Below are 67,555 nucleotides of genomic sequence, written 5' to 3'. Positions count from 1 at the left end.
ATAGTTAGAGTTAGGTTATTATGCACATGCGAATTGGCCTCTCTTCTCATAAGACAAAGTTTGTGTGAGGTCGAGCCACACACACACACACACGTACACATACACACACGTACACAGCAGTTAGACTCAGGGGTAGATGAAGGTTCGAATAATATTTTGTAAAAGCTTGAAACTGCAAAATTGTGCCTTCAAAAGAACAGTTTGTTGCAGAATGTGTGCCTGATGTTCCAGACGATAAGCGAGCGTCCAGCAGCGACAGGAAGACACCTGGCATGGAGACGAGGCGATGTTGCTTTTTCAAACTGTGTTAAAAGTCATCGTGGTTTTGATTTGACGTATGCATATACTGTATCTGCTTAACGCATGAGGGGGCGTTATAAATTTCCCTGATGGTATAAAAACAACTGATTGTGTATTGTTCGAGCGAGATTGATGCTGTCTGCGTACAGTGTTCATCTCCCACGCGTGTTCATTAAAATCATCGTTTGACTCCACCCGGCCGGATCAGTGTTGTTATTTTGGAATTCCTCCTGTATCCCTCCTCAACATTTGAATCCGTGACAGTTTGGGGGCTCGTCCGGTGGTTGAGGAGGGAGAGAGTTGGAGGTGTAGATGGAGAAATTTGGTGGTCCGTGGTGGTCAGACGGGCAGGCGTGACCTGGCAATCGAACTGAGTGGACAGGCACCTTTATAAAAGACGTAGGAACAGGCCTGTTGATTTTATCCGAAGTGTGCTGAATTGGATGATAAAATTAAATGTCTATTCAGTAAAAATTGCCGGTAAATGTCTGTTTTGATTTTGGTGAAAATCTCATGAGGTTTGGAAGTTTGTAAGTTACAGTACTGGGTTGGAGTCCCAAGGAAAAGGAAAACAGTGAAATTGGGTTGGAGTCCCAAGTAGGAAAGTTAGGGAATTGGTCATTTTGTGGGTTGAAGTCCCCATTGGTCATCAGGTTAGATCTGCGTCAGTCATACACTTGTTTTGGGTGTTGATTGTTGTTATAAAGTATTATAAATTTTTCAAGAACGGCAGTGCGGCCTGGGGTTTACGCCCCGTCCTGGTCGCGGACGCGCGATCTTGACCTATCGGCGAATAGGGTTAGTTCGGTTGGCTTGACGGTGGGGTACAGGGCATCCTGGAATAAGCTAAGAGTTTGAGTCTCTTTGTCTGCGCTTTTTTGGGTAGCAGAGGTGCGTCCTCGGGTCTTGGAAACTTTTAAATTAACTTAGGGATGTTAAAACAGTGCAAATAATATATAAGGCAAGGAAAGGGATGCTCCCAATCGAAATAAGTAAATGGTTCTTAGAAAGAGTAGGGAGGTATAATTTTAGAGGGAAGTGGAATTTAAAATTACAAAAAGTAAGAACAACATTGAAAAGGATGTCTATTTCAATAGCGGGAGTTAAATTCTGGAATGAGTTAGAAGAAGAAATAAAGGTCAGTAGTGATATAAACCAGTTTAAAATAAAACTCAAAAAAGGCGTTGTATACGTTTTTGTTGTTCAAATTTAGATGATGAGGATGTAAACCTGAGGGGGTAGGGCTAAATAAGTATATACTTCTGCCTACTCCTTTTCAAACAACTGCATGGAATGATTTTATGAAACGTTGGTGAATGTATATGTTTGAAATAAAAAAGAACTGAACTGAACTGAACATTGATTAAACCTGGCTAAGAACACAAACATACGCAATGAAAATCAGCTTGCTACTTGTATGAGTGTTAAAATGGTGTGAATGTTTAATAAAATACACTTAAAGCTTGAAGTTGAGGAATAACTCAAAGAAGCCATATGACAAAGGGAGTGAGTTATGGAAAAAAAAGAAAAGGGATTAAAGTAGTTTTTATAAGAGTGACTTAGGAGTGCTCTTGTACTGATTGATCAAAGCAAGTGATTAGTATAGAAAGAAAATGAAAACAATTCAATAATGTGGTAAGGTTTAAACATGTATTTCTCTTGTCATGGTAACTTGTTGAGATATGACTCAGTATGCAAATTAGCTGGAGTGAGTCGTGACGAAGAAGCTTCCTGTGTGTCTGTGTGACTGAGGCTCTCAATTGAGGAAACAGAGCAGTGACTGAGGAGGATTACTTGGTGAAATTTAATGATAAAGTAACAGGTTAAATAAATTTAGTGGTCAGGTCTGTTCAGAAGTGCAGATTTGGATAGGAAATTTATAGTTTAGTGATGATACGTTGTTGTAATGGGTTTATATCTTATGCTGAATCTAAGTATGTTAAAGTGCATAAAGGGGGCGATTGTTGCGTGCAACTTGTGTGGTTTTAACAAGATTTTCGGTGTATTGAGGAGGTGAAATTATGTCAGTCGACCTGGGAGTGTCTGGACCCTGGTGGCAAAACTTTTGTGTGTTTAAGATTTTTGAGGTTGTTGTTGTAGTGATGGGTTGATTCTGTCAGTTAGGTTTGTGTTGTTTTTGTTTTGTTTTGTTTTTTTTAATAGAGGGAGTTTTCTTAAACATGGACATGTCTAAGAGGGGCCCATTATTTTTGTAACAGTGCACTTAGAGAAAACTTGTCAGGTGATTTTGTTTTGTGCTGTGATGAGCTAATAATCAGCTCTCTTTTTTTCTCATTTTTGTTCTAAGCAGGCCTGAAGGGGGGGTGAATTAACAGTGCTGAAAATTTTCGGGAAAACGGGTATAAGGTGGGCTTTCCAGATTACAATTGGTTGAGGAGAAGGCTAAGTCTCTGTCTAAAAGGTTGGACCGCGAGCCAATCCAGTCTAAAAGCATAAAGAAGCATTTTCCTAAAAACCAAATAAAACAAATGAATGAGCTCATTTTGCTGAGAGTGGAGAATCTGATTATTTGCGCTTGAGTCTCCATTATTAGCAATACCTGGTGTGAATGCATGTGAGTGAATTTGTGTGACTGGACCAAATTTGGGATGAATAAATGTGGACAAAAAATTTGTCATGCCAGCAAGAGAAAGGGTATAATTTGCTTTGCTTTGTTTTTCCCATAAGCAGGAGGAGTGGAAGACTTAATTTTGGGGATGCTGATTTTGGGTTGCTGACGTTTGCTTTGAGAAAATTTCTGTTTTATTGACTGGGGTTAGATTATGGTAGTACATTATATGGGTGGGAGAATGCCAAATGCTAAAGGGGAAACATTTTTGATATAACTCATGTTACCATTAACTGAAGAAACACATGACTGATAACTGTTCTGTTTTAAGTTTATTTTTTATAACACAGATTGGATCATAAGTGGGGAAAACTGACTATGAAATGTGAAGTTCAGGTTTTGTTTTTAGGAAGTTCCAAGGATGCAGGCTGTGGATGGAGCCAGGAGTTCAAAAAGATGTGACATGATGATTAAATTGATTTCATTCCTTAAACACAGGTTTGCAGGGCCGGAGCAGATATACCTGAGAAGAGGATGGCTGAGCTGTTTTGAGAGATGATACGACTAACCTTTTTCTTTTAATTTCCTAAGCTTGGGTGAAGCATTTTGAGTTTGACACATGAGATGTGTCAAAGAGAGGGATTTAAGGTTTAATTTGAAATGGGTTTTAGGATTATGTTATAACTTTTGGGGTTTTTGATAAAAACCCTCCTCCTCTCCTGCTCACCCTGGCCTCACTGATAAAACTGTAGTTAGGAGGGGTCGTCTCGTTGAGAACAGCTCCACTGTTACTTTGGTCCAACCAAGTTTCAGTCAAAAACATAAAATCAAGGCTGTGCTCAGTGATTAAATCATTAATTAAAAATGTTTTCCCAGCTAAAGATGTAACGTTTAATAAAGCCAACCTAAGTGTTTTAGAGGTATTATTTGCCCCCTCGTGTTTGGGAGCAGTCTGTGGCATATAAAGTATGTTTAGGTTTCTATTAAAGGTTGTAGTCAAAAGAGCTTGCAAAGAAAAGCGTCTTTAAGCAACTTAAAGAAGTCCAGACGCTTTTCTTTGCAAGCTCCTTTGACTACGATGACCTGGATGACTGAGAACCTTCGCAGACATTAAAGGTTGTAATTTGTATATTAAAAAGTGCCTGTGCCTGGGTCAGCAGGGATCAGCTTACAGATAGAATACAGCTGCTGGATGGGATTAGCATGTCATAGCTATCTACCAAACTTCAGCTCTGAACAGATTATGAAACACTAAATGATTTCAAGTACACACTTTGTCTAATAAACTCACATCTTTCATTCTTTATACAGATTGAAGAACTGTTGTTTGTCAGAGATCAGCTGTGATTATCTGGCAGCAGCACTGAAGTCCAACCCCTCCCATCTAAGAGAGCTGGACCTGTGGGGAAACAAGCTGCAGGATCCAGATGTCAAGCAGCTGAGGGATCTTAAGAAGCGTCCAGACTATAGACTGGAGATTCTGAGGTCAGTAGAGTGATGGAGTGAGTGGGTGGTGCTGTCAGCATTATTGTACTAAACGCAGTCGGTGTGAAACAAAGATCCAGTGTTTCCTGTAAAGCTGCAGCTTCTCAGTGAAGCTGTGAGAGGAGAATGGTGACAGGCTTCAGGATTGGACACAAACACTTCCTGTTTCTGACCTTTATGGTCACCATAGTAATGGCTGACACACTCTGATCAAACACTGTCAACAGCCAATGAGCTCTCTGAACAAAGCAGCACGCAGACCAATGACTGCATTCATTTGCAAGTTTAAAGCAGTGAAGAAGACAGTCTGTAGGTGAGGAAGAATTTAGTGAGAGTAGATGTTTGGATGTAATTCCTCCAGTTAACAGCTGGAACCATCACATCTGGATTGTTGGGGTTCCTAAAGAGCTCAGTGGACAGACCTGTACAATAATGTATATATGTGTATATATGTGTGTATATAGCTGGGTGTAAATAACACCCAGCTTGCCCCTGCGGGCGGTTTATCCTTCAAGCTCGGGTCCTCTACCCAGAGGCCTGCGAGCTTGAGGGTCCTGCGCAGTATCTTAGCTGTTCTTAGGACTGCGCTCTTCTGGACGGAGATCTCTGATGTAGTTCCCGGGATCGGCTGGAGCCATTCGCCTAGCTTGGGAGTCACTGCACCGATTACCACTGGGACCACCGTCACCTTCACCCTCCACATCTTCTCAAGTTCTTCTCTGAACCACTACATCGATCACTACGGCCGTCTTCTTCTGTTTGTCTACCACCACTATGTCCGGTTGGTTAGCCACCACCATTTTGTCCGTCTGTATCTGGAAGTCCCACAGGATCTCAGCTCGGTCATTCTCCATCACCCTTGGGGGCATCTCCCATTTTGACCTCGGGACTTCCAGGTTATACTCGGCACAGATGTTCCTGTACACTATGCCGGCCACTTGGTTATGGCGTTCCATATATGCCTTGCCTGCTAGCATTTTGCGCCCTGCTGTTCTGTGCTGGATTGTCTCTGGGGCATCTTTACACAGCCTGCACCTGCGGTCTTGCCTGGTGTGATAGACCCCAGCCTCTATGGATCTTGTGCTCAGTGCTTATTCCCGTGCTGCCATGATTAGTGCCTCTGTGCTGTCTTTCAGTCCAGCTTTGTCCAGCCACTGGTAGGATTTCTGGATATCAGCCACCTCCGCTATCTGCCGGTGGTACATACCGGGCAGGGGCCTGTCCTTCCATGATGGTTCCTCGCCTTCCTCCTCATTCTTGGGTTTCTGCTGCCTGAGGTATTCACTGAGCACGCTGTCAGTTGGGGCCATCTTCGTGGAGGTTTCTTGTCTCATCCTGGACTGTGGTGCTGACTGCACAGCCACTAACAACTCCAACATCATTGTGAAGTTTGCGGATGACACTACAGTGGTGGGTCTTATCATCAAAGGTGATGAGACGGCTTACAGGGAGGAGGTCAGCGCCCTCACCCACTGGTGTCAAGACAACCATCTCACCCTCAACGTTGCAAAGACAAAGGAGTTGATAGTGGACTTCCGGAGGTGCAGAGAAGTACACACCCCCATCACCATCAACAGCGCTGCTGTGGAGAGACTGAGCAGCTTCCGCTTTCTTGGTGTACATCTGGCTGAGGATCTTACGTGGTCAGTACACATAAACAAAACAGTGAAGAAGGCGCAGCAGCAACTCTTCTTTCTGAGGAGACTGAAAAGATTTGGCATGAGCCCCCGCATCCTCAGGACCTTCTATCGCTGTGCCATTGAGAGGATCCTCACTGGATGCATCACCGCCTGGTATGGCAACAGCACCGCTTACAACCGCAAAGCTCTTGTTGAGATGAGAATATTATTTTACTGTTACTATTCATAACCATTATCATTACTGTTGCATTACTTATCATTTATCATTATCATTTTATCAGAGCATTTATTGAAGCTGTTGATGCTACATTAAAGTTTGTATTTCAGGTGTGAGCATAATCACATAATAATCTTTCATTGCAGGTGCAACTGTAATCATGTTATACACATATTGCATTTTTGTGCTAATTAAAGAGTTGAAGCTCAGTTGATAATGGTCTGAAGCTTCGGTCAGCGTGAGTTTGGCCGATCAATTGGAAAACCTATTGAGCTAATGAAAAATTGCATACATGCTTACAATTCACCGCATATTATATAGAAATAGAATAGAGGCCTGTGTGTGTTCAGCAGCCTGCTGCATTGAAGTTTGCCTGGTAACAGATGACTCACAATGGGTCATGTACTGAGGTCAAGATACACAGGCTGCCTGTACACACATACACAGTATCTAGACTTGTTTTGCTCGAAACTGCCAAGTTGTTTACCTGCATACGTGACAGTTTAGTTCCACAGATAAGTGAAGAGCAGTAAGTGAAATAACAGGAAGCATCTGGCGGTGGTGGAGGAACAGAGCAAGGAACTGTTCTATTTTGAATGTGTTCAATGTTGGAATTACTGGAACTTATGCAAGTTTGTTATCTGCTTTTGACGCATTATGCTCGTCATCAACGATATACAGTGGGGCAAAAAAGTATTTAGTCAGCCACCGATTGTGCAAGTTCCCCCACTTAAAATGATGACAGAGGTCAGTAATTTGCACCAGAGGTACACTTCAACTGTGAGAGACAGAATGTGAAAAAAAAATCCATGAATTCACATGGTAGGATTTGTAAAGAATTTATTCGTAAATCAGGGTGGAAAATAAGTATTTGGTCAATAACAAAAATACAACTCAATACTTTGTAACATAACCTTTGTTGGCAATAAGAGAGGTCAAACGTTTACTATAGGTCTCTACCAGGTTTGCACACACAGTAGCTGGTATTTTGGCCCATTCCTCCATGCAGATCTTCTCAAGAGCAGTGATGTTTTGGGGCTGTCGCCGAGCAACACGGACTTTCAACTCCCGCCACAGATTTTCTATGGGGTTGAGGTCTGGAGACTGGCTAGGCCACTCCAGGACTTTCAAATGCTTCTTACGGAGCCACTCCTTTGTTGCCCAGGCGGTGTGTTTTGGATCATTGTCATGTTGGAAGACCCAGCCTCATTTCATCTTCAAAGTTCTCACTGATGGAAGGAGGTTTTGGCTCAAAATCTCACGATACTTGGCCCCATTCATTCTGTCCTTAACACGGATCAGTCGTCCTGTCCCCTTGGCAGAAAAACAGCCCCATAGCATGATGTTTCCACCCCCATGCTTCACAGTAGGTATGGTGTTCTTGGGATGCAACTCAGTATTCTTCTTCCTCCAAACACGACGAGTTGAGTTTATACCAAAAAGTTCTACTTTGGTTTCATCTGACCACATGACATTCTCCCAATCCTCTGCTGTATCATCCATGTGCTCTCTGGCAAACTTCAGACGGGCCTGGACATGCACTGGCTTCAGCAGCGGAACACGTCTGGCACTGCGGGATTTGATTCCCTGCCGTTGTAGTGTGTTACTGATGGTGACCTTTGTTACTTTGGTCCCAGCTCTCTGCAGGTCATTCACCAGGTCCCCCCGTGTGGTTCTGGGATCTTTGCTCACCGTTCTCATGATCATTTTGACCCCACGGGATGAGATCTTGCGTGGAGCCCCAGATCGAGGGAGATTATCAGTGGTCTTGTATGTCTTCCATTTTCTGATGATTGCTCCCACAGTTGATTTTTTCACACCAAGCTGCTTGCCTATTGTAGATTCACTCTTCCCAGTCTGGTGCAGGTCTACAATTCTTTTCCTGGTGTCCTTCGAAAGCTCTTTGGTCTTGGCCATGGCGGAGTTTGGAGTCTGACTGGTTGAGGCTGTGGACAGGTGTCTTTTATACAGATGATGAGGTCAAACAGGTGCCATTCATACAGGTAACGAGTGGGGGACAGAAAAGCTTCTTACAGAAGACGTTACAGGTCTGTGAGAGCCAGGGATTTTCCTTGTTTGAGGTGACCAAATACTTATTTTCCACCCTGATTTACGAATAAATTCTTTACAAATCCTACCATGTGAATTCATGGATTTTTTTTCACATTCTGTCTCTCACAGTTGAAGTGTACCTCTGGTGCAAATTACTGACCTCTGTCATCATTTTAAGTGGGGGAACTTGCACAATCGGTGGCTGACTAAATACTTTTTTGCCCCACTGTATATATGACGGCTCATTTATTGTTCTGGGAAGATCTATGCTGTTTGGGTTAGAGATGGACCGATCCGATATTACGTATCGGTATCGGTCCGATACTGACCCAAATTACTGGATCGGATATCGGTGAGAAATAAAAAATGTAATCCGATCCATTAAATATCAAAAAAGCACCTCACAAAACTTGCTACACGGCGTAACTCGGCTGTCGGCTCATAACCGTAGCACATCGCAGCAGTATGCATCATGTGATAGTGGGCTGTGTGTATTTGTAGCCTCGCTAGCAAACCAGCATTTCATCTCCGAGGAAGTTTTCCCAGAGAGAAGTAAAGCAAGTGTGTAAGTTCATCTCTGAATGTCTGTAAAGCATTCCCACGTTAAGCTTAACAACAGATATTAGGAGCGACTGCCTCTTCTCTCTCTCTCTCCTGCTGCTACTTCAATGTGAAACTGCTTAATGATCAGCTGATTGGCTTTTCTGTCGTGAGTTGTCTCTCTTCTGAGTTTTTGGCTCACTTCTCACCAGAAAGAGGAAACCAGCGGCTGAACACCAGCAGCACTATTAAGCTTGATAAGCTGTTGTTAGAATTTATTTAATATTACTTTCTACACCAGGATCTTTTTCTACGCAGCTGACCGCTGGTAGCTGTGCAGGGGCGGATCTAGCAAAGTTTAGCCTGGGGGGCCGATAGGGCATGGACAGGGAAAAGGGGGCACAAAGACATACTTTTCTTTCTTATTCTCATTTAAAATGTCTAGCTTTTAATAAATAATTATCTGACTCTTACACCCAAAGTTTTAATCTGATGTAAAATGTATAGAAGTCCATTACTGTATATAGTAACTGTTAAGTCTAATATACCCTAGTAAGCTATAGGACTTTTTCCTTTGGGAAGATACCATCTGTGAAGTCTGCAATTCTGCTGAAGAAAGATGTTGAATCTATTTAATTATTCTTGAAAAATAATTTATTTTTGTGCATTTTTCCCCCTGCATCAAATTAAATTTGATTACATCAATTAAGCATCATGAGGTGGAGGGTGGTTTGTTTTTTTTTTTTGCTGGGAGTTTGCAACCCTATTAGTTAGGTTGCTTAATATTTCTGCTAAGTACTCTTTAAAATACCAGAATAGGAAGGATTGAGTAGGTTTAAGTTTATTAGGTTGATCAGTGTTGCTGAACTATGAAATATTTTGGGTGCAGTGTATTTTTTACATACAGGTATAACAGAATAGCTTTAGTGTTGTTGTTTATTTAAACTTGAGTATAAACTTATACAAAATGCAGCAAGATATTAAAAAAAACAGTTTTATTGATTAAAAAACACTATATCGGATTCATATCGGTATCGGCAGATATCCAAATTTATGATATCGGTATCGGACATAAAAAAGTGGTATCGTGCCATCTCTAGTTTGGGTGATCGTGCTCGGCTTCCCACATATATGTGTGGCTTCTATCTCCTCCTTAAGCCGGCCTATTACCCCAGCAGGGTACCTGACCACGGGCAGGGCGTAGGTGTTGATGGCCCGGATCTTGTTATTACCGTTCAGCTGACTCCTCAGGACTTGCCTAACCCTTTGCAGGTACTTGGTGGTTGCAGCTTTCCTAGCGGCCTCTTCATGGTTTCCATTCGCATGCGGGATCCCCAGGTACTTGTAACTGTCCTGTATGTCTGCAATGTTGCTTTCTGGTAGTTCGATCCCCTCAGTTCTGACTACCTTCCCTCTCTTTGTTACCATCCGACTACACTTCTCCAGCCCGAACGACAGTCCGATGTCATTGCTGTATAGCCTGGTAGTGTGGATCAGTGAATCGATGTCTCGTTCACTCTTGGCATACAGCTTGATGTCATCAATGTACAGGAGGTGGCTGACAACTGTTCCGTTTCATAGTCGGTATCCGTAGCCAGTCTTGTTAATGATCTCACTGAGGGGGTTCAGGCCTATGCAGAACAGCAGTGGGGACAGAGCATCTATTCAATTCAATTCAGTTTTATTTATATAGCACCAAATCACAACAAAGGTAGCCTCAAGGCGCTTCATAGATACCGAGAAAAACCCAAAAATCATATGACCCCGTATGAGCAAGCACTTTGGCGACAGTGGGAAGGAAAAACTCCCTTTCAACAGAAAGAAAACTCCAGCAGAACCAGGCTAAGGGAGGGGCGGCCATCTGCTGCGACCGGTTGGGGTGAGAGAAGGAGGACAGGATAAAAGACATGCTGTGGAAGAGAGACAGAGGTTAATAACATATATGATTCAATGCAGAGAGGTCTATTAATACATAGTGAGTGAGAAAGGTGACTGGAAAGGAAAAACTCAATGCATCATGGGAATCCCCCGGCAGCCTATGTCTATTGCAGCATAACAAAGGGAGGATTCAGGGTCACCTGGTCCAGCCCTAACTATATGCTTTAGCAAAAAGGAAAGTTTTAAGCCTAATCTTAAAAGTAGAGATAGTGTCTGTCTCCCGAATCCAAACTGGAAGCTGGTTCCACAGAAGAGGGGCCTGAAAACTGAAGGCTCTCCCTCCCATTCTACTTTTAAATACTCTAGGAACAACAAGTAGGCCTGCAGAGTGAGAGCGAAGTGCTCTAATAGGGCGATATGGTACTACAAGGTAGACCTTGTATGTGAGGAGCAGGATTTTGAATTCAATTCTGGATTTAACAGGAAGCCAATGAAGGGAAGCCAAAACAGGAGAAATATGCTCTCTCTTTCTAGTCCCTGTCAGTACTTTTGCTGCAGCATTTTGGATAAGCTGAAGGCTTTTCAGTGAGTTTTTTGGACATCCTGATAATAATGAATTGCAGTAGTCCAGCCTGGAAGTAATAAATGCATGAACTAGTTTTTCAGCGTCACTCTGAGACAGGATATTTCTAATTTTAGAGATGTTGCGCAAATGGAAGAACGCAGTCTTACATATTTGTTTAATGTCAAAAATGACTCCAAGGTTCCTCACAGCGTTACTGGAGGCCAAGGTAATGCCATCCAGAGTAAGAATCTGGTTAGATACCATATTTCTAAGCTTTTCAGGGCCGAGTACAATAACCTCAGTTTTATCTGAATTAAGAAGCAGAAAGTTAGCGGCCATCCAGGTCTTTATGTCTTTAAGACATTAATGCAGTTTAACTCATTTGTGTGTGTTATCTGGCTTCATGGACAGATAGAGCTGGGTGTCATCTGCATAGCAGTGAAAATGTATGCTATGTCTTCTAATTATGCTGCCAAAGGGAAGCATGTATAATGTAAACAGAATTGGTCCTAGCACTGAACCCTGTGGAACTCCATAATTAACCTCAGTGTGTGAAGAGGACTCTCCATTTACATGCACAAATAGGAGTCTATTAGATAGATATGATACAAACCACTGCAGTGCAGTACCTGTAATACCTACAGCATGTTCTAATCGCTCTAATAGGATATTATGGTCAACAGTATCGAATGCTGCACTAAGGTCTAGCAGGACAAGCACAGAGATGAGTCCACTGTCAGAGGCCATAAGAAGATCTTTTGTAACCTTCACTAAAGCTGTTTCTGTGCTGTGATGAACTCTGAAACCTGACTGAAACTCTTCAAATAAACCATTCCTCTGCAGATGATCTGTTAGCTGTTTGACAACTACTCTTTCAAGGATTTTTGATATGAAAGGAAGGTTGGAGATTGGCCTATAATTAGCTAAGACTGCTGGGTCTAGAGATGGCTTTTTGAGTAAAGGTTTAACTACAGCCAGCTTGAAGGCCTGTGGTACATAGCCGATTATTAGACATAGGTTGATCATATTTAAGATCAAAGAATTAATTAATGGCAGGACTTCTTTGAGCACTTTTGTAGGAATGGGGTCTAAAAGACAACCAAACCACGTTGATGGTTTGGAGGAAGTAATTATTGAAGTTAACTCAGAAAGATCAATTGGAGAAAAAGAGTCTAACTTAACATCAATGGTACTAAGAGTAGCTGTAGATAATATTACATCTGTGGGATGATTATTGGTAATTTTTTTCTCTAATGATAAAAATTTTATTTGTGAAGAAGTTCATGAAGTCATTACTAGTTAATGTTAAAGGGATGGTTGGCTCAAAAGAGCTCTGACTTTTTGTCAGCCTGGCTACAGTGCTGAAGAGAAACCTGGGGTTGTTCTTATTTTATTCAATCAGTGATGAATAGTAAGATGTTCTGGCTTTGCGGAGGGCTTTCTTATAAAGCAACAAACTATTTCTCCAGGCTAAATGATGATCCTCTAAATTTGTGACACGCCATTTCCTCTCCAGATTATGATTCATCTGCATTAGGGTACGTGTTTGAGAATTATACCACGGAGTCAGGTACTTCTGATTAGAGACCTTTGTTTTCACTGGAGCTACAGTATCCAGAATCGTACGTAGTGAGGAGGTGAAATTATTAACAAGATAATCGACCTCTGTTGGAGTAGCGTTCAGGTAGCTTCTTTGCTCTATGTTGGTACACGGCATTGAAGATGATAACAGTGGGTGGATTATATTCTTAAACTTAGTTACAGCGCTTTCAGAAAGACATCTACTTTGATAAAGTCTACTCTCCACTGCTGTGTAATCAATTATTGTAAATGTAAATGTTGTCAGGAAATTATCAGACAGGAGAGGGTTTTCAGGAAACACGGTTAAATGTTCAGTTTCTTTGCCATATGTTAAAACAAGATCTAGAGTGTGATTAAAGTGGTGGGTGGGTTCTTTAACATTTTGAGAGAAACGTCTTGATGCATTCTCAATCATCCAGGAAAATAAATCTCCAAAGCCTTTTCTGGGAGAAACGTTTCGTCACTCATCCAAGTGACTTCTTCAGTCTCAGCTGACTGCATTTTTCCCCAATCTTATAAACAATACATTTGCATAATAATTGAAACCAGCCCACTGAAGGAACAATGGGCTGTGAGGTCAGTTCCTTAATCATAATTATGCAAATTCTCATGTCCATTGATCAACAACCACTGACCAAAACCCACTGATCAAAGACCACTGATCAATGGCCATGAGTACCATTCACAGAAAGTTGGGGAATGGCTGCAATCACAGCATTGTAAGATGGCGCAAGATGTACCCTTACCCTTACCCTTACCCTGAAGAAGTCACTTGGATGAGTGACGAAACGTGACGAAACGTTTCTCCCAGCAAACGCTACGTCCAGATGAACAGAATCAACTTTTGGAGATTTTGAGAGAAACCAATTGAGTCTAATAACAGATTAAATGCCATGTTGAGGCTGTCATTTTTAGCATCTACATGGATGTTAAAATCACCCACAATAATTATTTTATCTGAGCTCAGAACTAAATTAGATATAAAGTCTGAGAAATCAGACAGAAACTCTGTGTAAGGCCCACGTGGACGATAGATGATAACAAGTAAGACTGGTTTCTGAGTTTCACAGCTGGGGTGGACAATGTTAAGCATCAGGCTTTCAAATGAATTAAAAGTCTGTCTTGGTCTTTCATTAATTAATAGACTGGTGTGAAAAATTGCTGACACACCGCCCCCTTGGCCTGTGCTTCGAGATTTCTGGTAGTTCGAGTGACTCGGGGGTGTTGATTCATTTAAACTAACATAATCATCCTGCTGCAACCAGGTTTCTGTAAGGCAGAGTAAATCAATTTGTTGATCAATTATTAAGTCATGTACTAACAGAGACTTTGAGGAGAGACCTAATATTTAATAATCCACATTTCACTGTTTTACTCTTTGGTTCAGATGTGGATACTGTATTGTTCTTTCTTTGTAATTGTTTATGTTTAAGTTGTTTGTTGCTGGTTTTTAGTTTGTTTTTTGTCTTTTTGGAAGCTGACACAGTCTCTATGGAGATTGGTTTTTTTTTGGGGGGGGGGGGGGGGTAGCAGGAGGAGAGAAGCTGCAGAGAGGCGTGTAAGACTGCAACTCTGCTTCCTGGTCTCCTTGGTAGATCCCGCACTTGATGGTGACTTGTGCTATGGGCTTGGAGTTGGCCTCTAGTGTTGTATGCCACATCCCCATTGAGTTCCCGATGAAGGCTCTTAGGGTCCTGTTGATATTGTACAATTCTAGGCATTCCAGTATCCAGCTGTGGGGCATTGAGTCATAGGCCTTCTTGTAATTAATCCAGGCAGTGCAAATGTTGGTCAGTCTGGTCTTGCAGTCTCGGCTGACTGTCCTGTCTACCAGTAGCTGGTGTTTTGCGCCTCTGGTATTCTTGCCAATCCCTTTCTGTGCCCCGCTCATGTATTGACTCATGTGCCTGTTCATCTTAGCCGATATGATGCCTGACAGGAGCTTCCATGTAGTACTGAGGCAGGTTATTGGTCGGTAGTTGAATGGGAACGGTCCCTTCTTGGGGATCAGGACCGTCCGACCTTGGGTTAGCCATTCCGGGTGTCTCTCGTTAACTAGCACCTGGTTCATTTGTGCTGCCAGACGCTCGTGGAGTGCAGTCAGCTTCATGTCGGGGCCTGGTGTTGTCCAACTCTTCATACTGGAGACCCTTTCTTGGATATCTGCCACTGTGAGGGTTACTGGACCCTGTTCAGGGAGGTCGCTATGGTCTGCCCTCAGATCCACTAGCCACTGAGCATTGCCGTTATCTTATAAACAGTATATTTGCATAATGACTGAAACCAGGCCAGTGAAGGAACAATAGGCTGGGAGGTCACTTCCTTAATCTTAATTATGCAAATTCTCATGACCATTGATCAACAACCACTGATCAAAGCCCACTGACCAATGGCCATGAGTCCCATTCACAGAGAGTTGGGGAATGGCTGCAATCACAGCATTGTAAGATGGAGACAGATGTACCCGTTGGCCCCCTCCTCGATTCAGAGATGGTCTTTTCCTTTTCACGTAAATGGCCTCCTTGACTCCGCCCTCAAACCAGCGTTCCTCCCTGTCCAGGATGTGTACATCCCCATCCTTAAGAGTGTCCACTGGCCTGTAGGTGTAAATAGACTGCAGATTCCTGGCCTGACGAGGTGGCTCTTCTGTGTTGTGCCATCCGCTTCGCCAGAGGTTTTTTGGTTTCCCCGATGTATCAATCCTGGCAATCCTCCTGGCACTTAACAGCGTACACTAATTTACTCTGTTTGTGTCGGGGGACCCGATCCTGGGGGTGGACCAGTATTTGGTGCAGCGTGTTTTGGGGTTTAAAAGCCACAGAGACCCGGTGTTTAGAAAAAATGGTTTTTGCTTGGGCAGCGGTTGTCCTTCTCTCCTGGATCGGCTGGAGCTTTCTTTTGGCGCCTTCCTAGCTTTGACAAACGTCCAGTTGGGATACCCACATTTACTCAGGGCCTTCTTGATGTGCTGTTCTTCTGCCTCCCTGGCTGCTGTGTCTGTGGGGATGGTATTCGCTCTGTGTTTTAGCATCCTGATTAGGGGTGGGCGATATAAACGATATACGATAGAAACTATATAAATTTGGCCAACGATAGAGACTGACTATATCACTCTATCGCGATAGCGCATGTTGATGATGTCATCAAGCTGCGCCTGTTTTGGTCGAAAGCATCGCAGCGGCTAAAACCATTATCATCTGCAAATTATGCTGGGCGACAGTCATAGCAAAGAGATGAAGCACTTTTGAAATAAGGGGAAAGCCAAAAACTGCGCTTCCTCCACTTCCGTAACATTGATTCATTAATGTTGAATTCTCTCGCAGCTGTTCTATTCCCATGTTGTTGCAGTATATTAATAACTAACCTTGTATTGTGGATGAATAATCTCAGTTGTTCTCCTGACTGATCTTTGGCCCGTGTATAGCATCCTGCTATGCGATTACATTGGTCCCTGACCACCAGAATCCCTCACGTTAACTTTTAATGAGTGGAAAAAAGTTGGCGTTCATCCTCCAGCTTCACTGTGCTAATGTTATGCTAACATAGGTGTGTCGCTAGCAATCATGTAGCACAACATGTTTAGGTGGAATCTAGCGAGCTAACGAGCTAACTTCCTGTTAACTTCTAACTCCGTTAAATGTAATAAATTCTGCATGGATGCATGGATGTTAAACTTAATTGTTACACCTGGTAAAGCAACAACGCTGATGATTTAATTAAAGATGAAAAAATTTAGACTGTTTTTAACTCTCAGTACTCGTTTGACTTTGGGAGCTGAGGCGGACGGAGTTTTGGACCCAGATTACTCCGTGAAGCTCCTCACTACGGCAGCCGTAATGCTCTGACAATCCATCAAGCAGTGCGGCTTACCAAAGTTGTACTAAAACATTTTTTAACAGATTTCTGCACGCCCAAATCGGTTCGAGGTCAGTAAGCACAACCAGAATTCATACATGAGGCACACTCTCGATTTTTGAGAAAATTAAAGGATTTTAAGTGTGCCTTATAGTGTGGAAAATACGTTATACAGAAGAAAAGAATATATCGTGATATATATCATTACCGCACATGCTTCAAATTATATTGCGATATGAATTTTAGGCCATATCGCCCAGCCCTAGTCCTGATGACACCCAGTTTGTGCTCTAGTGGATGATGAGAGTCAAACCTTAGATACTGATCCGTAGAGCAGGGCGATATGACCAAAAATATTTATCACGATATACATTTGAAAATTTGCGTTAACGATATAACTGATGATATAATTGACACTAGACAAAATACTTTACAACTCCTCAACTTTATTAGTGCAAAAAACCATCAATGTATTTTCTCTTAAACAAGCAGCTGTTTTTTTTTATGTGCATTAAAGTCATATAAAAATGTAATAGTGCAAATTCCTTGCTGACAGTTTAACCAAAAGGCATTTCCAGTGGAAACTGGCCGACATATCCTCAGCATAACCATGTATAATATCCACAAAACTTAAAAAGAGGTTATACACACACAATACGGTAATATTATGTTGAAGCACAGTACGTATCACTCCGCGAGGCTCCGCCCACGATAGCCGTAATGTTCCGACAATCCATCTAGCGGTGCGGCTTCGTAGCTTAGCAAAGTCGTACTGAAACATTTGACAGATTTTTGAGCGCCGTGTACATAAAATCGTTTCGAGGTCAGTAAACACAACCAGAATTCATACATAAGGCACACTGTCGACTTTTAGAAAAATCAAAGGATTGATTTTAAGTGTGCCAAACAACACGGTAATAACGACGGCCCGTTAGCATGCGCTACCAAAAATAGTGCTTTGTTGTGTATCTGACAGACGAAAGCCAAACCATTTCCACACCACTGAAGCTGCAGCATTTTTACAAACAAGTTCTGGTTCATCTGTTTCATTCAACGATCCGCTTTCACTCTTCTTATTCTGCGTCGCCACCATGTGCGTATGTAAACATAGGCACTGCGCATGCGTGTTTTACCCATATTCTATTTTGATATTTCATTTTCCTATCGTTACCAAACATTACACCGGTATTATCGTGAACGGTATGATATAGCCCAGCCCTACTGATCCATATGTGTAGGTTTACGGTACACGTCAGCTTTTAGATGTCCCCCATTACTGATGGAAATCTCACAGTCTAAGAAGGCTAACCTGCCACTTTTCATATCCTCCCTGGTGAATTTCATGTGTTGGTCCACCGAGTTAATTTGATCCGTGAATTGAGGTACGTCCTGAGATTTGATTTTCAACCATGTGTTATCCACATACCTGAACCAATGGCTTGGTGGTGTTCCAGAGTAGGATAGCAAAGCCCTCTCTTCCACTTCTTCCATGTACAAATTGGCCACAATGGGTGAAACTGGGGAGCCCATGGCACATCCATGTTTCTGCCTGTAGAACTGACCCTTGTATGTGAAGTAGGTGGAATGAAGACACAGTTCCAAAAGCAAACACACTTGGTCAGTGCTGAGAGTGGTCCTGTTGCTGAGGTTGGTGTCATCCTGTAATCTCTTACGGACTACCTCCAACGCTTCTGTCACTGGGAAGTGAAGAGAGATGTAACGTCGTACGAGACCATGGTTTCATCTGCCTCCATAATGACATCTCTCTCCTTCTCAACAAAATCCAGGCTGTTCTGGATGTGGTGTTCAGAGCTGCCCACCAGTGGGTTGAGGAAACTTGGGGATGTTATAGGTGACCGAGTTGATCATACAGACAATTGGTCTTAAAGGTGCACCCTGTTTATGTATATTCGTTAAACCATACAGACTTGGTGTAGACTCCCCTGGGTACAGCCTGTGGCATGAGGTCCGGTCAATAGCTTTGTCTTGTTCTAACTGCTTCAGACAGTCTATCACCTTCTTCCTGTAGCCACTTCCTGGGTCATGTTTCAGGGGCTCGTAAGTATTTTCATCACTGAGTAGTAGGGCTGCCACATTTAGTCGACTATCAAAATCATCGACGAATAATTTGAAGTATGAAGTATAAGTATAAGAATAAGTAGTAGGATTTAAGAGTGTAATAACGGACTGAAACAGAAGATGGCAGCACTACATGTACAAGGATGTCAGCTGCCGTTAAACCCTGAAGAAGAAGATGCTGTATCCCAGAAATCATAGCGCGGCCCTGCTCAGTTTCCAATAATGGCGGCAGCTAGTTCGTTTTAATATTACTCTTATTATTCTTTCTGGGTCACAAAATAGACGTTTAACATATTTTCAGGCGAGAATGTAACTGTGTAAACCTCAAATATCTGCTCAGTTTATCAAGACACCACATATTTTCAAAAGTGCTCTGACGTTTTCGGAGATGTCTGTTACCCACTAGCTCGATAGCTCAGCGGGGTTCAAGGCTCACTAGATTTGCCCGGACTCCGGGCAAATCGTTTACAAACCACACCGCCGTCTTTCGCTACTCAGGTTAAACATGATATATAAATCACTTAGATAACTTAAAAATGTTATTGAATGCCTTTTTTTTTGTATTTTATTTGTTCCTGAGTAAATCGGTTTGGCTGAGATTAAAGTTATAATTTTTACACAGCTGAATAAATGTCAAGCAGATAACTGATTTCATTAAAATTTAATAAAATACCATCTTGTCTTTATTTTTAGTTAGCACATACCTTAAACACTTCAAGCTGTAAGCTAAGATATAAGAGCAGATCAATGCTGGTGCAATAAGGTGTACATTTTATGTCCAATGGATGCATGATCTGATTAGTCGACTAATCACATAAATAATCAGTGACTAGCCGACTATCAAAATAATCATTTGTGGCAGCCCTACTGAGTAGTGACAAAATCTTCTCATGATAGTCTTTCTGGTTTAGCAATACTGTGCACCTACCCTTGTCTGCCGGAAGGATGATAATGTTGTTGTCATCACTAAGCGATTTGAATGCCTTCCTCTCCCCCATGGTGATATTGGATGCTGGGGGCTTTGCATTACTGAGACAGGCCGAAACATTCGTCTGTAGTTGCTCTGCTTCCACTTCTGCAATATTGTTGTTTTGAATTGCTGTTTCTGTGGCTGTGATCAGCTCCACTAGTGGGATTTGTCTCGGAGTGACAGCAAAATTAAACCCTTTAGCAAGGATGTTTTTCTCTGTTTGGGTAAGCAGTCTGTCATTCTTCACCCACTTGTCCACATCCTCAGTGTCGCATCCTTCTCTCTTCTGGCCACTGAGGACACTCTTCGTATTTTGCGGTGGTTTCCGACGTATAACAAGTAAGTCAAACTTCCTTTGTTGCATGGTCTTAGACTTCTTGTCCTGTGCTAGACGAGCCTTCTCAGTAAAGTCAAACACCTTTTTAAGAGTGCTTTCATCTAGAAGCATCGTAAGTCTCTATCGGATCCAGCCCTCTTGAGATTTTAGCATGTCGATGTTGACATTTGTTTCCCTCACTCGTTCATTAAGTAGCTGATGGTGTGCCTTCTGGAGGATTTTTGTTGCCTGGAAGCAGGCAACAAAAGCCAGTGGGCTGGTTTTAGTCATTTTGCAAATGTACTGTTTATGAGATTGAAACCTGCAGTCAGCTGAGACGGAATAAGTCACTTGGATGAGTGACGAAACATTTCTCCCACTGAAAACGCTACGTCCAGATGAACAGATTCAACTTTTGGAGATTTACTTACCTGGATGATTGAGAATGCATCAAGACAGACCAAGGTTATGCTAATGAATGAAAGTCCAAACTAAAACTAGGAGGGAAAAACGTCAATAAAAATCCAAAGATTAGAAAAAGTGAAGCAACAATGAGTCCTAGTACAGTCCCAGCACTGAAGTCCCTGCTGCTCTTTATACTGGATGTGCTGCATCACTGACTGACAGCTGATGAAGAGTCTCTGGAAACACTCGTTTATCTCCTCTGCTCTTCTTTCTTCTCTCTGCAGGTGGAGCTGATGATGGTAAACAGGACGGTGTGTGTGCTGAGAGAGGAGGAGCTGTGTCCTGATGATCCAGAGAGGTTGAAGCAGCAGCAACTTGTGTGTAGAGACGCTCTGACTGGGCCATGTTACTGGGAGGTGGAGAGGAGAGCTTCATCCAGCAGTGACTGATAGAGGAATGAGAAGAAGTGCAGATGACTGTCAGTGCTGCAGAGTGAACTGCTCTGAGAACAGCTCCACTGTCAGACACAATGTAGAGTCCAGCATCATCCCTGTGTGTCCCTCTGGATCTGACAGAGCATCATCAGTGTATCTGGACTGCTCTGCTGCTGCTCTGTCCTTCTACAGTCTCTGCACAGTCTCTGTCTGACTCTGGCTTCAGACCCTCCTGGATCAAACTCACCTGGAAAGGCTTTCAAACACCTTTGAATAATAAACATCATGTTTTTATGAGATAAATATCATGTTTTTATATACAGTGGCTTGCAAAAGTATTCGGCCCCCTTGGTCTTTTTGACATTTTTTTCACATTACAGCCACAAACATGAATGAATTTTATTGGAATTCCACGTGAAAGACCAACACAAAGTGGTGTACACGTAAGAACTGGAAAGAAAATCATACATGATTCCAAACATGTTTTACAAATGAATAACTGCAAAGAGGGGTGTGCGAGATCAGGAATTTAAACACAAAGTGTTTGGAGCCAAAATGTTAGCAAGCTGCTCTTTTTGAAATGGCAGAGGTACAGTGGTGTCTAACAGCACACTGTGGAAGGCAAACATGTTATTGTTGGATGAAACTTCATGAATCCTTTGTAGATTTGAGCTTTTGGAGCCTTTCTTTTCTCTTCAGGTGTACAGATGCTGAGGAGGCAGGTGAAGCAGGTGGAGCTGTTGTAATGCTGGCAGAGGGTGTGTCTTAGTAACTCTGTGAGGTAGAACTGGATCCAACATTGTGGATGTGTTGATGTTCGAGCCATTAAGATTCTCTGGCCACACTGTAGGATTTCCCTTTGATTCACTGCGGGGGCATTTTGGAGTCTGTCAATGAAACTCTTCATATTTGTGTTTGACACCAGTTTATAGAAACAGAGAAATGTGTCATGCTTTTGTTCGGCCTCCACAAATATACACATTTGTTCATTGGTTGGACTTTTTACAAGGAGACACATTGAAAACCATGATAATAAGATGTTGTTGTTACCTGTGGATCCGACACAGAGAGTGGACTTCAGACAGAAACCGTGGAAGAGATTTTAGAGGCCGTGTGTGGCAACAGGAAGTTTCTGTATGTTTGCTGATCTTACATGTGGAAAACAACACGTGATGTTTGTGAAGTTCTACAATGATCATTGTTCTAACAGCATTTTGAGTGGGAACAGCTCAAAATGAGAGTAGTGGGAGTTATTTACTGATTGAAACAAGCTGAATGTTTCTGTGCACGATGAAGATCAGCAGCAGCAGCTGATCAATGAATTGACATCTATCAGTCATTTCTTGAGATGAAGTCATCAGCAGACATTTGTTCTAACTGTGTGATAAATGTCAGAACGTCAGGGCTCTGCTTTAGTCACTATTTGACAAGATGATCATTGGCTCATTGTTGAATCCAGTGGCCCAGTCTGACCTCTGACCCTTTGCTGCAGGTCTTCTGTGTTATCTCCACTTTCATGTTTGATCTTCTGCTGTATCGTCCAAAATAAACATCTGAATCATTTCCAACACTTCAGCAGATCTTTAGTTTGGGCAGTACAGTACAAAATAACACATATTGTACTATACTGCCCACTTCCTGATCTTATTGGATCTGTGTGTGAGGTTGGTAAAGGAAACACATGTTTACTGAGTGAATCGCTGCCATTAGGAACTAGTTTTTCATATCACAGCCTAGAAATCACACAGGACCATTTCTGCAAGTGAAAAGTCGTAATTGGAGGAAAATAATTGTATAGTTTGTGCGACCGTTGTTTGTAAATGAAGAATTGTCCCAACTACATGTGCTGCTGACCTTTGACCTTTTCTTTAGTGCACAGAGGAGTCTGTGGAAACATCCAGAACTGAGGCAGTGCTACAGATGTCTTCAAATAAAGTGGTGTATTATCCATGTTTTCTATGGATCACATCCAATATCCTGATCTAACGAGCCCCCTTTTTGTGGATTTTAGAGCCTCTTACTTTTGCTGCGTCTGCGTCTCATTTCAAGCACAAGAGCAAGAAGTGGATGAAGAAATGGAGCGAATGGGGTCAGTGTAGTGCATGTCAGCTGTTCTCACACATGCTTTCACAAAGAACATGTGTATTCATTGGCAGCATTAAGGTGCACTTTAGTATTCATAATAATCTGACTTTATTATTCTGAATCCTCACAGTCATGTTGCAGCTCTGCTTTGCTTTAAGAAAATGTTCTACCAGGATGTTACTTTCCTAAACGTGTTCTCCAAATGTTCCCAAAGACTTTGTTCTAAGTAGTTCTACACGATGAAGCATTCACACTAAGTTTAAGAAGGACACACAAACACCATCTGTCCTTTCATCATGTGTACAAACGTGTTCAGACCAGATGTCAAATGTACCGTGAATGGATGCAAATGTGGATTGTTCCAATAAAATGAGACAGTTTTGTAAGTGGATCACAGTTTGAAGTTCATTGAAACCTATAAGAACATGTTGTTCTAAACCAACTTTATCCAACAGGAAGAAGCATCAGGGGAACAGGAAACATTCAACCATGTTTACTGTAAGAACTGCACAAAGGAAGGAAAACACAATCCTACACACGACCACGACAAGTGGTCGTGTGTATCATCTTTCAATCTGATCAGAATGGGCACAGTGTTGTTATTGCAGCACTCCCTGATGTTTAGCTTTTCAAACATCAGGGAGTGCTGCAATAACAACACTGTGCCCATTCTGATTAGATTGAAAGATTTATATAGATCTATCCATGTGCTGGAAAAGGATTTGATATCAACATATATGCAGATTAGTAGGAGCATTTTCTTCATATTGATTTAGAGTTCAGTACTAGGAATATGTAGAATTAACATCTGTGTACATGACGAGTGATGAAAATTCAAAGTCAGGCTCTCAAAGGACGTCAGAATTGGTGTCTCTATCTGTGACTTTCCCAGAGGAACCTACCTGAGGGATTATTAAAGATCTGTCTATCTAGAAAGACCTGCATTGATTCACAGTGTACAATTCTTTCTAATCTATTAACATCTTCCTCCAAATCCTGTTTCTGCTGCATCAGAAGGGCTCAAACCACCTGCTGTTGTCTACTGGACCATAAATTCTACTTTATGATGATCTTCAAAGATAAAAACGTGAGTGTATTTGTGAACTCTGTGAAATGTGTCTGATGTTTAGTTTGAACCAATCATGTGTCAGCTGCAGCCACATCATTGCCACGCATACAAATCGGTGCGTTCCATTCCTGTTTAGACCTGCTCGCTGTCAATGGGCTTCATTCCATTTCAGACTGCCGGTGGTCGGCTGTGATCTAAACTCAACATGGCTCCTGTGTTAGAAGAGCCTCTGATTTTAAAATATGCACATTGAATAGTTTCTTTCCAACACTACGGAGCTACCAGCCCCAGTATATGTAGCCCACAGTAGATGGAGTTATCAAGCTGGACTGACAAACATCAGGACTCATGTAATCCCTACATGTGGACCTTTCACAGATGGATCCAAGTGCAGATTCAACTCTGCATTACATTTGACTTCAGCTGTTACACGCTGTCATTTTCTAGCTGTGTCACTTCCTGCTTTTTGGATCAGAGAGTTTATCCATGTCCACAAATGTTTGGCTGCATATTTTTCTCATCTATATTTTCCAGTCTTCATACAGCCTATATTTCATGTGAACTCCAATATGCCACCTGCCATCACGTTTTCAGGGTTCATTCAGTGTTGGAAATGTAGGACAAACAGCAGCACATGTTCTCTAAATGTTTGCAGTCATTTTTAAATGAAGCTGATACTACATGAGACATTTTCCACATTTATTGTCTTTGAACAGAGAATAATAAAGCTATCAAACATATACAGGCTTGTGCAAATACAAACGTCTGTAGTGCATTTGATGACCTGCAGAGGAGAACAAGTCGGGGTTTTCAGCCCTAACACAACCTCTTTGTTCTCAATACTACAAAACCTTAAAAGGCTGATATGCAAGTTTGCATGAATCACCAACACAGTTGTATTTGTTTCTAGTATAGTTATAAATAAGGTGATCAAATATCTGCTCACTGATTAGATCCAGTATCTATTACAGATGAACTGGACATCACAGTGCATGTTGTTAATCCGTCATATCAAACTAAACAGTGTTGCTGGTGTAAATATCCTCCAATAAAGTCAGATGGGCTGAGGGCTTCTGTTGCCAGGTAACGATGATGTCACACTGGATCTTCTGATCTTTAGCATCGTAGCGCTCGGAGTCTGATTTTGGCTCATGTGTTGTCATCAGTGTTGGGTAAGTTACTTTAAATTAGTAACTTAGTTACATTACTAGTTACTTCTATCAAAAGTAACTCAGTTATTTCAAGTTACTCGTTACTTTAAGAGTAACTAGTTACTAGGGAAAGTAACTTTGGTTTTACTCAGAATTCTCTTGTTAATGTGTTGCTTCCGTAACTGGATACCCAGCAAGATTGCCAGTCTTCTAACTTGCTTACTTGCCACAAGTGCACTGTGCCACCTACCAATAGAAAGGAAAAAATAATGTGCACATTTCCACAAGAGAAATCCCACGCCTGGACCGTCGTTGACCGCTGCATGATTCTAGCCTGCTTTTTACATCCAACACAAAAACTGCAGTCGTGGTGCTTTCAATTGTACTCAGAACTCGGAAATTCTGCCTTCTGAATAGGAAGATGTAGGTAACACCAGACTGCAGATGAGCTGCATACAGAGCTGGACTGGGACAAAAAAATCGTCCTGGGGATTTTGACTAGAGACCGGCCCACCATTACAGGAAAACTCATAAAGTCTTTGAATGAAAATAAACACTGTTGTAACAGTGATGTTCACTGTTCTGATGGTATATGTATCAAACTATCAATTGTTTGTTGTAAGACTCAGATAATTATTTTTTTAAAGCTAGATATTTTAAATGAGAATAAGAAAGAAAAGTATTTCTTTGTGCCTCCCTCTCCCTGTTAATGCCCTACATTGATCCCTGGCAACACTTTGCTAGACCCGCCCCTGCACAGTTATCAGCTGTCAGCTACATAGAAAAGGATCCTGGTGTTATTTGTCTTTCAGAAACAGTTCATAACTTCCCTTCAACTCATTCATGTCACCTAAAAGATAACCCTGTTTCTCCATCACCTGTTCAGCTCTGATGATTCAGTAAGGACATCTCCTGGTCTCATCTTCATGTTTCCCTCTCACCAGATAACCAAACCGATATCATGACCAGCAGCTTTTACAGCTGTGGCTCCAGCAAACATCAGCTGATACTAGAAAGTAATATTAAATAAATTCAGGAGGGATATTATACCCCTTATGTCAAACTGAGTGATTTATGGCCCCCTAGAGAGATTTATGGCCCGGGAAGTAATAAAGGAAGTAATAAAAATATGATATTCATAAAAATATGATATTCATAAAAATATGCTAGTTCATAGCTCATTGCTTTTTCCCCCTAAAAAGAACTAATTGATTATTTAAGTTTCTTATATATCAAATAGCATTCTTTTATTTTTTAATCCATGTAAAAAAAAGTTTTTATTTTTTTTTATGCTTAAAAAACGCCATCTGGTGGTGGGTCAGCGTGTGTGCGAGGGCGCGTGCCCGAGGCTGTGTGTCTGGGCGCGCGTGGGCGCGCCTGTGTCTCCGGACTCGCTTTGTGTGTCTCAGGTCCGTGCTTGTGTGTTTAAAAATGTGTTAAACCATAGTGAAACTGCTTAGTTAAACTTGTGCTTTTGTAACGTTCAGTATGGCCAGAAATACAGGCTGCATGCCTTGGGGCAAAACTTTATTTCAATTTATATGCATTTGTTTAATCCGGACAAGGAGATTTAGAATAAAACTCAGAATCGTGAAAAAAAATTAAAAAAAAATTAAAAAAATAAAATTAAACTCTCGCAATCCCCGAAAAACGCACCGCGGCTCCCAACATAAAAAACTCTTTTCTCCAAAAAACCCCCTGTTAGGTACCCCTCTTTTCCCCAAACCTTATATTCGGAAACAGGGGAAAAATCCTGAAAAAATCCTTAGTCTTCCCGCGGCTCCCACCCCGATCCTCTGCGGAGTATAGGCAAAACTCCTCCGCGTTTTCTCCAAAACACCTGAAAAAACGTTACTCGTTTTTCTCAAATTCACCCCGATCCTTAGACTAAATAACCAGGGAAAATCTCCTGAAAACCCTGCTAGCTACCCCTTTTATTCCCAAAAAACCTTATATTCGGAAACAGGGGAAAAATCCTGAAAAGTCCTTAGTCTGTTTTCTTCAAAACGATCCCTCTTACCAGCTACCTCTAAAATTCAACGCAGAGTCTAAGTTCTCCCTTTGCTCTTAATCCACCCGCAACCGCTTCTAGAGCACAATATTTCCTGCTTGTTCGCTCCACATCTGCTGCTTAATGATTCTGACTCTTCGTTCGAAATTTCCGCCAGAGACCAACTCCGCCTAACTTAGCCCCGCTGCCAATCACATAACAATGGGGCGGCTCCCTTCGCACCCCGGTTAGCCAATCGGCTGCATGTCTGATTTACCTTCTCAGCGATAGGTTTATTCTGTTACTGGCATTCAGGATAAATAATCTAACATTTCATCTTAAATTTAACTGTTTTTTTCTCTCAGAAAAAACAAGCAAGCTTTTCTCTCAGAAAAAACAACCAAGTTTTCTCTCTTTTCAAAAAGAATCATGGCCGCCAGACCTACCAACCTCACTGTGGTCTCTCAAACTCCTGTAACCAGCTACAGGTCCTCTGCCACGCCAGAACTCACACGAATGCACCTTTGCAGAGTGCAGCCAACAGCAGATGCTAACCGTTTGGAGGAGAGATTCATGCTCAACAATGGCGGGTTTTGGGGCTATGCCTTCAGCCTTCCAGAGGGTGAAATATTTTTCTATCAACTCAAAGCGGGTGAAAGTTTTGGTCCACTCACACCGCGGATCGCTTTTACTTGCTCTTACTGGGCTGTTCTCACTCTCATCACAACCCCCGAAATACAGAGAAGCCTGCGGGAAACGAGCTCGCAGCAACCGCGAACCAGAGACCAGCAAACACGGATGCATCGGGTTTTCAAAGAGGCCTACTCATTCCCGCCATTCACCCAGGAGCCCAACAGGCACCGGACTGCAAACATGGTGACCAAAACCGAGACATACACCCAGTGGGAGACTCCATTTTCTAGATGGATATGTAGAGCTAGTCGCCAAACATGCGATCGAGCTTACAAAGATGATTTTGTGCTGGACCTCACAAACACCCACTCCGGTGTTTTCAGCACATTGCTTCGAATTCCGACTCAGGACTGGCTGAAGATGGTGGCTGAGAAGAATGCGAGAATATTAGAGCTGTTTAAGCTGAGTAAAACTACAACTCAGGTGGTCCTTGTTGGAAATAACCCGCCACGCTCTACATAGCCCCCGCCCCTCATCCGGTCCCCCCTTACCCCGCCTCCTCCTCACCCTGTCCTTTTAAAAACCGCAACCGCTCTCTCGTCCACATCGTCTTAAAACAACCATGCCTCACCACAGCTTTGGAACCCTCAGCGCTCTATCTCCATCATCCCTCCGACCATCAGCTGCTTCTACGCCACCACCCAGCCCTCCAATGGACCTGGCTACTCCACCGCCCACCCCGCCAATGGACTTGGCTACTTCACCAGCGAGTCCGCTGATGGAGAGCCCGCATCAGGCCTCAGCGTCTCCGGCCGCTATGCTTCCACCTCCGCCCTCATCACCTCAAGGATGGAACTCGCCCAGCCACCCGCAACTAGCCGCTCTCTGTTGGCAATCACCCGAGCAGACTGATGGGTTTAGATTTTATTATTGTCATTTGTATTAGGAAATATTTAACCATATATGCTTAGAGATGTATAATCAATTGTGTAGTGATAGGATGTGTGATCTTTAGCAGGCTGCAAAGGCTTGGTGTACATTCCAGAGTGTTCTGGAATCCACACCTACATCCTGGGAGCATGGGAAGAGGTCGTACCTTGTTTTATTGTTTTATGGTAGGATCAACGTAGCTATATCTGTTTTAGTCTAAGTGCCTTTTGTTTACATGAACTGCTGGACTTTCCAGACCAGTAGGTTTAGGGAAGTCATTTATGGGGTCATACTCTGACCCCACACACACACACACACACACACACACACACACAGTATTCTTTGTTCACATGTATACCTATATAAGATGTTATATGTTAATGACCCTATGCATATTCATGTAACCACAATAAAAGGAGTGCTATGGGGAACCTGGCTGAGAGTCTGACGGAGGTCAAGTGGTGGAACGACACTTGACTCCAGGCAGGTCTCCCTCATGCATGAGTAACACAAAGAACTATGGTGCCTTGTGTCTTGCTTTTTGCTGTGTAGCAAGTTGTCCTTAACGTTCCAGCGAATAGGTTTATGCTACAAACCTATCATTAATTGGTCCTTCGAGAGCCGGATCCCTGGAGTCGACATTCACCGAGGGGAAAAGAGACACGCCGACAGACTGACGTCAGCCAGGACTTATAGAGGTCCTGCAGCAAAGTCCCGAGGCGTGAGAATTCGTCATCGGGCCGGTGGATTAGCCGTCTGTTTTTTTCTCCTCGATGGATGACGATTGACGGGATTCGGGACTGATGCTACACGCAATAAGCAACTCCAAGTAAGTTTATAAAAAAGTCTACTTCTATAATCGTACGTCTTCGCCGCTCAGTGGGGCGTTGTCCGTGGCCGCTCAGTGGGGCTAAAATTCGCCGTCTTAGTGGGGCGATGTACAAAGCCGCTCAGTGGGGTTTTTTTGTACAGAAGCATTAAGTCGCAGAGTTGTGCAGTTCGAACTTTATTTTGGTTCACCGTCTTAGTGGGGTGAAATACAGACCGCTTTGTGGGGTACTGTAGTGAGTTCTCCACCGCTCAGTGGGGTGTTGAGAAGTTTCGCGGGGTCCAGACTGTGCTGGACAATAGGCCTATTTTGTTGTTGTTGTTGTTGTGTTAGTGTGTTTGTGTGAGTGGGTGCGGAGCAGAACACGTGGTCTGTGACGCCAGCTGTTGTTGTTATTATGGGTTCCCAAGCAACCAAGAGTGTGTCAGAGGGTGACGAGAAGTTTATGATGAAATTCGCTCCCGGTAGCGCAAAGTATTTAGGACATTGGCGTAAAAAATATGATTTTGAAGGTAAATTAGTTGTAGGACAATGTCAAATGTTAGTAGACTAGTTGACAGTAAAGGCAGCTTGTGCAAAAGGGAAAATGAAACAGGAGAGAGAGTTGCAACTGACGTCCGCTAAACTGTGGTTAGAGCAGGCGCAGAAAAGACAGGAGGCAGCGAACGCGAAGAGAGCAGCTTTGCAGGCATTAGCTGTGAAACCTGAAGATGAGACGGTGCGGTCTACTTCAGTGGTGCTGACGTTAAGGGACCAACAGCGTAGAGCAGCATTAGAGAGGGAGAGAGAGGCCAGAGAGGAGGAAGAAAAGCAGGAGAAGAGAGAGAGAGAGGAGGAGGATAGAGTACGGCAGGAGTTTGGGGATGCCGCAGCAAAATATTTAAGCCCTTATGGAACTAGATCCAAAACTAAAAGGGATGAGGCGAGTGCAGTTGGTATGCCTGTCTACCCTATCCATGATACCTTTCCCATGGTGGAGGTCGCAAATCCCCATTTTGGTGTTGAAAGTGACCAAAGCCGTGTTATTTGTGTTTACAGGCCATGGACTGAATCTGAATGTGCAGAGGCATGTAAAGGTTTAGGAAACCCGTTGACTAATGTTGATGAATTTATCGCCCGACACAAGCAACTCTGCTCCTCGTACCGCTTAAACGGTCAGGAAACAGAAGCCACTTTTAGGAAGTGTCTCACATATAACTGGGCTCGGGTGCGAGGCACCTACACAGGGAGGGATGGTAATACCGTCCTACCCTATGGACATGCAAATTTAAGAGGCCAAGTTGATGGGGTTTATGAGCATCTTAGAAATACCTTTAAAGCTTCTGTAGATTACAACAAAATTGCCCAATGCATGCAGAAAGAAGGAGAGGATGTTCATGAGTTCAGGGCAAGATTAGAGGAAGTTTTCAAAGAACATAGCGGCCCTGAAGAGAGTGCGGAGAAGGCCAGCCCATATCAGCAGCAGTTAAAACATGCTCTGATGAATGGCTTCCATCCACGCATTGCTGCTCTCATCAGAAAACAAAATGTTAATCAGAACACTGACGGGTCCATTGAATGCATGAACTGGGCCCACCATGCACAGGAAGTTATTAAAAATAAAAAAAAGAAGCCACAAAGCTCTGAGGGCGCTGCCTTTTTAGTAGATGAAATTTTGTTTCAGGGACAGGCTGGAAGAGGGCAAAACAGAGGCAGGAGTAGGAGAGGTAGAGGCCCATGGTGACCCCAGGATAACCGTGGTAAAAGAGATGATAAGTGCTATGCATGTGGGGAAATGGGCCATCTCGCATGCCTGAAGAGTATAAACGCCCTGATCCAAGAAACCCTTATTATAATAAATGACTAGCACCTGTTGACACTGCTAACACACATACATGTACAAATGATCCTTTAGCTTGCCAGAATCTACAACAGCCCGTGTTTCAGACTCTAGATTTAACTGAAGTATTGTTAAATGTGTCAGGGAAAGAAGTAAAACCAGTTCGCACGTTAACTGTGCAAGGCAAAACTGTTCAATTTCTGTGTGATTCAGGTGCAGATAAAACTGTTTTAAAGGATCATGTGTCTTGAGTTGATCCTTCAAATGGCACAATTTATGTGAAGTCTGCAAATGGTCAGTTAAATCAGCATAGAATCTCTAAACCAGTGTGGATTAGAGATCCTACCACAGGAGAGGCAGCTCAGGGTTCAGTTGGCTTCACTCACATCGTTGATCCTATAGTTTGAACTAAGAGTTAACAAATTTTAGAAACACAATGACAACATTCAACAATTTGACTCAACATTTTGAATCCCATTTGAATTTGCAATAAAGGATCCACAGAGTTTGGTGAAAATAATGACAGTAGATGTCTGTGTGAAAGTGCTGGAAGCAAATTAGTGTGTGATGTTCTTTCAGTGTTGCACTTTGCAGACGGTCCCTGAGGACTGGTCTCACAGCCAGCTGCACATAGAGACCAGCGTTGTTAGTCCAGGTCAGAAGATGACTTGTTGGAATGAAAATGAGCTTGTAGTTTGTCTGCTTTAATAATGTGACTGGAAAAAGGTGTAGGACTTTAAATATGTCCATTTCTTTCACACTTAACCTTTAAAAGTGAAGCCTTCAAGGTGGTCCCTTGAAGGAAAGACATGACTTTTTCACTTTAATGTGAAACATTCAGAGTTTTTTCTCTTGTTTGTTTGAAGCTGCTTCCTGTTGGCTTCAGCTGTTTGGAGTTTCCATTTTCTAAACTTCTACATTCTGAACCTTCTTCAGCTCTGAACAGATGATGAAACACTGAATGATTTCAAGCTCACACTTTGTCTAATAAACTTACATCTTTTGTTCTTTATACAGCTTGAAGGACTGTGGTTTGTCAAAGATCAGCTGTGCTTACCTGGCAGCAGCACTGAAGTCCAACCCATCGTATCCCAGAGTACTGGACCTGAGTGGAGACTACAACAACCTGCAGGATTCAGGAGTGAAGCAGCTGTGTGGTTTTCTGGAGAATCCACGATGTCGATTTGAAACTCTGAGGTCAGTCATCATGTTTTTGTTGTGCTGACACTGTGGATCGGTAGGCCCACAGACCCCTATACAGGAAGTCTTGTTCTACTCTTTGTAGAACATCTGATCCCTGATCAGGGATCAGTAGATAATGCAGAGTTCTGAGCTGACGTGTGTGACGGGACTCGGGCAGCCTGACAGACTTAATGTCCATGTCTTCCCTGCTTATCCTGATACCAATTGACATGAGTGTCCTTGCAGGTCAGATCTTATCAGTCACACCTGTTAGTGCAGCTCTCCTCTAGATTGGAGTGCTTGTTAAGCTAAGATGGTTTTAGAAGCCTGGAGTGCAGACTTCAATTGAAGATATGACTTGGAAAGGCCAAAGTAACCTATTAGAGGTGTTTGCACTAACAAAGATTAATACTCAGATTTAAACCTTTATTGTTTCACAAAGGGTTAAAAAGTGAATATACACAGTGAGGTTGTTGGTGAGATGGGCACTTCCAGCACTGTAGATGTGTTCCAGCTCAGAGTTTATGGAAATAATCCAGAGAGCAGGATTTCTTGATAAATGTCACATCTTCTTAAATTTATAATCCACAGAGAAAACCTTGAAACTGTCGGTCTAATATCTAGTCAACTAGGGATGCACCGATACCGATACCGGTATCTGGTATCGGCCTCGATACCACATTTTCTAAAGTACTCGTACTCGTTAAAAGTCCCCCGATGCCGGGGACCGATACCACGGTCTGAGACCTGTCTATGTTTGAGCGGCATGTAAAGGGTTAATCAAAGGCGCCGAGTGCCCGCCCCCAAGCCCCGGCTGCAGCTCGGAGCTGGGAGAAGGGGAGGCGAGACATGTCAGCTGTGTGGAACTATTTCAAAGTGAACGAAGATGCGAAAACAAAGGCGGACTGCATATAGTGCTCAGCGAAATTGTCCAGAGGAGGTTCAAAAGGTAGCGCACAAGTAATTTAATCAAGCACCTAAATTCCCAACACGACAACGAGTACAAAGAGTTTACCCACGCTTATTTACCCATGCTTATTAGCACAGAGGAGCATAGCTGATGCTATAGCAGTGGGACGGAAAATAGTTGGGCATTTTAAACATTCCGCCTTAGCCTACTCCCGCCTCGAGGACATTCAGGGACAGCTCAACCAACCAATAAAGAGACTGCAGCAGGACGTACAGACGCGCTGGAACAGCACGTATTACATGCTCCAGTCCCTGATTGAGCAAAAGCGAGTGCTGGGCGTGTCCGAGCACAAACTCCCTGACTATCTCACCGCTCACCAATGGGCTCTTATGGAGACGACTGTTGCCATCCTCGCCCCCTTTGAGGAACTAACTAAAAAAGTGAGTAGCTACGACGCACTAGCCTCTGATGTCATCCCAGCTGTGACTGTGCTAGTGAGACTTCTAAACAGAGAAAAAGACGAGGACCACGGCGTCAAGACAATGAAAGCAACCTTACTGGCAGCTGTCAAGAAGCGCTTCAGTGACGTCGAGACAAACTCACTGTACTTCATCTCCACCATACTCGACCCAAGGTAAAGTCTGTGTGCTATAGGTATTCAATGAGTATAGCTACAGTACCTCACACAAAGCTCTTGTAGAAACAAACAAACAAATGAACAAAATATGTTCTCCTTCATTTCTGTCAAACAAAGTTGTATGACACGTTTCCAGCGGTTAGTATCATGGTTGCTAGGCAACCTGGGAAGCGCGACGGAGACTAGACCGTCCCATACAGACAAACTTGCCGTTTATTTTGCAAATCGAGCTCAACACTGCCCCTAGCATCCTCGAGCACTTCCGTTGTGTTTTGGAATTTGCAAGTGTTTTGGAGTTTGTACGTGCTTGGTCTCTAGAGACCACCGTACCTAAGGACCCCAGAGCGCTTTACACATCCAGTCATCCACCCATTCACACACATTCACACACTGGTGATGGCAAGCTACATTGTAGCCACAGCCACCCTGGGGCACACTGACAGAGGCGAGGCTGCCAGACACTGGCGCCACCGGGCCCTCTGACCACCACCAGTAGGCAACAGGTGAAGTGCCTTGCCCAAGGACACAACGACCGAGACTGTCCTAGCCGGGGCTCCAACCGGCAACTTTCCGATTACAAGGCGACCTCCCAACTCTGGGTCAGATCAGCTGACCTGGTGAGTCTCCATGATCAGATTTGTTTTTTGGAGATAAAGACTGAGCCCTTTAGAGGTTCAGTTCTCCAGAGCAGCAGGATGTCTGAGGTCTGCAGAAACACAAAAACACAGCAGCTAAAAATAGTTGTTCAAAGAAAACGAGGTGGGAGCTGTTGATTCCTGAGGTACATGTTGTAGCGGTTTATGGAGCATGCACAGCGGTGTCCACACTGAGCTTTGTTGTGAGCATGTGGACTTGTCTGCAGAACATTTCCAGTACAATAACCAGCTGTACATGCACCCCAAGCAGCAGCTTAAAGCTCACCTCAAAGACATTTAATAGGAAGGACGACTCAGATATCACGGGTCCAGCTGTGACCGTGTCCACAGCAGAGTGTGACCGAGGCTTAATGCTAACACACATGAAGCTAATACCACCACGAGCAGCTGCTCAGTGGATTTGGCGGAGAAATGTCTCCAGCTTCTCACAGGCAGTATGCAGAATGTGGATCTCCACAAAGGCTGTGGAGACCTCGTCCCAGACTCTAAATCCACACTTGTCTGCACAAAACTTCTCACATGTTCCCGTCACAAGTGTCTTCTAAGTGAAGCTACCAGGTTCAGGTCCAGCTCTGTTTATCTGGGGCTGCAGCAGATGAGTGATACATCCTTACTAAGCAACACAGACACCAGATATGCCAACACAGCACCATACAACATAAGAAAGACATCCAAATAATTCTCTCTGCATTTCTGTGGCTGATGCTGCTTGAAGGAAGCTGTTTGAAACATTGTTGTTCTGCGCTTTGGGACCAGAAGAGGAAACTGAAACTCTGTTTAGAGGGTTCAATAGAAGCAGCCACGCGCTGTAAGTGTCTGCTGTACAGGGATGCTGGTTCAGCTGTGGCTCAGCACAGTTTCACAGTGTGGCTCAATAAAAGCAGCACGAAATACAAGAATGATCCTTTCATCATGTGGAAATAAGAAATTTTCATGTAATGTGACAGACACTGGAGCACTTTCACTCACAGTTTCAGTTTTACAGTTTCAGCTTCAAATTTCAGTTTTTTTTGTGCAGCTTTAGTGTCACAGTCCCACTGTGGCCTCCTGAACTGGGAGTTTGTTTTGTTTTGGACTCTGAGGATTCCTGTTCAGTTTTTTTTTAATTTCACACAGCAAAACTTGACAACTTTTCATCTTTTTATAATAAATGTACTTTAATGTGAAACATTCAGAGTTTTTTCTCTTGTTGTGTTTGTTTGAAGATGCTTCCTGTTGGCTTCAGCTGTTTGGAGTTTCCATTTTCTAAACTTCTACATTCTGAACCTTCTTCAGCTCTGAACAGATGATGAAACACTGAATGATTTCAAGCACACACTTTGTCTAATAAACTTACATCTTTTATTCTTTATACAGATTGGAGAGCTGTGGTTTGTCAGAGATCAGCTGTGATTATCTGGCAGCAGCACTGAAGTCCAACCCCTCCCATCTGAGAGAGCTGGACCTGAGCTACAACTACAAGCTGCAGGATTCAGGAGTGAAGAATCTGTTTGGTTTTCTGGAGAGTCCAGGATGTGGACTTAAAACTCTGAGGTCAGTCTTCATGTTTTAGTCGTGCTGAGATGAATATGATATAAAAGTTGTGCTGACACTAAACTGCAGACATCAGGCTGATATTATACTGATCCACACTGAGGATCTTCATGGTAAAGTCTGTTTTCTTCTCTGGTTTAGTCCATTGACTGTAGCAGAACAAAGGTCGTGTCCAAATTCATGGGCTGCATCCTCCTGAGGACCTGGCCTTCACGGTCTATGTGGGCCAGGTCCTCAGGAGGTCGGGTAGGCCGGAAGTAAACGGCTGTGAAATTGGACGGTCTAGCCTCTGATTAGCGTCACCGCTGTCCCGGTGGAGTTTAATAAACTTGGCTGTCTGCTCCTTGCTATCTAAAATATAACAGGATACTGGTTTAAACTCTCGACCATCTCACACTTCTGTTTAATCAGTTTTCTGTTTGACGTTTATTCAGCTGTGTGAAAACCACCCGATGGATTAATAAAGTTTTATTCAATCTAATCTAATCTAATAACTTTAATCTCAGCCAAACCGATTTACTTACAAATAAAACACAGAAAAAAGCCAAACAATAAAATTTTTAGGTTATCTAAGTGACTTATATATTACGTTTAACCTGAGTAGCGAAAATCCGTGATGATCTGAAAACGATGTGCCGTTCTTGGCAGTTCTAGTGACCCTCGAGCTCCCGGCTTGCTATCGAGCTTGTGGGTAACAGATGTCTCCGATAACGTCGAAGCAGTATTGCAAATTTGCGATATCTTGATAAACCGAGCAGATATTTGAAGTTTACACACCCACATTCTTGTCTGACGATATGTTTAAAGTTTATTTTGTGACCCAGAAAGAGTAATAAGAGTAATTTTAAAACGTAGTAGCGGCCGCCATTATTGGAAACTGGAATTGGCTGAGCCGCGCTATGAATTCTGGGATATGGTGGGCCACGAATGACACGCCCGACCCATCCTTCAAATTCGGGGGAAATGAAGGACACATTTGTCGGCTGCATTCGGAGGAGTCTACGAATTTGGACAGCCTTCGGCGCGTCGCTGTGACGTAATCGGTCTACAAATGCGGCCTCAGAAGGATGCAGCCCCTGAATTTGGACACACCCAGTGTTCACATTTCAAACCTTCAAAGAAGAAGAAAAATCCTCCACTGGATAATTCACAGTGAGACTCTTCATTCCACCTTAAAGTCTGAAATCCAAAGCAAAATGGCCGTTTGGTTTACACACAGCAGTCCAACACAAAACATACACACATAATACAAAACACAGTCCAACATCCAAATCTCCTCCACTGCCAGCATGAATGATGGGAAAGAGAAGGAGGAACACTCTGACATTCAGGGTTAGAATAAGTTTCATAAAGCAGACTGTGAAGATCAAAGCTGCATTAGAAAGCTTACATGAATGAATGAGTGGACAGAAGTGAACAGAGATCATCTGAAGCACTTCAAAGGCTTTAAATCATCACATTTCTCTTTATTCTTAATGAACTCTGTTAGTTTCTATCAGTTTTCTGTGGAATGAAGCTAACAGCAGGATAATCAGATGCTGACCGATAGGCAAGGCAAGTTTATTTATATAGCACAATTCAACAACAAGGTGATTCATAGTACTTTATAGAGACATTCAAAAACAAAAACAAATAAAAAGCATGATTTAAAATTGATTAAAAAAAACAGTAGATAAAATCAGAACAGTAGATAAAATCAGTAGTTAAAATGTAAGTTTTGAAATTTAAGCTTAAAAGTGTGGATTTGGGGTTTTATTCAAATGCAGCTGAGAACAGGTGAGTCTTCAACCTGGATTTAAACAAACTGAGTGTTTCAGCTGATCTGAGGCTTTCTGGGAGTTTGTTCCACATATATGGAGTATAAAAGCTGAATGCAGCTTCTCTTTGTCTGGTTCTGACTCTGGGAACTGATTAAAAAAAAATGGATCCAGATGATCTGAGGGATCTGGAAGGTTCATAGTGGATCAGGAGGTCTGTTAATTACTCCCAATTCTTTCGATCTTTGGGCTGAAGGAAGGACAATACTCGGTGTATAAATGCTCAATCAACGATCCTTTATTTCATACAATTCAACTCTTAAAGAGCAAATACCATGGGGATGGGGAGACATGCATGAAGAGGGTCACAGCAAATCTCAAACTGGTGGAGGGTTACTCAAGCTCTTATAGCTTCTAGTGGCCCCCACCTTGTCATAAAAGCCTAAACATTCACATTCTTTCTCTCACACAGCGCCCAAGTTATGACCTCTGCTCCCTGTTTATCTGCTTCCAACAAGGGGGTGAAGCTCCTGTGGAATGTGCTTTGTGCTCTCTTCTTAACTCAGCAGTATGAAATGTCATGAGACAGTGTAACTCATTCACAGTAAATCAACAGTATAGGATAATACAAACCTATCTAATGAATCTAATGATTTTCACATTCTTTTTAATTCAGCAGTATAATGCAAACTAGAACTACGGCTACATACTAATTATACTCTCTATAATAAAAAGTATGATGCGGCTTACAGCAGTATAATGATTCACTCATTTCGATTACAGGCATAGGATAACATATGATAGAATAATAATCTCACATGTCAATGATGTATTTTCTTCCTAAACCATTCAGAGCTTTATAGACCAGCATCAGAACTTTAAAGTACATCCTCTGACGGACAGGCAGCCAATGTAAAGACCTCAGAGCTGGACTGATGTGGTCCACTTTTTTGGTCTTAGTGAGGACTTGAGCAGCAGAGTTCTGAATGAGCTGTAGTTGTCTGACTGATTTTTTTTTTAGGTAGACCTGTAAAGATGCTGATACAGTAATCAAGCCTACTAAAGATGAATGCATGGACTAGTTTTTCCAGGTCCTGTTGAGACATCAGATCTTCCATCCATCAATCCATTCGCTTCCACATTGTGATATATACTTGTGTGTCATCTGCATAGCTATGATAGTTTATTTTGTTGTTCTTTGTAATCTGTGCCAGTGGGAGCAAGTAAATGTTAAACAGAAGGGGTCCCAAGATGGAACCTTGGGGAACTCCACATGTGATACTTGTCTGCTCAGATGTGAAGTTACCTATTGATACAAAGTATTTCCTGTTTTCTAAGTATGTTTTGAACCACTTTAGTACAGTTCCTGAAAGACCTGCCCAGTTCTCCAGTCGTGTGAGTAATATGTTGTGGTCAACTGTATCAAATGCTGCACTGAGATCCAGTAAAACTAAGACTGACATTTTTCCACTGTCTGTATTCAGACATATGTTATTGAACACTTTAGTCAGAGCGGATTCAGTGCTGTGGTTCTGTCTGAAACCTGACTGGAAGGCATCAGAGCAGTTATTCTGTTTTAAGAAGTAATTGAGCTGTTGAGAAACTGCTTTTTCAATGATCTAACTTAAAAATGGGAGATTTGAGATCAGCCTGTAGTTGTTCATTTGTGTCTTGTCAAGATTGTCCTTTTTCAGTATAGGTTTAATTACAGCAGTTTTTAGTGGTTCTGAAAACACACCTGACATTAAAGAAAAGTTGACGATCTGTAACAGGTCTGACTCCAAAGTCTTTGAGACCTTTTTGAAAAAACTTGTTGGCAGGACATCTAAACAGCAAGAGGAGGAGTTCAGTTGACCTAAGATGTCCTCCAGGTTTTTGCTGTTAATAGAATGAAACTGTTTGATGGTGTTTAAACAGTTTTTCAGTGAACACAGTACATATCCTGAATCTGCTGTTGATGTACCAATTGCTTCTCTAATCTTTTGGGTTTTTTCTGTCAAGAATCTGGCAAAGTCATTGCAGGCCATGGTCGAATGAAGTTCAGCTGCCACTGACACAGGAGGGTTTGTTAGCCTGTCAACTGTAGCAAATAAGACCCGAGCACTATGACTGTTTTTGGTTATGTCAGAGAAGTAGGACCTCCTTGCACTCCTCAGTTGTAAATTATAATTGTGAAGTTTCTCTTTATAGATGTCATAATGAACCTGGAGGTTTGTTTTTCTCCATCTGCGCTCAGCTTTCCTACACTCTCTTTTTTCATTTTTCACCAATTCAATTCAATTCAATTCAATTTTATTTATATAGCGCCAAATCACAACAAATGTCGCCTCAAGGCGCTTCATAGATACAGAGAAAAACCCAACAATCATATGACCCCCTATGAGCAAGCACTTTGGCGACAGTGGGAAGGAAAAACTCCCTTTTAACAGGAAGAAACCTCCGGCAGAACCAGGCTCAGGGAGGGGCGGCCATCTGCTGCGACCGGTTGGGGTGAGAGAAGGAAGACAGGATAAAAGACATGCTGTGGAAGAGAGACAGAGATTAATAACAGATATGATTCAATACAGAGAAGTCTATTAACACATAGTGAGTGAGAAAGGTGACTGGAAAGGAAAAACTCAATGCATCATGGGAATCCCCCGGCAACCTACATCTATTGCAGCATAACTAAGGGAGGATTCAGGGTCACCTGGTCCAACCCTAACTATATGCTTTAGCAAAAAGGAAAGTTTTAAGCCTAATCTTAAAAGTAGAGATAGTGTCTGTCTCCCGAATCCAAACTGGAAGCTGGTTCCACAGAAGAGGGGCCTGAAAACTGAAGGCTCTCCCTCCCATTCTACTTTTAAATACTCTAGGAACAACAAGTAGGCCTGCAGAGTGGGAGCGAAGTGCTCTAATAGGGTAATATGGTACTACAAGGTCATTAAGATAAGATGGGGCCTGATTATTTAAGACCTTGTATGTGAGGAGCAGGATTTTGAATTCAATTCTGGATTTAACAGGAAGCCAATGAAGGGAAGCCAAAACAGGAGAAATATGCTCTCTCTTTCTAGTCCCTGTCAGTACTCTTGCTGCAGCATTTTGGATTAACTGAAGGCTTTTCAGTGAGTTTTTTGGACATCCTGATAATAATGAATTGCAGTAGTACAGCCTGGAAGTAATAAATGCATGAACTAGTTTTTCAGCGTCACTCTGAGACAGGATATTTCTAATTTTAGAGATGTTGCGCAAATGGAAGAACGCAGTCTTACAAATTTGTTTAATATGTGCGTTGAAGGACATATCCTGGTCAAAAATGACTCCAAGGTTCCTCACAGTGTTACTGGAGGCCAAGGTAATGCCATCCAGAGTAAGAATCTGGTTAGATACCATATTTCTAAGCTTTTCAGCGCCGAGTACAATGACCTCAGTTTTATCTGAGTTAAGAAGCAGAAAGTTAGTGGCCATCCAAGTCTTTATGTCTTTAAGACATTCCTGCAGTTTAACTAGTTGGTGTGTGTTATCTGGCTTTATGGACAGATAGAGCTGGGTGTCATCTGCATAGCAGTGAAAATGTATGCTATGTCTTCTAATGATGCTGCCTAGGGGAAGCATGTATAATGTAAACAGAATTGGTCCTAGCACTGAACCCTGTGGAACTCCATAATTAACCTCAGTGTGTGAAGAGGACTCTCCATTTACATGCACAAATTGGAGTCTATTAGATAGATATGATACAAACCACTGCAGTGCAATACCTGTAATACCTACAGCATGTTCTAATCGCTCTAACAGGATATTATGGTCAACAGTATCGAATGCTGCACTAAGGTCAAGAAGGACAAGCACAGAGATGAGTCCACTGTCAGAGGCCATAAGAAGATCATTTGTAACCTTCACTAAAGCTGTTTCTGTGCTGTGATGAACTCTGAAACCTGACTGAAACTCTTCAAATAAACCATTCCTCTGCAGATGATCTGTTAGCTGTTTGACAACTACTCTTTCAAGGATTTTTGATATGAAAGGAAGGTTGGAGATTGGCCTATAATTAGCTAAGACTGCTGGGTCTAGAGATGGCTTTTTGAGTAAAGGTTTAACTACAGCCAGCTTGAAGGCCTGTGGTACATAGCCGATTATTAGACATAGGTTGATCATATTTAAGATCAAAGAATTAATTAATGGCAGGACTTCTTTGAGCACTTTTGTAGGAATGGGGTCTAAAAGACAACCAAACCACGTTGATGGTTTGGAGGAAGTAATTATTGAAGTTAACTCAGAAAGATCAATTGGAGAAAAAGAGTCATCACTAGTTAACGTTAAAGGGATGGTTGGCTCAAAAGAGCTCTGACTTTTTGTCAGCCTGGCTACAGTGCTGAAGAGAAACCTGGGGTTGTTCTTATTTTCTTCAATCAGTGATGAGTAGTAAGCTGTTCTGGCTTTGCGGAGGGCTTTCTTATAAAGCAACAAACTATTTCTCCAGGCTAAATGATGATCCTCTAAGTTTGTGACACGCCATTTCCTCTCCAGATTACGAGTCATCTGCTTTAGGGTACGTGTTTGAGAATTATACCACGGGGTCAGGTACTTCTGATTAGAGACCTTAGTTTTCACTGGAGCTACAGTATCCAGAGTCGTACGTAGTGAGGAGGTGAAATTATTAACAAGATAATCGACCTCTGTTGGGGTAGCGTTCAGATAGCTGCTCTGCTCTATGTTGGTACAGGGCATTGACGATGATAACAGTGGCTGGATTATATTCTTAAACTTAGTTACAGCGCTTTCAGAAAGACATCTACTTTGATAAAGTCCACTCTCCACTGCTGCGTAATCAATTATTGTAAATGTAAATGTTATCAAGAAATGATCAGACAGGAGAGGGTTTTCAGGAAACACTGTTAAATGTTCAGTTTCTATGCCATATGTTAAAACAAGATCTAGAGTGTGATTAAAGTGGTGGGTGGGTTCTTTTACATTTTGAGAGAAACCAATTGAGTCTAACAACAGATTAAATGCCATGTTGAGGCTGTCATTTTTAGCATCAACATGGATGTTAAAATCACCCACAATAATTATTTTATCTGAGCTCAGAACTAAATTAGATATAAAGTCTGAGAAATCAGACAGAAACTCTGTGTAAGGCCCAGGTGGACGATAGATGATAACAAGTAAGACTGGTTTCTGAGTTTCACAGCTGGGGTGGACAATGCTAAGCATCAGGCTTTCAAATGAATTAAAAGTCTGTCTTGGTCTTTCATTAATTAATAAACTGGTGTGAAAAATTGCTGCCACACCACCCCCTCGACCTGTGCTTCGAGATTTTTGGTAGTTAGAATGACTCGGGGGTGTTGATTCATTTAAACTAACATAATCATCCTGCTGCAACCAGGTTTCTGTAAGGCAGAGTAAATCAATTTGTTGATCAATTATTAAGTCATGTACTAACAGAGACTTGGAGGAGAGAGACCTAATATTTAATAATTTCAACACATTTCACTGTTTTACTCTTTGGTTCAGATGTGGATACTGTATTGTTCTTTCTTTGTAAATGTTTAAGTTGTTTGTTGCTGGTTTTTAGTTTGTTTTTTGTCTTTTTGGAAGCAGACACAGTCTCTATGGAGATGGGTTTTTGGGGGGGTAGCAGGAGGAGAGAAGCTGCAGAGAGGCGTGTAAGACTGCAACTCTGCTTCCTGGTCCCAACTCTGGATAGTCATGTTTTGAGGGGTTTAATAAATTTGTCGATATTTCTAGAAATGAGAGCTGCTCCATCCAAAGTGGGATGGATGCCATCTCTCCTAAGAAGACCAGGTTTCCTCCAGAAGGTTTGCCAATTATCTATGAAGCCCACATCATTTCTGGGACACCACTCAGACAGCCAGCAATTTAAGGAGAACATGCGGCTAAACATGTCACTCCTGGTCTGATTGGGGAGGGGACCAGAGAAAACTACAGAGTCCGACATTGTTTTGGCAAAGTTACACACCGATTCAATATTGATTTTAGTGACCTCCGATTGGCGTAACCGGGTGTCATTACTGCCGACGTGAATTATGATTTTACTGAATTTACGTTTACCCTTAGCCAGCAGTTTTAAATTTCCTTCAATGTCGCCTGCTCTGGCCCCTGGAAGACAATTGACTATGGTTGCCGGTGTCTCTAGCTTCACATGTCTGAGAACAGAATCACCAATTACCAGAGTTTGACCCCCAGCGGGTGTGTCACCGAGTGGGGAAAAACGGTTAGACACATGAACGGGTTGGTGGTGTACCTGGGGCTTCTGTTTAGGACTATGCTTCCTCCTCACCGTTACCCAGCCGCCTTCTTTCCGCAGCTGCTTGGGATTTGCCGGGGAACAGCTAGCGGGGCCTACGCTATCTTCGGCTGCACCAGCTACAGGGGCCTGGCTAGCTAAGGGTGAGAGAAGGGTGCAGAGCCGAGTCTCCAGATCAGTAATCCTGGCCTCCAGAGCTGCAAATATGCTACATTTGTTACAGATATCATTACTGCTAAAGGAGGCCGAGGAGTAACTAAACATCTGACACAATGAGCAAGAAAGTGCAGAAGGGACAGGTGAAGTAGCCATGGTGCTAACGAGTCGGCTACGAGCTAAGCTAGCGAAACAGTACAGAGACAGTGAGTGAATACTTTGGCTATAAATTAGGTAGTGAGTACACAGAAAGTGTGCTTCGGATGAAGCACGTGAAGATTATACTGTGAAAAAAAAAAAAGAAAAAAAGAATGTAATTAAAAGTTGTTAATTAAACTGCTAAGCAAATAAGCTACTCAGAAACACCACTGTGTTTGAGCAGGAACAGGAAGCGATACTATACCACAGAGCGAGCGAACACCAAGTGACAGCGCCACCGACAGGACAGGCAGTGGAGTTTCTCCATGGAGACTTCTTCCTTCCAGAGATAACCTTCACCTTAATGGGAGCAATAGTGTCCATTACATTTAACATTTTAGCATTGAAGCTATTGACGAGCTCATTGACTGAACCTCTGGACAGGTCAGGTGTTAATGGGAAGACCTGGTTAAAGATCTCCAAACTTTTTTTTGCTGGGCGCCCCTTGTTTTACAAGAAAAATGCTCGTGCCCCCCCTCGCACGTGCATGCGCGCACATGCGCAAACCAGCCTGATGTTATTTTTATCCCACTGTAACTTTACTGTATAAAGAGCTAACATCTCCAAAATGTCAGGAGTAGTTAGTCATTACAACAAGTGTTTGTGAACTAAAAATCGAGAATGTGGGATACTGTTTGTTCGTGATTTAAACATCCCAGCTGCTCCCGACAAAAGGAAAACCAATTCTGCAGGGAGACCTACCTCGGCACTTGCGCAGGTGAAACCAAAGGGCAGATATGCTTCATCATATATTCTAGTCTTTGGCTTAGAATGAAGTTGGTTTGGAAACATATTCAGCTATGCTTCATCTCCTGCTTTGCGTTTGTGTAGGCGCCCCGTGCTAGCAGTGTCCAAGCGTTGTTGGTTTTTTTTTCTCTTTTCCTGCTGCGCCCCCCCTAGGGGGCGGGCCCCACACTTTGGGAAGGTCTGCCCTACTGTATTCAGTTATACACTGTTTTGTGATCACTGTGTTGATATATATTTATGTGGGCTGAAATTTTACTTTCAAAGAAAACACAGTAATGATCAGACAGGCCCACAACAGACACAGTGACCTTTGAAATGCTCAGGCCCTTGGAGATCAGTAGGTCAAGAGTGTGTCCTCTATTATGTGTGGCCTCTGTTACATGCTGAGTCAGCCCAAAGTTGCCCAGAGTGTTACTCAGGTCTTTAGTCCCTTTGTCCTGAGGGTTGTCCATATGGATGTTAAAATCCCCAACAATAATTACACAGTCGAAATCAATACAGATCACAGACATCAGTTCACTGAGATCATTAAAAAAAAGTCTGTGCAGTATTTGGGAGGCCTGTAAACATTAAGAAACACAACTTTGGATGGGGCTTTCAGCTGTAAAGCCACATATTCAAAAGACTGAAAACTTCCAGGAGATAGCTGCTTACATTGAAATGATTCATTAAATAAGACAGCAACCCCTGTCTTATTTAGAAAACAGGATGATTCAGAATGGAAAGGAAATAGCAGAGTGGTACAGTCTATGTTTTTAGGGGAAATCACTGAAAAAGAAATCATAGCTATTGTAGCAGAATCTAAAAACAAGACATCCACTGACTGTGATGGGTTAGACATGGTCATCGTAAAAAAGACCGTGGATTGTATAATCAAACCTCTCTGTTATATTTTTAATCTCTCATTTTATATGGGTGTATTTCCTGACCGAATGAAAGTGGCAAAAGTTATCCCTCTTTATAAATCAGGAGACAGACATAGTTTTAATAATTATAGACCAGTATCATTGCTATCACAGTTTTCTAAAGTGCTTGAAAAACTCTTTGCACAAAGATTTGATAGTTTCATTGAAAAACATCAACTGTTAAGCGAAAGCTTTCGACAGAACAGATCAACAGCAATAGCATTAATGAATACTATTGAAGACATTTCATCAGCAACACATCATAATAAATATACTATAGGGGTATTCATTGATTTAAAAAAAGCTTTTGACACTCTGAAACACTCCATCTTGATTTCTAAGTTAAGAACTTATGGTGTGAGAGGAATAGTATTGAACTGGTTAAGCAGCTATTTAGATAATAGGTTTCAGTATGTGCAGTGTTTAGGCAATTCATCTGATAGAATGTGGGGTCCCTCAAGGTTGTCTTTTAGGACCAAAACTTTATTTATATATAAATGACATTTGTGATGTGTCAAAAATGTTAAATTTTGTTTTGTTTGCAGATGATACAAATTTTTATTGTTCCAGAGAGAACTTGAAAGAATTGGCTAAAATTATGGCTATTGAAATGAAAAAAATGTAAAAATGGTTTGATGTAAATGAGTTATCACTGAATTTGGAAAAAACAAATTCCAAATTTATGATATTCAGAAACCGTGTAAAGGAGGAAGAGATAGTATTATCTATAGAGGGAGTATTAATTGAAAGAGTGACAGAATTCCATTTTGTGGGTGTAATAGTGGATGACAAGTTAACATGGAAATCACATATTGAACATGTTAAAAAAAAAGTTGGCTAAAAGTATTTATATCCTGGGTAATGTTAGATATATATTAGATTACAAGACAATGAGAATATTATATTTTTATTGTGTTGAAGTATGGGGGAATACATATGTGACTAATATGAAACCATCCATCCATCCATCCATCCATCTTCATCCGCTTTATCCGGGGCCGGGTCGCGGGGGCAGCAGCCTAAGCAAAGAGGCCCAGACCTCCCTCTCCCCAGCCACCTCCTCCAGCTCATCCGGGGGAACACCAAGGCGTTCCCAGGCCAGCCGAGAGATATAATCTCTCCAGCGTGTCCTGGGTCTGCCCCGGGGCCTCCTCCCGGTGGGACATGCCTGGAACACCTCACCCAGGAGGCGCCCAGGGGGCATCCTTATCAGATGCCCAAACCACCTCAGCTGGCTCCTTTCGATGTGGAGCAGCAGCGGCTCTACTCTGAGCCCCTCCCGGATGGCCGAACTTCTCACCCTATCTCTAAGGGAGATGCCAGCCACCCTTCGGAGGAAGCTCATTTCCGCCGCTTGTATCCGCGATCTCGTGCTTTCGGTCACTACCCACAGCTCGTGGCCATAGGTGAGGGTAGGGACGTAGATCGACCGGTAAATTGAGAGCTTCGCTTTTACACTCAGCTCCCTCTTCACCACGACGGACCGGTGCAGCGTCTGCATTACTGCAGCTGCAGCCCCAATCCGTCTGTCGATCTCCGGCTCCCTTCTCCCATCACTCGCGAACAAGACCCCGAGATACTTGAACTCCTCCACTTGGGGCAGGACCTCATCCCCGACCCGGAGTGGGCACTCCACCCTTTTCCGGCTGAGAACCATGGCCTCAGATTTGGAGGTGCTGATCCTCATTCCCGCTGCTTCACACTCGGCTGCGAACCGCTCCAGTGCGAGCTGGAGGCCCTCACCCGATGAAGCCAACAGAACCACATCATCCGCAAAGATCAGAGATGAGATCCTGAGGCCACCAAAGCGAAAGCCCTCCGCCACTTGGCTGCGCCTAGAAATCCTGTCCATAAAAATTATGAACAGAACCGGTGACAAAGGGCAGCCCTGGCGGAGCCCATCACCCACCGGGAACGAGTCCGACTTATTGCCGGCAATGCGAACCAAGCTCTTGCAACGGTTGTATAGGGATCGAATGGCCCGTAGCAATGGGCCAGACACCCCATACTCCCGCAACACCTCCCACAGGACACCCCGAGGGACACGGTCGAATGCCTTCTCCAAGTCCACAAAACACATGTAGACTGGTTGGGCAAACTCCCATGCACCCTCAAGTATCCTCGAGAGGATAAAGAGCTGGTCCAGTGTTCCGCGACCAGGACGAAAACCGCATTGTTCCTCCTGCATCAGAGGTTCGACTAGCGGACGAACTCTCCTTTCCAGCACCCTGGCATAGACTTTCCCGGGGAGGCTGAGGAGTGTGATCCCCCTGTAGTTGGAACACACCCTCCGGTCCCCCTTCTTAAAGATGGGGACCACCACCCCGGTCTGCCAATCCACGGGTACTGCCCCTGATCTCCACGCAACATTGCAGAGGCGTGTCAACCAGGACAGCCCTACAACGTCCAGAGCCTTCAGGAACTCGGGGCGGACCTCATCAACACCAGGGGCTCTGCCACCAAGGAGTTGTTTAACTGCCTCAGTGACCTCGCCCCCAGAAATTGGCGGGTCATTCCCCTCATCCCCAGACTCTGCTTCCTCCTTGGAAGACGCGTCAGTGGGATTAAGGAGGTCCTCGAAGTATTCCTTCCACCGCCTGACAATTTTCTCAGTCGACGTCAGCAGCGCTCCGCCAGCACTATACACAGTGCAGGTAGAGCACCGCTTTCCCCTCCTGAGACGCCTGACGGTTTGCCAGAACCTCTTCGAGGCAGTCCGAAAGTCTTTTTCCATGGCCTCTCCGAACTCCTCCCACACCCGAGTTTTTGCTTCAGCCACTGCCCGAGCCGCATTCCGCTTGGCCTGTCGATACCTGTCGGCTGCCTCCGGAGTCCCACAGGCTAACCAAGCCCGATAGGACTCCTTCTTCAGCCTGGTGGCTCCCTTCACCTCTGGTGTCCACCATTTGGTTCGGGGATTACCACCACGACAGGCACCAACCACCTTGCGGCCGCAGCTCAATGCAGCAGCTTCGGCAATGGAGGCGCTGAACATGGTCCATTCGGACTCGATGTCCCCCGCCTCCCTCGGAATGCTGTTGAAGCTTTGCCGGAGGTGTGCGTTGAAGATCTCGCGGACTGGGGCCTCTGCTAGTCGTTCCCAGCACACCCTCACTACGCGTTTAGGTGCACCAGGTCTGTCCAGCGTCCTCCCCCGCCACCTGATCCAACTCACCACCAGGTGGTGATCAGTTGACAGCTCAGCCCCTCTCTTTACCCGAGTGTCCAGAACATATGGTCGCAGGTCTGGTGATACGATTACAAAATCGATCATCGACCTACGGCCTAGAGCGTCCTGGTGCCACGTGCACTTATGGACACTCTTATGTTCGAACAAGGTGTTCGTTATGGCCAAACTGTGATTAGCACAGAAGTCCAATAACAAAGCATCACTCGGGTTCAGATCAGGGAGGCCGTTCCTCCCAATCACGCCCCTCCAGGTCTCGCTGTCGTTACCCACGTGAGCATTGAAGTCTCCCAGCAGGACAACAGAGTCTCCAGGTGGAGCACCTTCCAGCACCCCCCCCAGGGACTCTAAGAAGGCTGGGTACTCCGAACTGCCACTCGGCGCATAAGCGCAGATGACAGTCAGGACCCGTTCCCCGACCCTAAGGCGCAGGGAACAAACCCTCTCGTCCACCGGGAAAAACCCCAACGTACCGGCAGCAAGCCGAGGGGATATTAGAATACCCACCCCAGCCCGCCGCCTCTCACCAGGGGCAACTCCAGACTGAGACAGAGTCCAGCCCCTCTCCAGGAGACTGGTTCCAGAGCCCAAGCCGTGCGTAGAGGTGAGCCCGACTATATCTAGCCGGTACCTCTCAACCTCACGCACTAACTCAGGCTCCTTCCCCACCAGAGAGGTGACATTCCATGTCCCTATTGCCAGTCTTGGCAGCCGGGGGTCAGTCCGCCAGGGCCTCCGCTCCTGGCCGCCACCCGGCACACAATGCACCCGACCCCTATGGCGCCTCCTGCAGGTGGTGGGCCTGCGGGAGGATGGGCCCATGTCTCCTCTTCGGGCTGTGCCCGGCCGGGCCCCATGGACTAAGGCCCGGCCACCAGACGCTCGCCCTCGGGCACCCTCCCCGGGCCTGGCTCCAGGGCGGGGCCCCGGTAACCCTATCCCGGGCAGGGTAAACTGTTCCCTCTGTGTTTTTTTCATAGGGGTCTTCTGAATCGCTCTTTGTCTGGTCCCTCACCCAGGACCAATTTGCCATGGGAGGCCCTACCAGGGGGACAAAAGCCCCCAGACAACATAGCCCCTGGGATCCCTGGGACACACAAACCCCTCCACCACGATAAGGTTGCGATTCACGGAGGAGTAATATGAAACCATTATATTTATTACAGAAGAGAGCGCTTCGAATTATGCATAATGTTAAATATAGAGAACACACTAATAATTTATTAATAAAATTGAAATTATTAAAACAAGAAGACATAGTGAAATTACAGACTTTAACTATTATGTTTAGGGCAAAAAATAAAACACTACCTCTTAAGTTACAAAGTTTATTTGTATTGTGTTCAGAAAATGGGGAGGGCAGAAGGAAGTTTTATTTTAAGCACCGGTTTGCTCGAACCACACAAAGGCAAATGTGTCCAACAGTCATAGGCATAAGAAACTGGAATTCTCTCAGTGATCATCTTAAGTGTTGTATAAATGTTTCTCAATTTAAAATCTGCTATAAGAATAAAATGATAAACCAATATAAAGAAGTTGAAAAGAATAGAATTTAATTGTAGAAAAATGATCCTTTTAGTTTGATATTTAGTGGTATTGCTCATTGTTGAGTATATTGTTCTGTTTGCTTTGTTTTATTTTGTTATGTGCAGAAAATTGTCAGAGTGTAATTTTGGATGCCTACTTGTATTATCACAGATAGGGGGCAGGTATCAATAAGAATTGATTCTTCTTCCTGCTCCTTTTCATGCATGGAAACAGTGTTACTTTAATTGAAAGGAAGGTTGTGTATGGGAATGAATTACTGCTGTACCATGTGTGAAACAAAGCAAACAAAAAATATTTTTAAGGGATTAGAGAAATATTTTGCTGCTATTGTTAATAATCATCATCATTACCATTGCATTAATAATTAATATTGATTTTGCATTCAGATGTTTAAACATATTGGTACCCAATTAGCCTTTATTACAGGTGCAGTTATAACCACTTTAAACTGTTGAGTTAAATCAATAATCTTAAATGCTTTTGAATGCTTGTTATAATCTTAAATGTGTATGTGCTGATTCTGTTGGGTTATAAAAGAAGGGCCTAACTCTGAGTACACTCTGTGCAAAGTAGACAGGAAACTGCAGGCTTTTGAGTGTGTTTGTGAAAGTGAAACTAAAGCAGAGTCTAAGTGTAAGTTACTTTGAGGAGCTGTTGGGAGGATGCTATTTGAATAACCAGGTTATTCATTATAGTCTTTTATTCATTTATATCGTTTGATTAAGCTTTTAGTAGAGGTTCTTGATTAAAACATTTATTCAACATATTACAGATATAGTTAGAGTTAGGTTATTATGCACATGCGAATTGGCCTCTCTTCTCATAAGACAAAGTTTGTGTGAGGTCGAGCCACACACACACACACACGTACACATACACACACGTACACAGCAGTTAGACTCAGGGGTAGATGAAGGTTCGAATAATATTTTGTAAAAGCTTGAAACTGCAAAATTGTGCCTTCAAAAGAACAGTTTGTTGCAGAATGTGTGCCTGATGTTCCAGACGATAAGCGAGCGTCCAGCAGCGACAGGAAGACACCTGGCATGGAGACGAGGCGATGTTGCTTTTTCAAACTGTGTTAAAAGTCATCGTGGTTTTGATTTGACGTATGCATATACTGTATCTGCTTAACGCATGAGGGGGCGTTATAAATTTCCCTGATGGTATAAAAACAACTGATTGTGTATTGTTCGAGCGAGATTGATGCTGTCTGCGTACAGTGTTCATCTCCCACGCGTGTTCATTAAAATCATCGTTTGACTCCACCCGGCCGGATCAGTGTTGTTATTTTGGAATTCCTCCTGTATCCCTCCTCAACATTTGAATCCGTGACAGTTTGGGGGCTCGTCCGGTGGTTGAGGAGGGAGAGAGTTGGAGGTGTAGATGGAGAAATTTGGTGGTCCGTGGTGGTCAGACGGGCAGGCGTGACCTGGCAATCGAACTGAGTGGACAGGCACCTTTATAAAAGACGTAGGAACAGGCCTGTTGATTTTATCCGAAGTGTGCTGAATTGGATGATAAAATTAAATGTCTATTCAGTAAAAATTGCCGGTAAATGTCTGTTTTGATTTTGGTGAAAATCTCATGAGGTTTGGAAGTTTGTAAGTTACAGTACTGGGTTGGAGTCCCAAGGAAAAGGAAAACAGTGAAATTGGGTTGGAGTCCCAAGTAGGAAAGTTAGGGAATTGGTCATTTTGTGGGTTGAAGTCCCCATTGGTCATCAGGTTAGATCTGCGTCAGTCATACACTTGTTTTGGGTGTTGATTGTTGTTATAAAGTATTATAAATTTTTCAAGAACGGCAGTGCGGCCTGGGGTTTACGCCCCGTCCTGGTCGCGGACGCGCGATCTTGACCTATCGGCGAATAGGGTTAGTTCGGTTGGCTTGACGGTGGGGTACAGGGCATCCTGGAATAAGCTAAGAGTTTGAGTCTCTTTGTCTGCGCTTTTTTGGGTAGCAGAGGTGCGTCCTCGGGTCTTGGAAACTTTTAAATTAACTTAGGGATGTTAAAACAGTGCAAATAATATATAAGGCAAGGAAAGGGATGCTCCCAATCGAAATAAGTAAATGGTTCTTAGAAAGAGTAGGGAGGTATAATTTTAGAGGGAAGTGGAATTTAAAATTACAAAAAGTAAGAACAACATTGAAAAGGATGTCTATTTCAATAGCGGGAGTTAAATTCTGGAATGAGTTAGAAGAAGAAATAAAGGTCAGTAGTGATATAAACCAGTTTAAAATAAAACTCAAAAAAGGCGTTGTATACGTTTTTGTTGTTCAAATTTAGATGATGAGGATGTAAACCTGAGGGGGTAGGGCTAAATAAGTATATACTTCTGCCTACTCCTTTTCAAACAACTGCATGGAATGATTTTATGAAACGTTGGTGAATGTATATGTTTGAAATAAAAAAGAACTGAACTGAACTGAACATTGATTAAACCTGGCTAAGAACACAAACATACGCAATGAAAATCAGCTTGCTACTTGTATGAGTGTTAAAATGGTGTGAATGTTTAATAAAATACACTTAAAGCTTGAAGTTGAGGAATAACTCAAAGAAGCCATATGACAAAGGGAGTGAGTTATGGAAAAAAAAGAAAAGGGATTAAAGTAGTTTTTATAAGAGTGACTTAGGAGTGCTCTTGTACTGATTGATCAAAGCAAGTGATTAGTATAGAAAGAAAATGAAAACAATTCAATAATGTGGTAAGGTTTAAACATGTATTTCTCTTGTCATGGTAACTTGTTGAGATATGACTCAGTATGCAAATTAGCTGGAGTGAGTCGTGACGAAGAAGCTTCCTGTGTGTCTGTGTGACTGAGGCTCTCAATTGAGGAAACAGAGCAGTGACTGAGGAGGATTACTTGGTGAAATTTAATGATAAAGTAACAGGTTAAATAAATTTAGTGGTCAGGTCTGTTCAGAAGTGCAGATTTGGATAGGAAATTTATAGTTTAGTGATGATACGTTGTTGTAATGGGTTTATATCTTATGCTGAATCTAAGTATGTTAAAGTGCATAAAGGGGGCGATTGTTGCGTGCAACTTGTGTGGTTTTAACAAGATTTTCGGTGTATTGAGGAGGTGAAATTATGTCAGTCGACCTGGGAGTGTCTGGACCCTGGTGGCAAAACTTTTGTGTGTTTAAGATTTTTGAGGTTGTTGTTGTAGTGATGGGTTGATTCTGTCAGTTAGGTTTGTGTTGTTTTTGTTTTGTTTTGTTTTTTTTAATAGAGGGAGTTTTCTTAAACATGGACATGTCTAAGAGGGGCCCATTATTTTTGTAACAGTGCACTTAGAGAAAACTTGTCAGGTGATTTTGTTTTGTGCTGTGATGAGCTAATAATCAGCTCTCTTTTTTTCTCATTTTTGTTCTAAGCAGGCCTGAAGGGGGGGTGAATTAACAGTGCTGAAAATTTTCGGGAAAACGGGTATAAGGTGGGCTTTCCAGATTACAATTGGTTGAGGAGAAGGCTAAGTCTCTGTCTAAAAGGTTGGACCGCGAGCCAATCCAGTCTAAAAGCATAAAGAAGCATTTTCCTAAAAACCAAATAAAACAAATGAATGAGCTCATTTTGCTGAGAGTGGAGAATCTGATTATTTGCGCTTGAGTCTCCATTATTAGCAATACCTGGTGTGAATGCATGTGAGTGAATTTGTGTGACTGGACCAAATTTGGGATGAATAAATGTGGACAAAAAATTTGTCATGCCAGCAAGAGAAAGGGTATAATTTGCTTTGCTTTGTTTTTCCCATAAGCAGGAGGAGTGGAAGACTTAATTTTGGGGATGCTGATTTTGGGTTGCTGACGTTTGCTTTGAGAAAATTTCTGTTTTATTGACTGGGGTTAGATTATGGTAGTACATTATATGGGTGGGAGAATGCCAAATGCTAAAGGGGAAACATTTTTGATATAACTCATGTTACCATTAACTGAAGAAACACATGACTGATAACTGTTCTGTTTTAAGTTTATTTTTTATAACACAGATTGGATCATAAGTGGGGAAAACTGACTATGAAATGTGAAGTTCAGGTTTTGTTTTTAGGAAGTTCCAAGGATGCAGGCTGTGGATGGAGCCAGGAGTTCAAAAAGATGTGACATGATGATTAAATTGATTTCATTCCTTAAACACAGGTTTGCAGGGCCGGAGCAGATATACCTGAGAAGAGGATGGCTGAGCTGTTTTGAGAGATGATACGACTAACCTTTTTCTTTTAATTTCCTAAGCTTGGGTGAAGCATTTTGAGTTTGACACATGAGATGTGTCAAAGAGAGGGATTTAAGGTTTAATTTGAAATGGGTTTTAGGATTATGTTATAACTTTTGGGGTTTTTGATAAAAACCCTCCTCCTCTCCTGCTCACCCTGGCCTCACTGATAAAACTGTAGTTAGGAGGGGTCGTCTCGTTGAGAACAGCTCCACTGTTACTTTGGTCCAACCAAGTTTCAGTCAAAAACATAAAATCAAGGCTGTGCTCAGTGATTAAATCATTAATTAAAAATGTTTTCCCAGCTAAAGATGTAACGTTTAATAAAGCCAACCTAAGTGTTTTAGAGGTATTATTTGCCCCCTCGTGTTTGGGAGCAGTCTGTGGCATATAAAGTATGTTTAGGTTTCTATTAAAGGTTGTAGTCAAAAGAGCTTGCAAAGAAAAGCGTCTTTAAGCAACTTAAAGAAGTCCAGACGCTTTTCTTTGCAAGCTCCTTTGACTACGATGACCTGGATGACTGAGAACCTTCGCAGACATTAAAGGTTGTAATTTGTATATTAAAAAGTGCCTGTGCCTGGGTCAGCAGGGATCAGCTTACAGATAGAATACAGCTGCTGGATGGGATTAGCATGTCATAGCTATCTACCAAACTTCAGCTCTGAACAGATTATGAAACACTAAATGATTTCAAGTACACACTTTGTCTAATAAACTCACATCTTTCATTCTTTATACAGATTGAAGAACTGTTGTTTGTCAGAGATCAGCTGTGATTATCTGGCAGCAGCACTGAAGTCCAACCCCTCCCATCTAAGAGAGCTGGACCTGTGGGGAAACAAGCTGCAGGATCCAGATGTCAAGCAGCTGAGGGATCTTAAGAAGCGTCCAGACTATAGACTGGAGATTCTGAGGTCAGTAGAGTGATGGAGTGAGTGGGTGGTGCTGTCAGCATTATTGTACTAAACGCAGTCGGTGTGAAACAAAGATCCAGTGTTTCCTGTAAAGCTGCAGCTTCTCAGTGAAGCTGTGAGAGGAGAATGGTGACAGGCTTCAGGATTGGACACAAACACTTCCTGTTTCTGACCTTTATGGTCACCATAGTAATGGCTGACACACTCTGATCAAACACTGTCAACAGCCAATGAGCTCTCTGAACAAAGCAGCACGCAGACCAATGACTGCATTCATTTGCAAGTTTAAAGCAGTGAAGAAGACAGTCTGTAGGTGAGGAAGAATTTAGTGAGAGTAGATGTTTGGATGTAATTCCTCCAGTTAACAGCTGGAACCATCACATCTGGATTGTTGGGGTTCCTAAAGAGCTCAGTGGACAGACCTGTACAATAATGTATATATGTGTATATATGTGTGTATATAGCTGGGTGTAAATAACACCCAGCTTGCCCCTGCGGGCGGTTTATCCTTCAAGCTCGGGTCCTCTACCCAGAGGCCTGCGAGCTTGAGGGTCCTGCGCAGTATCTTAGCTGTTCTTAGGACTGCGCTCTTCTGGACGGAGATCTCTGATGTAGTTCCCGGGATCGGCTGGAGCCATTCGCCTAGCTTGGGAGTCACTGCACCGATTACCACTGGGACCACCGTCACCTTCACCCTCCACATCTTCTCAAGTTCTTCTCTGAACCACTACATCGATCACTACGGCCGTCTTCTTCTGTTTGTCTACCACCACTATGTCCGGTTGGTTAGCCACCACCATTTTGTCCGTCTGTATCTGGAAGTCCCACAGGATCTCAGCTCGGTCATTCTCCATCACCCTTGGGGGCATCTCCCATTTTGACCTCGGGACTTCCAGGTTATACTCGGCACAGATGTTCCTGTACACTATGCCGGCCACTTGGTTATGGCGTTCCATATATGCCTTGCCTGCTAGCATTTTGCGCCCTGCTGTTCTGTGCTGGATTGTCTCTGGGGCATCTTTACACAGCCTGCACCTGCGGTCTTGCCTGGTGTGATAGACCCCAGCCTCTATGGATCTTGTGCTCAGTGCTTATTCCCGTGCTGCCATGATTAGTGCCTCTGTGCTGTCTTTCAGTCCAGCTTTGTCCAGCCACTGGTAGGATTTCTGGATATCAGCCACCTCCGCTATCTGCCGGTGGTACATACCGGGCAGGGGCCTGTCCTTCCATGATGGTTCCTCGCCTTCCTCCTCATTCTTGGGTTTCTGCTGCCTGAGGTATTCACTGAGCACGCTGTCAGTTGGGGCCATCTTCGTGGAGGTTTCTTGTCTCATCCTGGACTGTGGTGCTGACTGCACAGCCACTAACAACTCCAACATCATTGTGAAGTTTGCGGATGACACTACAGTGGTGGGTCTTATCATCAAAGGTGATGAGACGGCTTACAGGGAGGAGGTCAGCGCCCTCACCCACTGGTGTCAAGACAACCATCTCACCCTCAACGTTGCAAAGACAAAGGAGTTGATAGTGGACTTCCGGAGGTGCAGAGAAGTACACACCCCCATCACCATCAACAGCGCTGCTGTGGAGAGACTGAGCAGCTTCCGCTTTCTTGGTGTACATCTGGCTGAGGATCTTACGTGGTCAGTACACATAAACAAAACAGTGAAGAAGGCGCAGCAGCAACTCTTCTTTCTGAGGAGACTGAAAAGATTTGGCATGAGCCCCCGCATCCTCAGGACCTTCTATCGCTGTGCCATTGAGAGGATCCTCACTGGATGCATCACCGCCTGGTATGGCAACAGCACCGCTTACAACCGCAAAGCTCTTGTTGAGATGAGAATATTATTTTACTGTTACTATTCATAACCATTATCATTACTGTTGCATTACTTATCATTTATCATTATCATTTTATCAGAGCATTTATTGAAGCTGTTGATGCTACATTAAAGTTTGTATTTCAGGTGTGAGCATAATCACATAATAATCTTTCATTGCAGGTGCAACTGTAATCATGTTATACACATATTGCATTTTTGTGCTAATTAAAGAGTTGAAGCTCAGTTGATAATGGTCTGAAGCTTCGGTCAGCGTGAGTTTGGCCGATCAATTGGAAAACCTATTGAGCTAATGAAAAATTGCATACATGCTTACAATTCACCGCATATTATATAGAAATAGAATAGAGGCCTGTGTGTGTTCAGCAGCCTGCTGCATTGAAGTTTGCCTGGTAACAGATGACTCACAATGGGTCATGTACTGAGGTCAAGATACACAGGCTGCCTGTACACACATACACAGTATCTAGACTTGTTTTGCTCGAAACTGCCAAGTTGTTTACCTGCATACGTGACAGTTTAGTTCCACAGATAAGTGAAGAGCAGTAAGTGAAATAACAGGAAGCATCTGGCGGTGGTGGAGGAACAGAGCAAGGAACTGTTCTATTTTGAATGTGTTCAATGTTGGAATTACTGGAACTTATGCAAGTTTGTTATCTGCTTTTGACGCATTATGCTCGTCATCAACGATATACAGTGGGGCAAAAAAGTATTTAGTCAGCCACCGATTGTGCAAGTTCCCCCACTTAAAATGATGACAGAGGTCAGTAATTTGCACCAGAGGTACACTTCAACTGTGAGAGACAGAATGTGAAAAAAAAATCCATGAATTCACATGGTAGGATTTGTAAAGAATTTATTCGTAAATCAGGGTGGAAAATAAGTATTTGGTCAATAACAAAAATACAACTCAATACTTTGTAACATAACCTTTGTTGGCAATAAGAGAGGTCAAACGTTTACTATAGGTCTCTACCAGGTTTGCACACACAGTAGCTGGTATTTTGGCCCATTCCTCCATGCAGATCTTCTCAAGAGCAGTGATGTTTTGGGGCTGTCGCCGAGCAACACGGACTTTCAACTCCCGCCACAGATTTTCTATGGGGTTGAGGTCTGGAGACTGGCTAGGCCACTCCAGGACTTTCAAATGCTTCTTACGGAGCCACTCCTTTGTTGCCCAGGCGGTGTGTTTTGGATCATTGTCATGTTGGAAGACCCAGCCTCATTTCATCTTCAAAGTTCTCACTGATGGAAGGAGGTTTTGGCTCAAAATCTCACGATACTTGGCCCCATTCATTCTGTCCTTAACACGGATCAGTCGTCCTGTCCCCTTGGCAGAAAAACAGCCCCATAGCATGATGTTTCCACCCCCATGCTTCACAGTAGGTATGGTGTTCTTGGGATGCAACTCAGTATTCTTCTTCCTCCAAACACGACGAGTTGAGTTTATACCAAAAAGTTCTACTTTGGTTTCATCTGACCACATGACATTCTCCCAATCCTCTGCTGTATCATCCATGTGCTCTCTGGCAAACTTCAGACGGGCCTGGACATGCACTGGCTTCAGCAGCGGAACACGTCTGGCACTGCGGGATTTGATTCCCTGCCGTTGTAGTGTGTTACTGATGGTGACCTTTGTTACTTTGGTCCCAGCTCTCTGCAGGTCATTCACCAGGTCCCCCCGTGTGGTTCTGGGATCTTTGCTCACCGTTCTCATGATCATTTTGACCCCACGGGATGAGATCTTGCGTGGAGCCCCAGATCGAGGGAGATTATCAGTGGTCTTGTATGTCTTCCATTTTCTGATGATTGCTCCCACAGTTGATTTTTTCACACCAAGCTGCTTGCCTATTGTAGATTCACTCTTCCCAGTCTGGTGCAGGTCTACAATTCTTTTCCTGGTGTCCTTCGAAAGCTCTTTGGTCTTGGCCATGGCGGAGTTTGGAGTCTGACTGGTTGAGGCTGTGGACAGGTGTCTTTTATACAGATGATGAGGTCAAACAGGTGCCATTCATACAGGTAACGAGTGGGGGACAGAAAAGCTTCTTACAGAAGACGTTACAGGTCTGTGAGAGCCAGGGATTTTCCTTGTTTGAGGTGACCAAATACTTATTTTCCACCCTGATTTACGAATAAATTCTTTACAAATCCTACCATGTGAATTCATGGATTTTTTTTCACATTCTGTCTCTCACAGTTGAAGTGTACCTCTGGTGCAAATTACTGACCTCTGTCATCATTTTAAGTGGGGGAACTTGCACAATCGGTGGCTGACTAAATACTTTTTTGCCCCACTGTATATATGACGGCTCATTTATTGTTCTGGGAAGATCTATGCTGTTTGGGTTAGAGATGGACCGATCCGATATTACGTATCGGTATCGGTCCGATACTGACCCAAATTACTGGATCGGATATCGGTGAGAAATAAAAAATGTAATCCGATCCATTAAATATCAAAAAAGCACCTCACAAAACTTGCTACACGGCGTAACTCGGCTGTCGGCTCATAACCGTAGCACATCGCAGCAGTATGCATCATGTGATAGTGGGCTGTGTGTATTTGTAGCCTCGCTAGCAAACCAGCATTTCATCTCCGAGGAAGTTTTCCCAGAGAGAAGTAAAGCAAGTGTGTAAGTTCATCTCTGAATGTCTGTAAAGCATTCCCACGTTAAGCTTAACAACAGATATTAGGAGCGACTGCCTCTTCTCTCTCTCTCTCCTGCTGCTACTTCAATGTGAAACTGCTTAATGATCAGCTGATTGGCTTTTCTGTCGTGAGTTGTCTCTCTTCTGAGTTTTTGGCTCACTTCTCACCAGAAAGAGGAAACCAGCGGCTGAACACCAGCAGCACTATTAAGCTTGATAAGCTGTTGTTAGAATTTATTTAATATTACTTTCTACACCAGGATCTTTTTCTACGCAGCTGACCGCTGGTAGCTGTGCAGGGGCGGATCTAGCAAAGTTTAGCCTGGGGGGCCGATAGGGCATGGACAGGGAAAAGGGGGCACAAAGACATACTTTTCTTTCTTATTCTCATTTAAAATGTCTAGCTTTTAATAAATAATTATCTGACTCTTACACCCAAAGTTTTAATCTGATGTAAAATGTATAGAAGTCCATTACTGTATATAGTAACTGTTAAGTCTAATATACCCTAGTAAGCTATAGGACTTTTTCCTTTGGGAAGATACCATCTGTGAAGTCTGCAATTCTGCTGAAGAAAGATGTTGAATCTATTTAATTATTCTTGAAAAATAATTTATTTTTGTGCATTTTTCCCCCTGCATCAAATTAAATTTGATTACATCAATTAAGCATCATGAGGTGGAGGGTGGTTTGTTTTTTTTTTTTGCTGGGAGTTTGCAACCCTATTAGTTAGGTTGCTTAATATTTCTGCTAAGTACTCTTTAAAATACCAGAATAGGAAGGATTGAGTAGGTTTAAGTTTATTAGGTTGATCAGTGTTGCTGAACTATGAAATATTTTGGGTGCAGTGTATTTTTTACATACAGGTATAACAGAATAGCTTTAGTGTTGTTGTTTATTTAAACTTGAGTATAAACTTATACAAAATGCAGCAAGATATTAAAAAAAACAGTTTTATTGATTAAAAAACACTATATCGGATTCATATCGGTATCGGCAGATATCCAAATTTATGATATCGGTATCGGACATAAAAAAGTGGTATCGTGCCATCTCTAGTTTGGGTGATCGTGCTCGGCTTCCCACATATATGTGTGGCTTCTATCTCCTCCTTAAGCCGGCCTATTACCCCAGCAGGGTACCTGACCACGGGCAGGGCGTAGGTGTTGATGGCCCGGATCTTGTTATTACCGTTCAGCTGACTCCTCAGGACTTGCCTAACCCTTTGCAGGTACTTGGTGGTTGCAGCTTTCCTAGCGGCCTCTTCATGGTTTCCATTCGCATGCGGGATCCCCAGGTACTTGTAACTGTCCTGTATGTCTGCAATGTTGCTTTCTGGTAGTTCGATCCCCTCAGTTCTGACTACCTTCCCTCTCTTTGTTACCATCCGACTACACTTCTCCAGCCCGAACGACAGTCCGATGTCATTGCTGTATAGCCTGGTAGTGTGGATCAGTGAATCGATGTCTCGTTCACTCTTGGCATACAGCTTGATGTCATCAATGTACAGGAGGTGGCTGACAACTGTTCCGTTTCATAGTCGGTATCCGTAGCCAGTCTTGTTAATGATCTCACTGAGGGGGTTCAGGCCTATGCAGAACAGCAGTGGGGACAGAGCATCTATTCAATTCAATTCAGTTTTATTTATATAGCACCAAATCACAACAAAGGTAGCCTCAAGGCGCTTCATAGATACCGAGAAAAACCCAAAAATCATATGACCCCGTATGAGCAAGCACTTTGGCGACAGTGGGAAGGAAAAACTCCCTTTCAACAGAAAGAAAACTCCAGCAGAACCAGGCTAAGGGAGGGGCGGCCATCTGCTGCGACCGGTTGGGGTGAGAGAAGGAGGACAGGATAAAAGACATGCTGTGGAAGAGAGACAGAGGTTAATAACATATATGATTCAATGCAGAGAGGTCTATTAATACATAGTGAGTGAGAAAGGTGACTGGAAAGGAAAAACTCAATGCATCATGGGAATCCCCCGGCAGCCTATGTCTATTGCAGCATAACAAAGGGAGGATTCAGGGTCACCTGGTCCAGCCCTAACTATATGCTTTAGCAAAAAGGAAAGTTTTAAGCCTAATCTTAAAAGTAGAGATAGTGTCTGTCTCCCGAATCCAAACTGGAAGCTGGTTCCACAGAAGAGGGGCCTGAAAACTGAAGGCTCTCCCTCCCATTCTACTTTTAAATACTCTAGGAACAACAAGTAGGCCTGCAGAGTGAGAGCGAAGTGCTCTAATAGGGCGATATGGTACTACAAGGTAGACCTTGTATGTGAGGAGCAGGATTTTGAATTCAATTCTGGATTTAACAGGAAGCCAATGAAGGGAAGCCAAAACAGGAGAAATATGCTCTCTCTTTCTAGTCCCTGTCAGTACTTTTGCTGCAGCATTTTGGATAAGCTGAAGGCTTTTCAGTGAGTTTTTTGGACATCCTGATAATAATGAATTGCAGTAGTCCAGCCTGGAAGTAATAAATGCATGAACTAGTTTTTCAGCGTCACTCTGAGACAGGATATTTCTAATTTTAGAGATGTTGCGCAAATGGAAGAACGCAGTCTTACATATTTGTTTAATGTCAAAAATGACTCCAAGGTTCCTCACAGCGTTACTGGAGGCCAAGGTAATGCCATCCAGAGTAAGAATCTGGTTAGATACCATATTTCTAAGCTTTTCAGGGCCGAGTACAATAACCTCAGTTTTATCTGAATTAAGAAGCAGAAAGTTAGCGGCCATCCAGGTCTTTATGTCTTTAAGACATTAATGCAGTTTAACTCATTTGTGTGTGTTATCTGGCTTCATGGACAGATAGAGCTGGGTGTCATCTGCATAGCAGTGAAAATGTATGCTATGTCTTCTAATTATGCTGCCAAAGGGAAGCATGTATAATGTAAACAGAATTGGTCCTAGCACTGAACCCTGTGGAACTCCATAATTAACCTCAGTGTGTGAAGAGGACTCTCCATTTACATGCACAAATAGGAGTCTATTAGATAGATATGATACAAACCACTGCAGTGCAGTACCTGTAATACCTACAGCATGTTCTAATCGCTCTAATAGGATATTATGGTCAACAGTATCGAATGCTGCACTAAGGTCTAGCAGGACAAGCACAGAGATGAGTCCACTGTCAGAGGCCATAAGAAGATCTTTTGTAACCTTCACTAAAGCTGTTTCTGTGCTGTGATGAACTCTGAAACCTGACTGAAACTCTTCAAATAAACCATTCCTCTGCAGATGATCTGTTAGCTGTTTGACAACTACTCTTTCAAGGATTTTTGATATGAAAGGAAGGTTGGAGATTGGCCTATAATTAGCTAAGACTGCTGGGTCTAGAGATGGCTTTTTGAGTAAAGGTTTAACTACAGCCAGCTTGAAGGCCTGTGGTACATAGCCGATTATTAGACATAGGTTGATCATATTTAAGATCAAAGAATTAATTAATGGCAGGACTTCTTTGAGCACTTTTGTAGGAATGGGGTCTAAAAGACAACCAAACCACGTTGATGGTTTGGAGGAAGTAATTATTGAAGTTAACTCAGAAAGATCAATTGGAGAAAAAGAGTCTAACTTAACATCAATGGTACTAAGAGTAGCTGTAGATAATATTACATCTGTGGGATGATTATTGGTAATTTTTTTCTCTAATGATAAAAATTTTATTTGTGAAGAAGTTCATGAAGTCATTACTAGTTAATGTTAAAGGGATGGTTGGCTCAAAAGAGCTCTGACTTTTTGTCAGCCTGGCTACAGTGCTGAAGAGAAACCTGGGGTTGTTCTTATTTTATTCAATCAGTGATGAATAGTAAGATGTTCTGGCTTTGCGGAGGGCTTTCTTATAAAGCAACAAACTATTTCTCCAGGCTAAATGATGATCCTCTAAATTTGTGACACGCCATTTCCTCTCCAGATTATGATTCATCTGCATTAGGGTACGTGTTTGAGAATTATACCACGGAGTCAGGTACTTCTGATTAGAGACCTTTGTTTTCACTGGAGCTACAGTATCCAGAATCGTACGTAGTGAGGAGGTGAAATTATTAACAAGATAATCGACCTCTGTTGGAGTAGCGTTCAGGTAGCTTCTTTGCTCTATGTTGGTACACGGCATTGAAGATGATAACAGTGGGTGGATTATATTCTTAAACTTAGTTACAGCGCTTTCAGAAAGACATCTACTTTGATAAAGTCTACTCTCCACTGCTGTGTAATCAATTATTGTAAATGTAAATGTTGTCAGGAAATTATCAGACAGGAGAGGGTTTTCAGGAAACACGGTTAAATGTTCAGTTTCTTTGCCATATGTTAAAACAAGATCTAGAGTGTGATTAAAGTGGTGGGTGGGTTCTTTAACATTTTGAGAGAAACGTCTTGATGCATTCTCAATCATCCAGGAAAATAAATCTCCAAAGCCTTTTCTGGGAGAAACGTTTCGTCACTCATCCAAGTGACTTCTTCAGTCTCAGCTGACTGCATTTTTCCCCAATCTTATAAACAATACATTTGCATAATAATTGAAACCAGCCCACTGAAGGAACAATGGGCTGTGAGGTCAGTTCCTTAATCATAATTATGCAAATTCTCATGTCCATTGATCAACAACCACTGACCAAAACCCACTGATCAAAGACCACTGATCAATGGCCATGAGTACCATTCACAGAAAGTTGGGGAATGGCTGCAATCACAGCATTGTAAGATGGCGCAAGATGTACCCTTACCCTTACCCTTACCCTGAAGAAGTCACTTGGATGAGTGACGAAACGTGACGAAACGTTTCTCCCAGCAAACGCTACGTCCAGATGAACAGAATCAACTTTTGGAGATTTTGAGAGAAACCAATTGAGTCTAATAACAGATTAAATGCCATGTTGAGGCTGTCATTTTTAGCATCTACATGGATGTTAAAATCACCCACAATAATTATTTTATCTGAGCTCAGAACTAAATTAGATATAAAGTCTGAGAAATCAGACAGAAACTCTGTGTAAGGCCCACGTGGACGATAGATGATAACAAGTAAGACTGGTTTCTGAGTTTCACAGCTGGGGTGGACAATGTTAAGCATCAGGCTTTCAAATGAATTAAAAGTCTGTCTTGGTCTTTCATTAATTAATAGACTGGTGTGAAAAATTGCTGACACACCGCCCCCTTGGCCTGTGCTTCGAGATTTCTGGTAGTTCGAGTGACTCGGGGGTGTTGATTCATTTAAACTAACATAATCATCCTGCTGCAACCAGGTTTCTGTAAGGCAGAGTAAATCAATTTGTTGATCAATTATTAAGTCATGTACTAACAGAGACTTTGAGGAGAGACCTAATATTTAATAATCCACATTTCACTGTTTTACTCTTTGGTTCAGATGTGGATACTGTATTGTTCTTTCTTTGTAATTGTTTATGTTTAAGTTGTTTGTTGCTGGTTTTTAGTTTGTTTTTTGTCTTTTTGGAAGCTGACACAGTCTCTATGGAGATTGGTTTTTTTTTGGGGGGGGGGGGGGGGTAGCAGGAGGAGAGAAGCTGCAGAGAGGCGTGTAAGACTGCAACTCTGCTTCCTGGTCTCCTTGGTAGATCCCGCACTTGATGGTGACTTGTGCTATGGGCTTGGAGTTGGCCTCTAGTGTTGTATGCCACATCCCCATTGAGTTCCCGATGAAGGCTCTTAGGGTCCTGTTGATATTGTACAATTCTAGGCATTCCAGTATCCAGCTGTGGGGCATTGAGTCATAGGCCTTCTTGTAATTAATCCAGGCAGTGCAAATGTTGGTCAGTCTGGTCTTGCAGTCTCGGCTGACTGTCCTGTCTACCAGTAGCTGGTGTTTTGCGCCTCTGGTATTCTTGCCAATCCCTTTCTGTGCCCCGCTCATGTATTGACTCATGTGCCTGTTCATCTTAGCCGATATGATGCCTGACAGGAGCTTCCATGTAGTACTGAGGCAGGTTATTGGTCGGTAGTTGAATGGGAACGGTCCCTTCTTGGGGATCAGGACCGTCCGACCTTGGGTTAGCCATTCCGGGTGTCTCTCGTTAACTAGCACCTGGTTCATTTGTGCTGCCAGACGCTCGTGGAGTGCAGTCAGCTTCATGTCGGGGCCTGGTGTTGTCCAACTCTTCATACTGGAGACCCTTTCTTGGATATCTGCCACTGTGAGGGTTACTGGACCCTGTTCAGGGAGGTCGCTATGGTCTGCCCTCAGATCCACTAGCCACTGAGCATTGCCGTTATCTTATAAACAGTATATTTGCATAATGACTGAAACCAGGCCAGTGAAGGAACAATAGGCTGGGAGGTCACTTCCTTAATCTTAATTATGCAAATTCTCATGACCATTGATCAACAACCACTGATCAAAGCCCACTGACCAATGGCCATGAGTCCCATTCACAGAGAGTTGGGGAATGGCTGCAATCACAGCATTGTAAGATGGAGACAGATGTACCCGTTGGCCCCCTCCTCGATTCAGAGATGGTCTTTTCCTTTTCACGTAAATGGCCTCCTTGACTCCGCCCTCAAACCAGCGTTCCTCCCTGTCCAGGATGTGTACATCCCCATCCTTAAGAGTGTCCACTGGCCTGTAGGTGTAAATAGACTGCAGATTCCTGGCCTGACGAGGTGGCTCTTCTGTGTTGTGCCATCCGCTTCGCCAGAGGTTTTTTGGTTTCCCCGATGTATCAATCCTGGCAATCCTCCTGGCACTTAACAGCGTACACTAATTTACTCTGTTTGTGTCGGGGGACCCGATCCTGGGGGTGGACCAGTATTTGGTGCAGCGTGTTTTGGGGTTTAAAAGCCACAGAGACCCGGTGTTTAGAAAAAATGGTTTTTGCTTGGGCAGCGGTTGTCCTTCTCTCCTGGATCGGCTGGAGCTTTCTTT

At 43.0% G+C, this 67,555-nt stretch overlaps 1 protein-coding gene and 1 pseudogene across 1 annotated transcript; both read left to right on the top strand.

Moving 5' to 3' along the window:
- The first annotated feature begins 20,492 nt into the window (after nucleotides 1-20,492).
- Nucleotides 20,493-57,212, top strand: LOC148095109 (ribonuclease inhibitor-like). Its single transcript, XM_087837076.1, has 5 exons — nucleotides 20,493-20,512; nucleotides 20,684-20,727; nucleotides 32,409-32,589; nucleotides 36,134-36,310; nucleotides 56,010-57,212. Exons 1-5 carry the CDS (start codon nucleotides 20,493-20,495, stop codon nucleotides 56,194-56,196), a joined length of 609 nt encoding a protein of 202 aa, XP_087693202.1. The 3' UTR covers nucleotides 56,197-57,212.
- LOC148095110 (uncharacterized) lies at nucleotides 29,971-31,415 on the top strand (annotated as a pseudogene).
- Nucleotides 57,213-67,555: the final 10,343 nt, after the last annotated feature.

This window comes from Neolamprologus brichardi, unplaced genomic scaffold (assembly GCF_056152115.1).
Source record: "Neolamprologus brichardi isolate AB-2024 unplaced genomic scaffold, ASM5615211v1 NODE_ptg000108l+_length_69967_cov_1, whole genome shotgun sequence".
NCBI lineage: Eukaryota > Metazoa > Chordata > Actinopteri > Cichliformes > Cichlidae > Neolamprologus > Neolamprologus brichardi.
The sequence above is the reverse complement of the archived record's forward strand: the minus strand, read 5'-3'. Positions and strand labels throughout refer to the sequence as shown.

Bases quoted from the DNA above. Each gene is read 5' to 3' on its own strand.
- LOC148095109 (XM_087837076.1), top strand. From the start codon at position 20,493: ATGCATCAAGACAGACCAAG. The intron at 20,513-20,683 runs GTTATGCTAATG...CAGCTGATGAAG, and splicing joins ATGCATCAAGACAGACCAAG to AGTCTCTGGAAACACTCGTT. The intron at 20,728-32,408 runs TCTCTGCAGGTG...GTTCTTTATACA, and splicing joins TCCTCTGCTCTTCTTTCTTC to GCTTGAAGGACTGTGGTTTG.